The 70723-nt window shown below is 32.5% G+C and overlaps 8 protein-coding genes and 1 pseudogene across 11 annotated transcripts in view; 4 read left to right on the top strand and 5 right to left on the bottom strand.

Moving 5' to 3' along the window:
- LOC114401622 (phytoene synthase 2, chloroplastic-like) overlaps window positions 1–279 on the top strand; it is a 2794-nt gene extending 2515 nt beyond the window's left edge. The window contains exon 5 of the mRNA XM_028364181.1: window positions 1–279. This exon is cut by the window's left edge and continues 91 nt beyond it. Within this exon, the coding sequence (XP_028219982.1) occupies window positions 1–279 (279 nt within the window).
- A 3948-nt stretch (window positions 280–4227) lies between these two features.
- Window positions 4228–8772, bottom strand: LOC114401604 (regulatory protein NPR3-like). 3 transcript variants are annotated; one of them, XM_028364165.1, is made up of 5 exons: window positions 8374–8772; window positions 7453–8282; window positions 6166–6919; window positions 5663–5860; window positions 4228–4934 (listed from the first exon to the last, which is right to left on the bottom strand). In XM_028364165.1, the coding sequence occupies exons 2-5, from the start codon at window positions 7996–7998 to the stop codon at window positions 4660–4662; spliced, it is 1773 nt and encodes a 590-aa protein (XP_028219966.1). In that variant the 5' UTR covers window positions 7999–8282; window positions 8374–8772; the 3' UTR covers window positions 4228–4659. The 3 variants fall into 3 exon arrangements, with proteins under 3 accessions (XP_028219966.1, XP_028219975.1, XP_028219959.1); XM_028364174.1 differs by having other exon boundaries at window positions 8389–8772; XM_028364158.1 differs by having other exon boundaries at window positions 7453–8772.
- A 10448-nt stretch (window positions 8773–19220) lies between these two features.
- On the top strand, window positions 19221–24455 carry LOC114401594 (transmembrane protein 56-like). The gene is made up of 9 exons (XM_028364147.1): window positions 19221–19489; window positions 20751–20954; window positions 21082–21170; window positions 21262–21400; window positions 22770–22844; window positions 23021–23142; window positions 23217–23292; window positions 23440–23499; window positions 24124–24455. The coding sequence occupies exons 2-9, from the start codon at window positions 20838–20840 to the stop codon at window positions 24250–24252; spliced, it is 807 nt and encodes a 268-aa protein (XP_028219948.1). The 5' UTR covers window positions 19221–19489; window positions 20751–20837; the 3' UTR covers window positions 24253–24455.
- Window positions 24456–27835: 3380 nt separating this feature from the next.
- On the bottom strand, window positions 27836–31433 carry LOC114401583 (putative Myb family transcription factor At1g14600). The gene is made up of 5 exons (XM_028364136.1): window positions 31059–31433; window positions 30376–30452; window positions 28988–29094; window positions 28582–28666; window positions 27836–28191 (listed from the first exon to the last, which is right to left on the bottom strand). Exons 1-5 carry the CDS (start codon window positions 31180–31182, stop codon window positions 27943–27945), a joined length of 642 nt encoding a protein of 213 aa, XP_028219937.1. The 5' UTR covers window positions 31183–31433; the 3' UTR covers window positions 27836–27942.
- Window positions 31434–36563: 5130 nt separating this feature from the next.
- LOC114401575 lies at window positions 36564–38504 on the top strand (annotated as a pseudogene).
- A 61-nt stretch (window positions 38505–38565) lies between these two features.
- LOC114401569 (DExH-box ATP-dependent RNA helicase DExH6-like) lies at window positions 38566–46988 on the bottom strand. Its single transcript, XM_028364113.1, has 14 exons — window positions 46763–46988; window positions 46371–46461; window positions 45907–46219; window positions 45019–45093; window positions 44728–44772; window positions 44211–44301; window positions 44026–44084; window positions 43422–43571; window positions 42709–42761; window positions 42332–42365; window positions 42104–42193; window positions 41017–42021; window positions 39141–40226; window positions 38566–39036 (listed from the first exon to the last, which is right to left on the bottom strand). Exons 1-14 carry the CDS (start codon window positions 46896–46898, stop codon window positions 38776–38778), a joined length of 3489 nt encoding a protein of 1162 aa, XP_028219914.1. The 5' UTR covers window positions 46899–46988; the 3' UTR covers window positions 38566–38775.
- A 2753-nt stretch (window positions 46989–49741) lies between these two features.
- LOC114401564 (WD repeat-containing protein 26 homolog) lies at window positions 49742–53954 on the bottom strand. Its single transcript, XM_028364100.1, has 5 exons — window positions 53785–53954; window positions 52283–53169; window positions 51758–51859; window positions 50811–51440; window positions 49742–50109 (listed from the first exon to the last, which is right to left on the bottom strand). The coding sequence occupies exons 2-5, from the start codon at window positions 53054–53056 to the stop codon at window positions 49903–49905; spliced, it is 1713 nt and encodes a 570-aa protein (XP_028219901.1). The 5' UTR covers window positions 53057–53169; window positions 53785–53954; the 3' UTR covers window positions 49742–49902.
- A 2439-nt stretch (window positions 53955–56393) lies between these two features.
- On the bottom strand, window positions 56394–58760 carry LOC114401554 (oxygen-evolving enhancer protein 2, chloroplastic-like). The gene is made up of 4 exons (XM_028364089.1): window positions 58447–58760; window positions 57340–57572; window positions 56948–56998; window positions 56394–56860 (listed from the first exon to the last, which is right to left on the bottom strand). Exons 1-4 carry the CDS (start codon window positions 58676–58678, stop codon window positions 56600–56602), a joined length of 777 nt encoding a protein of 258 aa, XP_028219890.1. The 5' UTR covers window positions 58679–58760; the 3' UTR covers window positions 56394–56599.
- A 3003-nt stretch (window positions 58761–61763) lies between these two features.
- LOC114401545 (reticulon-like protein B8) lies at window positions 61764–65497 on the top strand. 2 transcript variants are annotated; one of them, XM_028364079.1, is made up of 6 exons: window positions 61764–61897; window positions 62867–63046; window positions 63137–63317; window positions 63416–63557; window positions 64367–64436; window positions 65066–65497. In XM_028364079.1, exons 2-6 carry the CDS (start codon window positions 62872–62874, stop codon window positions 65233–65235), a joined length of 738 nt encoding a protein of 245 aa, XP_028219880.1. In that variant the 5' UTR covers window positions 61764–61897; window positions 62867–62871; the 3' UTR covers window positions 65236–65497. The 2 variants fall into 2 exon arrangements, with proteins under 2 accessions (XP_028219880.1, XP_028219869.1); XM_028364068.1 differs by having other exon boundaries at window positions 62859–63046.
- The last annotated feature ends 5226 nt before the right edge of the window (window positions 65498–70723 follow it).

Below are 70723 nucleotides of genomic sequence, written 5' to 3'. Positions count from 1 at the left end.
AAATGGCGGAAATTCATGAAGGGACAAATAAAGAGGGCGAGGATGTTTTTTGATGAAGCAGAGAGGGGAGTTGCAGACCTCAACTCAGCTAGCAGGTGGCCTGTGTGGGCATCATTGTTGTTGTATAGGCAAATATTAGATTCCATTGAAGCCAATGATTATAATAACTTCACAAAAAGGGCATATGTAGGAAAAGTAAAGAAGCTATTATCACTACCTACTGCCTATGGTTTTTCACTTCTAGGCCCTCAGAAGTTTGCCAAAATGGTTAGGAGATAACTGTTACAATGTGTGATACTTTTCAGTTAGAATTGTATACATCTCAATTTACCATGTGTTGAAGCGCATGAGCAACCCATTCAATTCATTTAATCAATTTGCAAGATATCTTAGTAATCAGTTTTAAAATGTGTAAAAAAGAAGAAGGAAGAATGTATCAATCCATTTGTATACCATAAATTTCAGATATCATTCTTCAAAGGGAAACAACATTTTACTTTTGAATTACATTTCTTATTTTAATTTTCTGTTATATGACGTAGAGATTTCTTATCAAATCAAAAGTTAACCGCCCTTAATTAATTAATTGCTCAATAAATATGATATTTAATTTATTAATCAATGCTTAAATCAAATTAATTGACATTAGATATTTACAAGTTACCTGGAAAACAATCTTCAATTGACATTAGATACTTTTAAGAGTTTTCTAAACTAAAAGTTTTAAACAAATGTTTTTTATTTTATTTTCATTACTAAGAAAACCCCTTAAATTATTGAATGAGTATTTTTTTTATTCTCTACTTTTATATTTTATTTGTATGTAAAAGGTCCCATGCAATGAGGAAAACAAAAAAAGCTTGCTAATTTGATAAGAGAAAAATATTATACATGTAAAACATCGTCATTTAATAACAACTCACGTATGATAAATTTGTTAACTTTTATAATAATTATTTTAAAAGTTGTATTAATGATGAACTATGATTAAATGACAGTATAAATGTTAGTAGATGACTATTAAACTCATTTGATAAACATTTCAAACATGCAAAAATATTTGGTAATTAATTAACCAATGTTAAAAGTGAAAGTGCCTTTGCCTAAATAATTCTATTATCAAGTCAAGGGAGTTACTATTGGCCCCACTCTCATTGCTCTTGGCCCCTACTAAGGGGTTAGGATTTTTTTTATTTCAAAAATACCTTTTCCACTAAATCATGATTTCATTGAACAAAATGCAATAATTTCATTGTAAAATGGTTTTCGCACCCCTACATCACAACAAAATCATGATTCTGTTGTATATGTATTCAACGGAATCACGATTTCGTTATATTTTTTTTTCCGCTTCATATATAACAATGGAATCATGATTCCGTTGTTATATCTTTTGGCACCTCCCTTAACACAACAAAATCAAGATTTTGTTATGTAACTTTTCAACATCAAAACAAAATCCTGATTCTATTGTGTAACTTTTTTCTAATACGTATACCAACTGTATTAAATATAGATGTGTTCTCAACCGTTTATATTGTTGATGCGATCTTAAACGTTGGTTTGGTATGGCTCACAAGAGAACAATAAATCCCTAATGCAAATAACAGTAAGAGTTTGATGCAACTCAATACTTGCTTAATATTCACCATATTGTTTAAATCATGGAGAATGTATCTGTTGTTGTATTTTGCGATGGTGACATTATTTCATCAACTAAAGGGATATTGTTTGAATGTCTTTTTGGTCCTAAAGTCGTCACAATAAGCGAGGACATGTCGCTCGATGCCTTACGAAAAACCATCGGAGGTTGTAGAATTTTACTTGATCTTTTTTATTGTCGGTGTGAAGCTTAAATACACTGATGATGTGGGAAAAAATGTTTTTTTTTTTATCTTTTCAAAATTTAGGAACAAAGGTTTGATTGAGTTGAATGTAACTTTTGACCGATTTCTAGATGAAATCCTTATCCTGTCGCGCAAACTAAAGAAACCAAGATTTGCTGATAATATCATTGCTCTAATGCATGATAAATCTGTGTAGTCATATCTTTATTTTTATAAAAATCATATGATGTTTTTTATTTTATTTTAAGAAAAGTTTGTATTATCTGTGTTTGTTTAGTTGTTGATGCTTATTTTATTAATCAATTAAAGAGACCGTTGTTGTTACTATTAGGTGTGTGTTGTTTAAACAATTGACCAACACAAAAAAAGTAAATTAAGCATAATATAAATATGTCAAAACAAAAAAAATTGTGCATGCTACATCAAAAGTTAATAATAATTATAATAATACAAAAAAAATCATCTGTCTTTGTCACCCTTCTTGAGGCTGCCTTCTTCCTTTGCTTATCTAGGTTGAACCCAACTTTGAAGCTCTCTTGCAACAATTACAAAGCTTGTTGTATGGTCTAATGATGACTCATGCCTTTTGGCATAGTTCTGAGATCCAGCAAGCTCTGTCGAATGTTTGACGTCATCTAGAATCGATCCTACAAGAGCAATTTCACTTATTTACTATTTGTGAAGTGACAATTTAGGGGAAAAAATGAACAAAATCAATTTTGATTTACCTAGCAAAAATAATTTCGACCTAGTACATAGTTTGTTAGTGGTGGGCTAAACAGTAGCTATACTGAGATAGGCGGTAAACGCATAGGAAAACATGATGGTCGTCTGTCCACTGGCAAAATGACACAGGGGTGAAAAACCTTGTAAACCTAATATAGCTAGTTAGGGGTGCAAGCTTAAGGACCCCTAGGTGGCATAACATCAACACTCTCTTCAAAAGATAAGGCCACATGTCAACCCCACAGGGGTTGAGGTTATGGAGAAGGAAGAGGGAAGAAGGAAGGGTTAGGGGGTGGGAGGAGGAAGAGGAACTATGGAGAAGAAGGAGATGAAGGGTTGGGGAGGAAGAAGAAGAAGAAAAGAGAAATGGAGTGGGTGGGTGATGGGGTGGGGGGATTTTTTTGAAATGGGGGCAAAAGGGATTTTTCACAATTGGGTAAGAGCCAGGAGCAAATTGGGAAAGAGCCAATAGTATCTCCCTCAAGTTAATGTGCGTGGTGAGCTTAAGAGGACATCTTTTTCTTTTGGGGCTTGCTACCACTTACTTTTGCTTAGACATGGCAATGGGGCGGGACGGGGACGGGTATTGTCTCCCCAATCCCCGACCCCAACTCCCCAACATGTCCCCATACCCGTACCCGATACCTGACGGATTAAAATTTATTATCTCATCCCCGTACCCGTTGGGTATCAGATATCCCCGACCCCGTCCCGTACCCGATTCAAATTAGAAAAATAATTTTTTTTGTAAAGAAAATATTAAAAATTTGATTTTAGAAAAAATAAATTGATTGTTAAACATTTGTTTTTAACTACTTATATATCAGTAAATTTATTATAGCACATGTGTCTACAAAAATCGTTAAGAAAAAAATGTTAAATTATGTAAAAATTCTAAAATAAAATTAACTAGTAATAAAAATTCTAGGTCTTTTGATTAAATTATGCAAAAATTCTAAAAATTAAGTGACGGGGCGGGTCCAGGTTCGAGGTCGGGGTGGAACCCATACCCGACTTTTGGTTATCGGAGAAAATCCAAACCCGAATCCATACCTGATCAACTCGGGTATTACCCGTCAAAATCAAAACTGATTTAGACGGGTACCGATTTTCTTGCCATGTCTACATCTATTTTGTTGGGCTTTCTACCAACAAGTTTCTTGATTCTTGACCGTAGCCCAGTAGCAATACGAATAAAAAAGTTAAGAAAAGGAAGAAAAAAAATGAAGGAAGTGACTCAGAGGATTAAAATAAGGGAAAAAAATTAAAAATATTGAGACACCCTCCGTGAGTTGTGCTGGAATCCATTAATCCTTTAATATATAAATAGTTTATGGCTTGATGTCTGATAACATAATCCCACGTGTCTTGTTGAAAAGGCAAAAAAATGTAATTTCACCTTTTAATTTGGTTGGTTGACGAGTAACATCACAGTTATCATTTCATTACAATTTACAAATAATGACTTTAACAGTAAAGGTGATATTCATCCCACTAATCTTTTTAGATGCCCGATATATTATTTTGTTTTATAGTAATATATCAATTCTAAAAATAAATAAAAAATCTAAACAACACTCAACCAGCTTCACTATAGCAATAAGTCCACATCAAACCTTCCATTACTTTGTTGAAGACAAGGGTGACTCCTTGCAACTGAAACAAGAGTTTAGTATTTATATGTTTTCAATATATACAATTATTTTGGTGTACAACGGACATACAATTTTGCAAGGATAATCAATTGGAAATGACTTTTAAATAGTCTTGCATGTCATCTTTAAAGTAATTATTACAGGAGGTGAGATTTTCAGTTATATAACAATCTAGGATCATATAACAAAGTAAAAAATACACACTTTTGGGTCTTGGAAAAGGAACAAAGATATTACTAAGCCAATTCGTCTTCCTTTTTTTCCTTCTTCTCTTCTCTTGGTCCAACAACTATAAGAAACTAAATCAAGCTAGTAAAAATCTCCCATGTTCATCAGCAAAAACCCCTAATTTAACAGAACATCTTATTTGCCAAATATGTCACTGCTTCTACTTGCAAGTTGCAACACTCTACTCTAGAAGAACATGGGCTTCATTTTCTCCTCACTCTATGGTTAAGACCTTCCCTACGAGTTGAGGAAGATGAGGAAGACACCGTAGATGAAAAACCAGAATGGTTATTTTCAGCCATATCCTTGTGAAATGCCTTCTGCACATCATCTTTAAGTTCCATGAAGCGTGCTTTCTTGATTCTCTGCTCGTCTTCACTGCCCTTCTCTAGGAAGAAAACATCTGGCATATCGTCATCTTCCAGAAACTTATCAAGCACTTCAGAGCAATGGGGAAAGAAGCGCCTACCATTCTCAACTGTACACAATTCAGAAAGCATTCACAGAGTTTTAGTAACAACATTAAACCACCATCATTCTTTTTCCTCTACAATTGCAAGTTGCACTAAATTCATTTCCATTTGTGTTAAGTTATAAAGTACTACAATTGCATGGTTAACTCTATCATAAGAAGGAAAAAAATGAGTTCCATTTGATATCTTATTTGGTACGCTATGATATGGTCTACTTAGATTATGAGAAACAATATTTTGTTTCGGGTTTTTCCTTTTAACTTCACTAGCACACTAGAATTCATTAAGGTTAGATCCTAGACATGCTTTTAAGGAAAAATAAGTAGTGTTCAATGCTCCTTTTTCTGATTGGACAACTAATCCTATAACAGTATAACTTGTCTCTTATCCGTCTGATTTGGTCTTATAAGACTCTTGTACATGAGTTAGAGTATCCCTTGTACCCTGTTTTTAAATAAACTTTGCTTATATAAAATAAAATAAGAGTACTACAAGTGATAAAAAATTTCTTTATTAATTAGTAGTTACTACACTCCATCTGTGTAAGTGGTCACTTTTATTTTTTCTTTTTTTCTTGGCATCGGGTAATTCTGAGATTTTCACAATTTTGGAATGTTCCAACCAAGGCAACATACAAGCAAGCTTGATTTGGTGTTAATAGAACAAGTCATATCCACATTCCACAGATGCATAACCTCTATAGGATGCTATTTCAAAATTGTCTTGGACATACCTGTTTTCATAAGGGCATGTAATCTTAACTGAAGTTTTCTGGTATGAGCAGAGGGAGATTCATTTAGATCTACTTGTTTCAGGTTGCCATTTGTGCCCTTCAAAGCCGATGAGTTTGCGTACATCGACGATGAATCTGCTTCAGCATTCTCAATGGCTACCCTAGCCTCAGCAGGAAAAAACAGCCGAGCAAATGCAACTGCAACATATGGAGCATTTTAATTAGATGATGTCCATAGACTTCCAAATTTAAAAGCATCATGCAACTATAGTTTTGTTGGGATTATGATGCATGCATATTCCTAAAGTAAAATAACAGCTTGTTGGCATTAACTATGTATTTGTAATTAATAAGTTACCATTATAACAGTAATTAGGAGGATTTGATTGTGCACAGATATTTATTGCAGATTTTTACCCTTTCAACTTTCCAGCTCAACCAGTAAAAGGTCCAAAACCCAATATGCATAGAAACAAAGTGACCTAGACAAGAGAAAGCCCTACCTCTATCTTCAAGGTAATCCAGTCTCATGTGCAAATCATTGGCTGTTAGCTGTGATGAAACAGACATATTCACAGTCATAGAATTTCTTCTCATCTCCCTCTCCAGGACATCAACACAGAGCCTGTCCTTGTTAGATTCCTTACACTGGACTGTTTGCTCTTGATAATCCTTGTATCTCGTCAACCTCTGACAAATTGCAAGAGCAGTTTGTCCATCTGGAGTGGTATCTGATGCACACGCCCCTTTATTCAGTAGTGCTACCAAAATGGATGGATCCTTTCGCCTTGCAGCCACATGAAGAACTGTGTATCCTCGGGAATTTCTACGAAGAATATCAGCCATGCCTAGACTAAGAACTTCTTGAATAACCTTAGAATCGCTATAGGCACAAGCATAGTGCAGGGCATGTGCATCATCTAGAGTGACACTAGACTCATTTAGAAGAAGCTTCAGTAGCTCAACATCATCAGAGTCCAATGCCTTGTGGATTCTCCTTATACTCTTTTCATTCAAGGACTCCACTTCCATTGCATTAGGTGTGGATTCTGGCTGAAATGGGAGTCGGAGCAATTTGATTTCAGTCACAACTTCACGAGGGAGCTCTTTTTCCAAAGATGTGTTGTCAAAGTCAGACCTTGCTACTCTACGAATGCACTGAGAGAGAAGCTGGTCTAGTTGGCAGTTGAAAGCAGCCATAAGAATAGGAATGACATCTTCCACAAGAGCCTTCTCAACAAAATTTAGGAGATGCCGCTGCATCAGTGAAGAGATATTTACATTAGATTTGTTAAGCAAAAGATAGCTGTCTTTTTTTTTTTTTGTAATAATAGAGAAGCATAGAAGTAACGGAGAATGTAATATAGGATGACTAAATATCATCTTCAAGATATATGTTAGAAGTTAAAAGCAGCAGTGGAAAATCAGAAGAGCTTAGTGGACAAAGGTACATAGTGTAGTCACAAGTGTGCATGTGTGTGTGCAGGTAGGCTAGGTGTACATCTATTTCAAAATTTGTTCACTAGGAGCATAGATAAAGTGTTGAACACATTCCAAAAGGCACACATGTAAATTGGAAACAATTTCCAAAAACTTGCCAAAAGTACAACAATTATCTGCTTTTAGTCTTAGGTAAACATTGGGATAACTGGTAGTATTTCTATGTTATTCAGACCAGAATGATTGTGTGGAATTGCTCGGAATTTGTCACATTTCCTCTTTACATGCAAAAATAGTAATAAGATAAAGGAAGAAGAACTAGAAATGACACAATAAAAAACACAATATACCTGAAAAAGTAAAACCAGCTCTTTCATCTGAAAAGTGGCAGAAGCATACATCAGCTCTAAGGCATAATTGATAGCAGGGCGGCATGCATCATGGGTACATGTTTCATCGACACATGTTGTCACTTCTGTTGGTGAAGCCTTTAACCTTCCAGTATACAAATAGTACAAGAACACTTGGAAAGCTTCATATCCAACTGTGCCATAAGGCACCAAATCTGACATGAGATACCTTGGCTTTCCTTCCTTGCCTGATCCATCAGTCCCTTTCTTAAAAAGCTCATGGAAAAACAGACTACGCGACGCCAATATACAGCGATGAATACCCACAGGGATGTCTTCAACAAGAATCTCAGCATCACTATAATCATACTCAGTCTCAATCAATAGCTTCTCAAGGCTTCCACTGAGCTTATTCAGACTCAAAATTTCAATATTTGCCCCATGCTCATTGCTGGTGGAGGAAGACACGTTGTGATTACTAGAACCATGTGAAAGGCGAGATGATACAAAACTCAAGGATGATGATGAATCATTTGAGTTATCCATGACCCCAAATATACAAGATTCCAATTGAGTCAAACGACTGTTTGACTTAATTTAGAAGCAAAAGAAGAAATTAAACCCCTTTAAGTACCCATCTCAATTGAAAAGCTAGCTGACATAATCGATTACTAAACAAACTAAGCCCAAATTAAATAAGCAAAATTGAGAAAGGTCACTGTTTCCCCAACCACAAGACCAAAGTCACTTGCAAGTCAAGCAACAAAACTCAGATTCCCAGAAGCAAAAACTGAGATGATTTTTCATCTGGGGATGGCCCATCAAATAAACTGAGGCATGAGAACAAAAAAGTTTGAACTTTTAGCACTTAACTAACATGGGAAAGACGTGAAGAGCAAAAGAAGAATAAATATTACATACAGGGTGTTATGTTACCCTTTGAGTTAAGAGGGAAGATGAACTCAACAGCAGCTTGAGAGAATGAACCAGAGGGAAATCTTGAGTAAGAGACACTTGGAAGAGGCTTCAAAACGCTGCAAAAAAAAGAGAGAAAGAAACAGAAAACTGAAGAAGATGGCTAGTTTGCCCTATATTCTAGAGTGCTTAAGGGTCTCTAAGTCATTTGAACCAGAGAAAGGAAGACATGGAATGGAAAGAGAGAAAAAAACCAACGACCAAAGGTTGACCAAAAAATGGGAAGAGAAGATAATAGGGATAAAAACAGAGAGAGATGATGCTCGGTAACCGAGACTACCTGTGTTCCTGAAAGGGAAAGAAAACGCGAACTACACGTTGATTGTTCTGTCTTTTTATTATTCTCTCTCAAATTTCTCTTGTCTGGTTAGCATGACCCAAGGTTTTAATATATAAATAAATATTGTGACCATGTCAAGTACTAGTATACAGTGCTAGTTTTCATGTTTATTAGCAGGACTATAAATGCATATAAAAACATGTGATTAAAATTTTAAAATAGATCAATCATGCTATTATTGTGCTTATTCTTAAACTGTCTTCATTAAAAACAGAAAGATGATGGACAACATCTTTCTAGTTCAAGAGATTTTGTGCAAATATGCACGGAAAAGATCCTCTTCGATATGTCTCCTGAAAATTGACTTGCATAAAGCTTATGATTTCATTTCCTGGGAATTCTTGGATTGGATGCTTAAGTCCATTGGCTTCCCAGCTCAGTTTTGTACTTGGATCATGGAATGTGTTTCTTCCACTTCCTTTAGTGTGGCAGTCAATGGATCCATTTATGGCCACTTCAAAGGGCAGCGGGGTCTTAGACAAGGGGATCATCTCTCCCCTTATCTGTTTGTGCTTTGTTTGGAGTACTTTTCCAGAGATATGAGCAGCCTCAAGGATAATGTCAATTTTAAATTTCATCCCAACTATGTAGGTATTCAGCTATCTCATTTGGCTTTTGCAGATGATATTATGCTTCTATCTAGAGGAGATATCCCTTTTGTGTCAACTATGTTTGCCAAGCTTCAGCACTTCTGTAGGGTTTCAAGGCTTTCCATCAGCTCTGATAAATCTGTCATATTCTCAGCCGGTATTAGGTCTCATGAGCTTTCTCATATTCAGCAGCTTACTGGATTTAGCTTGGGTGGCTTCCCTTTTAGATACTTGGGTGCTCCCCTTTTATCATCTAGATTAAATGTATGTCACTATACTCCCTTGCTTTCCAAGATTACTGGTCTGATTCAGGGATGGAGCAGGAAGTCTTTATCTTATGCAGGTAAGCTAGAGTTGATCAGAGCAGTTATTCAAGGAATTGTGAATTTCTGGATGGAAATTTTTCCTTTGCCTCAACCTTGCGTTTCTTTCCCGTATCCTGTGAGACTTTCATTGTAAGAAAGATTCTCTATGAGTTCGGTGGGTTCACCATTACTATTTCAGAGGGAGCGATGTGTGGAATTACAATATTTCTTCATCAGATTCAGTTCTGATAAAGAAAATCATTCAGATAAGGGACTTTATTATTTCCAAAGAGCTAAGTACGGAAGAAGCCAAAAAAAGGATTCAATCTTGGAGCACCAATGAACAATTGCTTATTGGTAAAGTCTATTAATACATTAGAGGTGTCAAGCCTACTGTTAGTTGGTGTTCTGTTATATGGAATCCAACAATTTCCCCTAAGATGTCTTTCATTATATGGCTTGCTAAAAGGAACCGGCTGCTTACTTTTGACAAAACTACTTTTTTTAACAAGGGTTCCCTCTGCCCTTTATGTTCAAATGAGGCTGAGTCAAATGCTCATTTGTTCTTTTCTTGCAGGAAATCTCTCCAAGTTTGGGCTCACATTCGTGATTTGGCTCCTTTCCGCATGCGTTTCACTTATTTGCAGCGCATTACTGACTCTTTAATTAGGGACAGATCCACATCAGGTGTTCAAGGAAAATTTCGTTGTCTGTCTATAACAATTACAGTTTACTGCATCTGGCTGTCTAGGAACAAGCTGATTTTTGAAAATTATCAATTTTCTATAATAGATGTTATTAGCAAGATTAAGTTTCTTATGTATAGACAAACGCACCTGTTGCATTTGTTTTAACATCTTGATATAGACCTTCTTATATTAGGGAGACTTTTGATTTTCTCTAACTGCGGATTATGTCCCGTTTATTGTTGTATCATTTTGGGTTTAATATAATTTACATTTTTCCCAAAAAAAAGAGGAGGAAAAAGTGGCTAGGGAATTTAAGCATAAAAAGTTAGTACATTAGTGAATGACTTGACTCTCTTTTTATTAATCTCTCACATATCTTTGTTTGTTCAAGTAGTTCATATTCAAAACGATAAATTTATGTATTTTTTGTGTTATTTATTTATTAGAATTGGAGTTTTATTTCAATCATTTATGTTAGCATGTGTTAACATTTTTTAAAATTGAAGTTTTATTTCAATCATTTATAATCTTATTTAATGAAAAATTTATTTATAATGAAATTTTAATTGAAAACAACACTTAAGTATGTTTTTCATAAAAATACATGTGAGTTGGATTTTAAAAGTTCATCAAGTTTAGTATGTCTAATTATTTATTAAACTGCATTTCAATTTTATCATATTCAAGATGCTACTCAGCCTCCTCTTAATAAGATGAAAATGTTGTGATAGTTTCTTTGTTTTTTTTTACCAATTTTCTAATGCAGTACACCTGCAACTTGTACCAGACGCAAAGGATTGGGTTGAACATAAACGGCATTTATCTTTTTTCTCCTTTCGGCAAATGGTGCTATATTCCGAGGTATGAGAGTGCGAAATTATAGAAACAAAGTTTGAAAAGAAAGATGCGACAGAATATTGAAATATTGGGTGCAGAAGGTTTTTTTCGTTGTGTATAATGCACAAAAGAAAATTTACATGTTGTTGTAAGTTTTTTGGGTATTAATAATTATTTAATGCTAAATATTTTAATGATTCAACAGAGAGTGACTGTTTTGCTATCAACCAATTGAAAAGATGTTATTATCCTTTATTTTACTTGATGACTGTTTTGTTCACTTTGAAATAGAATCATTCTGAATTAATGACATTTAAGATCGACAGATACCATGGATTTGAAAGGGTGAGTTTCGGTGTTGGTTGATTGTGTGTGGTGGTCGAAAGCCTTCGATAGTAAAAGCATGTACTTTGGCCTTTGGGTCTCCTATGTGCTAATTGCATCTTCCTTATGATTTTCCCTTTTTTTCATTTGTTATTGTTTGAAATATTGATATAGACGCAAATTTCATTCATTAAGCACCCTAGCTTGGGCTTGAAATTAATATTGTATTGGCCAAAATAGGAAATCGCTCTGCTAAAGGGATAGTAAAATTTTAGTTACTGCTACACGTATTGACGTTTTTCACTTGGCATAGTATTTGTAGTCATGTAGGCATTATCAACTTTCTCAAAGCAAGTGGGTCCAACGTAAATTTGTTTGTTTTATGACGGATAAAGATTTCGGTGCAGTTCTACGTTCCAGATCATCCTAAAATGAACGTGCTAAATTGCTAATAACAATTTCAAAAATGAATATTAAAAATTGCAGATTCTCCAACACACAAGGAACACATTTAATTCCTTGCAGATGCCATCGTTCGATCGATTGGAATTTAGGTGTATCATATTCTAGGAGCATTATTTCAGTTTTCACATTAACTTTTTTTTTTACAATATTTAATCATTATTGATCGTACAAAATCTAGACATATGTCAAACATATTTGATATATCCTTGAAGGCTTTAACTAAATTCGAATCTTGGTTCTTAAAATTGAGATAATTTCTAAGTTTAGTTTTTTTATGAATATTGTTTTATTCTTCTTTTTATATATAGTTTTCCTACGTTTATGAACATTCATGTAACGCGTAAAGTACTTATTTTTCATAAATTTTCTGTCGCTGCTGTCACTTTTCATACCACTAATATAATTAAGGTGGTTGGTATGGATTTTTCTGAAGAATAAAAAAGAAATGGTGCACCATCATCCTCAAGTTTTCTTAATTATCATTTGAAACAAATAAAAGCACATTTAGTATTTTGATAACTTAAAATATGTGGTATATGAGTTCTTATAATTTCATCACAAATAAATAAAAAATTAAACTAATGATAGAAATTAATTGGAATAGATGCATAAAGTGAAAACCAGAGAAACAAATGCGGGTATGGTGAAAGAAGACATCAATTTCAATTGTTCTTTTGTTTGGTATTTAGAGGAAATGATGAATAAAAAGAACGTGAAATTCACTGTTAATCTGTTATAATAATCTGTCCATTTTGGAAGAGAGGAAGGAGGAGAAAAAGGATAACTAAAATTCTTTTTACTTTTTATATTTATTTTCTTTATTAAGAACATTTATATATTCATTTTATTTTTTTCTTTACTTTTTACATAATTAAGGAAGAGAAAAAAAATCATCTTTTAACTTCTTTCCTATCAAATAATTTACAAAATCATAAATTTTCCAAATTTTTTTTTCTTCCCTCACTTTCGTATTTGATTTCATTTTCTTTTGTTTCTTCTATGGACTAAACATGTGCTAAAGATAATTAGTTCCTAAAGAATAAGTTTTAATCTCAACAAGATATCTAGCAAGTGACCGACCAATCAAATATTTTGTATAAAAAATGGTAAAAAAACAATAAACAAATAGTATAAGGGAGTAGAATTTAACAAGCAGAATTTATGTTTACAATCCTATCGTATATATATGCTAGCAGAGCGATCTTAGAAGAAAGAAGATATTATCAGAAGGAACGATGAAAGCCACGTGGCTAAATCAGAGTTGGCTTAGCAGCGTGAGCGAAGATGAAGTCCAGCGCAGCGGAACACATCTCTTCCAAAGGAAGATTGGCGGTTGTATCCACCACGAGCTTGGGCACGTCACCCACGTCGTACTCCGTGCACCCTCCGTACCCTTCCAGAAGGGTCTCCAGTTCCTCCCACGTGCCAGGCTTGTGTCCACCTCCACCTCCACCGCGCGCCTCCAGCCTCCGACGCCACTCGCGGTGGTTGCCGGGCCTGCACTCGATGACGAGGAGGCGGGCGGAGGCGGAGGCGGCGAGGTGAAGGAGGCGATCGAGGTGGGCGCGGCGGGAGAGCGGGGAGTCGAGGAGGACGCTGAGGCCGAGGCGGAGCTGCGTGGAGGCGATGTGCCAGATGGCGTCGTATGAGAGGTCGTTGAGGAGTGTGGCGGGTGAGGTTAGCAGCAAGGGTTGGGTGCAATCTTTGACATCGTCTTTGTCTAACAGAGGGATTCGGAGAGATGAGGCTATGGACTTTGCCAACGTGCTTTTCCCGCTGCCTGGGTGTCCCTTCATCGCTATTATCACTGCTGACTCTAATTTTGCCATTTCTTCCTTCACACACACCAATTCCATCATTTTTATGCTTATCCTTCTCTTTCTATTTCTTCTATTTTGTACCTAAGAATTAGCTAGCTAATCAAGGGGAAGGGATTCACTTGGTAAGTAAACAAGTTTTAATTTTTTAATCCCTAGAAATTAAATTAAAGATAAGTAGACTTAGATTTCCTCCGTCTTACGATCTACAATTTAAGATAACTATTTAACCTCCTCCTAAACATCTCTTCTAAAAAACAAAATAAAAATAAATTAAATCGAGTTTTTTCTCTTAAAATTAATTTATGCATTCCAGCTTTGAAAGAAACTAACTAATTAAAGTATCTTACCTAAACCTGTTTTATGTTTGTTCCATAGGTCTATCATCTCACTCACCTAGTTAAGTTTCGTGATTTTGGAAGTGCAAAATTTCTGCTATTTTGACTTAAATTCTTCTTGTACATGTCATTACACTTTTTGTATGATACCATGTTCATGGTAAAATACTAAAGCCATATGCTATCTACCTACCTATATTGAGAGCTTAGAATTAAAAAAGCTAAGATATGTTTACAAGTGTAATTCTAAAGAAAAAAAAATGTGATGATAACACTTCTATTAATAGTCATTAGAAAGTCAGCTTTGCTATAAATTTGGGAATTGCATTATTCTCTTTTCCTAGTATTAGGTAGAAGTTGGAAGTAAAAGGAATTTAACTTAGTTTTTTTTAACTTAGTTGGTAAACTAAGGTGTCCGAGTGATTTCTGTATAAATTTTTAATATTATCTTCTATTTTTATGAATAAAAAAATATTAGAAGTTATCACAATAATGAATAATAGATTAATTATAAATTTGATTAATTAAAGTTTGATTGTTCACTTTGATTGTTCTCAAAGTTTGTATATGTCTAATTTTAAAGAATTGATTAATTAAATTCGATATTGGTCGAATAATGATACGAAAATATAAAATTTAACATAAATAAAAATAATTAAGCAGAACACAGCATCAGAGAGATAGAACACAAACACTTGGGATGAGTTGTCGGTTGAAACACTATTACAGAATATGTTGGGACTAAGCTGACTGAAACTACTCTTAATGCAACATTAAGAATCTTCCATTATTTAAAGTTATTTTGATTATTACTTTTATCCACTAACCTACCCTAACCATAATCCCTCCTTTGAAAGAGTCTAAATTACCTCATTTCACATTTAATTCCTTAAGAGCTACATCAAATAATTTGCTTTTTTAAGAATAAAAATGCATAAACAAGACTAAATGATATCATTATATTTCTAAACATGAATTACTTAGATGTTCATTTCACGTTCTTAGGAGATAAACAATAATATCAAAATAATATTAAATAAATAGTTAGAAACAAATATTGTTTGTTTGAAATCCCATATCATCTTTAAGTCTTTTAACTTCTTTTATGATAGTAATTATTAATTTTATTTTTTTAAATAGATTTTTACTTGAGTTAGGGTCCTACGAGTGTTTTTCAAACTCTAACAAACTTAGTATATAACTTTAATTAATTGTGTATGTAAGAGTGTTTTTCAAATGTTCACAACAACAAACATGACATGCGTTAAAGCACGTGTACTATAGTAGTCTAAGTTGGTATAGTGCAGGGCACAATATTTTATCTGATGCCATAAATAAATCACAAATTTTTTTGTTGGTATAAGGCAGCCAGCTAATAAAATGCAGAGTGAATATCTACTTGTGCTCTTTAGTCTGTTGTTGGAGAAGTATTTGTATTCTAAAGTCTAAACTTCGAAATATGTTAAATGTTATAGATAATTTGGTTCCTAACATTAATGTTTTGGGAGACTCTGGTGTGCCTCAAACTTCCATCTCCGGGTTCCCATTTAAGAAACATTCAAATTTTGTGGAAAATGTCAAGTTGGCTAAAAGGATATGGGGCTTGATCATGTGAAAGCATCTTTTGTCTTCGCTACCCATGTGCTTATCAATTTCAAGAGAGCAAAGTGGGAATCCAGAATAGAGGCTGGCAAGAAGTGAGATTGATCTCACGAAATCTCTTTTTCAGTGCTTGTAAAATGTCCAGCTTTAATGTTGTTTGCAAGCATCTTCTGTGGCATGCTAAAGCATGTGCAGGGGACTAATTACTGTAGTATATTTCTATCAAATCAAATTTCATTGAATTGTGTTAGCATTTAATTAAGCACTTCTGGTATATAATTATGTTGTTCAAGTTTACCTTACCATATGGCTGATACTACCAAAATTGAAACTAATGAAAAATCATTGAATAAGCAATAACAAATATATTTGAGGTTTAGACATTTTATGGATTATGTGCCTCGTGTTAATTTGATCTTTATTAATTATTATTAGAGAGAATGTTATCTGTATTGGATTGTTGTTCTATAGCAAATGTGAAACTGTTCTTGCCCATCCTTCATATATAATTAACAGGAATATATGCTCCCCAAGCTCCAAATAGGAGAAAACCTTGATTTGATTAATTAATGCTGATGATGTACATTAATGACTTGGATACTATTGTATGTTGTTGCTGAAGTAAAAAAATTAAGTGGAGTACGTGATTGAATTCTCTGAGGCATGACGGTCACTGATTAATAAGGTTTATCTACAGTATTTCACACCTCCCAAGATGCAACAAGAACGTCTTAACCCACACCTCCTATGATGCAACAAGAACACCTTAACGGGGAACTAGCAAAGAAAAACCAAGAGTAAAGAAAGAAAGAGATTAATAGAAACAAAGAGAAAAGACAAAACAATTGTTTCATCACCTTTTAAAATCACTTTCAAATAGCCAATCTTTTTTATCACCAATTATAAGTCTATAATTGTGATTGTCTCCCTCTTAATTTTCACTTTTATTGACATTAATAGGAAATATAATTGATTGCTTAATTGTAAAAGATTTGAATTTCAAATTTTGAAATTTAAATATCATAACTTTTATTGTATATTTAATTAAATCTTTTAAAAAGATTCTTTTTAAATAAATATTAAAATTACAACATTGTCTTGGTGCCTCTTGGACTTGATGCTAAGCGACTGACTAATGGACTGGTCTTCACTTTGTTTAGTTACAATTTTTGTTTCTGAAATGGATTTTTGAGTTGGTTTTGACTCCAAACAAAGGTTTTGAGGAACAATCTTGGAGTGCCTCAACCTTCCATCAAGCATTCTTTAAAAGGACCCGATTATGAATGGGACAAAACTTGAAGATCCTAATTAGCGCAATTAGAATTAAAAATCTAAAATTACACAATCAGAATATCAGAAGAATAAAAATATAATTTTTCTTAGATTCGCAGTGACGAAATTTTGAAAGAGTCTGTTCAAGAATGGTTAATGTATGAGTTCCTTCATGATATACAGGAAGTATCGCATGCAGGCTGTTGTTTATAACACCAATTTTTTTGACTTCATTTCATTGCTAACTTTGACTTTAGGTGATAAGCTTGTAGTTTTGAAGACCGGGGTTCCGCTTGAAGTGGCAGATTTGAAACATTCTTTTATATCACATATATATAGAATAGAATGATGACTTTACAATGTCAACGTGAAATTAACTTTATTCATGCAAACTTTGTGTACAAATAATAATAAAAAGCGTGACATGAGGGTTTTTTTTTTATGTCGTGTAGACTAAATTACCATGAGCATCGATCATTATTCCTTGGTTCACATGATAAGGTAATTGATTTATCATTTTATTATGTATAGCAATAGCAAATACCTTGCATAAGCACGACGTATTGTCACCTTGGAAGCATGAAATTAACTCCTGTCCCTTCACAACCCTCGTTTTCTTCCAACAGCAACAACAGATTCCCCCATTTTCCGCAACTTTCAAGAGTTTTCTGCACTCAGCACCCTGTTGCATCCGTTTCCATATCATTAACCAATGCCAGCATAACTCTAGTTTTTTTAGTTTCAGTCACACATATCTCACTTTCAACAACGGTTGGTTACTGAATAGTAAATAAAATCTTTAACCAATAATTCAGTGCTAGACTGGAAAAATTGTAATTTTATACTGATAATTGATCAAAATTAAATTCTTATAGTAGTACGTACCTTAAAACAGATCAGTAGCTGTCAGTTTATTCAATTAATCAAGAACTGGCTTCTTAATTTAAGTTGATATTAAACTCGAAAAATCTTTGAAGCGAATCTATCATATTTCGTTTTATTATTTAAAAAATGAAAATATCTCCAAACCAGCCCTATTATAAATAAGACTAATTTTGTACCCAATATCTTCTTATTAATTCTCCCCACATTTTATTAAATGCTAAATGTATTTTTTTAAAGTTAAATGCTTATGCAACGAGAATCTCATATTATTGTTTAAATTACTTTAAAATAATTATTTTAAAAATTAACAAACTTATCATATATGATAAAAATTATGATTAAATAAATGTGTAAAACTTTATACACTAGGGTAAGAACAAAAAAAAAGTGATTTTTTTTTTTTTGTTTTATATCCATATTTATGGAAATAAAATTCATGTCATGATTTAAAAAATGAACAAAAACATATGATCCTTTCCTGAATAGACGCTTTCATGGACAAATCAAAAATGATTTTTCAACCTCAATTCAATATGAAAAAACTTACAAAACAATACCATTTTGATAAATAAAATTCAAGCCAACTTCTATTAGTTCAGGCAGAAGGTAAGGGAGAGTGACGATTCATCGAAAATGTTATAATTTGAATACTCATAAGTCGGATACCATTGATGTCCAATAGCTTTGATAGGAATGACGGGATCTACTAGTATCTCGTCCATTGAGTATAACAGAGCAAATGATGATATAGCAATGAACATCGGGATGATACCTATGGTCGACTCACCCCTGACCTGCCCTCATCGCCCCTTAACCTGAATCAGATGCGCTGCACTACTAGCGCGTAATCTTTTTTCTCTTTCTTTGTGTGAAAAATAAATGTGTTTAACACCTAAAAAAATATTTAATGTTTTCTTCATTAAATAAATGATTGAATAATTATCAATTTTTAAAATTTTTAAAATATTTTTATTTATTGATAATCACCAAAATTATGACCCTTAATTTTCCAACCCTGATATATTTTCACAAATTTAATTCTTTTGGATATGGATACTAATTTTCTGACCTGGACTTCTCACATTTGTTTTTATTTATTGAAAGCTAAAAACATGGAATTGAAAGTTGGAACCAGCATAATAAATGAGATGGATTTACTTTAATTGAAAAAAGATCTAGTCCATTTGACACATAATAATTGAAATGATTAAGGAAAGCGATTGGATAATGAGTTAGCAACTAGTTGGAACTATTTTTCTTTTCATTTTGTTTATTATTTTTTTTTTTAAAAAAAGAAGGAGAAGAAGAATTGAGAAAGTGTATAAAAGACGCGGGGTGCCAACCATATTTTTTCTTCCTATCTGCCATCTTCCTCCTTAGCCTCACCCCTTCCAATCCCAATCCAAATCCAATCCAAACATGTTAGGGTTTTCAGTGTTCCAATGTCCCCTTCCCATTTGTTCAATCAACGCAACTCATGCAGCATGATTCCACTACCTTCACCGTTCTCAACTCCAAATTTCCTTCCAAACGCACTCACCAACCAGCCGATCGCATTTCTTCCCTTCGCCAAAGACACACCAGTTCGCCCTTCTTCGGTACTTCACTCCGTTCCTTTTTGTCTTCACTGCTGCTAAAGCTTAAACGATTCGGCTATTTTTTATTTTATTATATTTTTAGTTCGTGAAGAGATTTTACTCTCTGAAGTGTGGTGTGATTTTTTTTTTATTTGTTTGTTGCTGTTGCTGAACTTACGCCAGTGATTTCTATGTGTGGAAAAAGTACAAATAGTTGGTTCTTTGAAGATCCTGCTAGGATTTCAAATCCCACTTGATCAAGTGGTTGCAATTATATTAACCGTTGGGTGCTGGTTGGTGGGGAAATTAGAACCCTATCTGAATTGCATTTTGTTGAAGTTCAATTCTTAAATGATTTAAGATTCTCCCCCTTTTTTATTTTTTACTGTCTTTTGTCAGCTTCACATTAATTTTAGTAGTTACGAATATTCAAGAGTAGTAACTTATTTGATTTTCAGGCGAGTGATATTTAGAGTGGTAACTGGTTAGGTTGGTATTAATGAATAAACCGTTGATTAGTGGTATTTAGGTCTAAAGAGTATTTGTATATCATTTTTCTCTTACCCTCTCCGGATTGATAATTTATGTCCTGTAAGTATTAATAATTGAATTTAGCATATGTTGGTTTGGTTGGTGGATCTGGGGTAATGTTGTTAGTTGTTGCTATTAACATTGCTTGACAGCAACATTTGGAAATTGGAATGGACCTTTGGGAGTTTTGGGTGAAACTTGGGTATGTATGTGCAAGGATATGAAGCATTTCTTGTCTTGTTGATTGATTTCAGAGGTTTTGGATGGAGTAAAGAGGAGTGTTATGGCAATTCGATTTGTATGCGAACAAATATTTTGGTGTCTTTGTTGGATTCTGAATGTTTGGATTTTCTGTTGGATGTTCTTACCTTTTAGAGTTGATTTGTCATAAGATTGCTTTGAATGAGAGATATTAGCACAGTTTTATTTAATTCTGGATGTGACTATCCTTTTCTGCAAGGAGGATACCCTATCCTCCAAATTCCTCGTATTTCTTCTTTCCTTATATATGAACATTTTGGCTTGTCCATAAGAAAGTTTTGATTAGTTATCTAATGTCCTTGTCCCTTTTGGCACACAATAGACATATACTGATGTTAAGTTCTTTCCCTCAATTCATGTAACTTCTTTTATAGTTATTGTTATCCTTAACTCATGAGTCATATTCATAGAGAAACCAAATTAGGATTCATCTTTGGCTTTTAGTTTTTGAAACATCTTGTCATAAAACTTGTATTTATTCATATAACAGGAGACAAGTGTAAAGGCTGAAAGGCTGTAAAATCTTCGAAGGATTTCCCATTCAAGGGGTGGTGTTGCAAAGTTGGCTTCTAAAGAAATGGTGAAATTCAAATCTTACCAGAACCAGGCTAATTTGTTCTTGAAGGAATATTTGTTAGCAGACCCTTTGATTCCATATACTTCTATAATTGGTGGTATTTTTGCTTGCAAGATGGTATGTTGTATTAAATTTTATTGTCATTCTATTTTCTAAAGTATTTCACCTGACTTAAGAGCTTTAAGGTTGCTGCTATTTATTATTTTTATTTTACATTTATCTCTAAATATTTCCTGTTTTCCAGGTCTATGATCTTACTCAGCTTTTTAGCACTGTTCACTTTAAGAGCTATTCCAGCCTCACTAGAATCCAACGCGTTGAGTGGAATAACCGGTGAGTGGATGCTTTCATTTGGTGGAATGTTTCTTAATTTGTTTCTGACAAGATAAGTATGTTTATGATTTTTTTCCTATTATTTATGCAGTTCTATGTCAACAATTCATGCTATTTTCATAACAACTATATCGTTGTACTTGGTGTTTTGCTCAAATCTATATTCTGACAACCAGTTGTCCGAACTTATTACATTTCAAAGCTCTTCATCATCTACCTTTGCTCTGGGGGTAAGAATGATGTGAACTCTTTTCAATTTGTTTCCCTTTTGTCTTCCTAGGTCACCTTTATGATAAGCAATAATGAATAACCACATATAGTTGTCTCTCTTCACCATGGAGGACATGTCATTAAATCTGGTCATCTAACCAATAGAATGAAGGGATGGATCATTGAGTTCATTTTTATTTCAATCTATGACTCTGCCAAGTGGGGTTAGTTATTATTAGCAACATAGCATCATCTTGAGCCATTGATATTCTCGTGAATGCCATGATGTAGTGGAGTTCCAAAAAGTATGAGGTAATATATGTAAGATTTATTTTGAAGATTTTGGTGGGCTTTTCATGTTTTGACATTTTAATGATGAAGATGTTGTACGTTGAGTCTGAATCCCTAGATATACTGGAAGTTAAATTTGGAGGACACCCGTGCCTTGTTATGAAAGCAAGACAGACAGACCTAGAGGAAAACATAGGCTGCCAGGGTAAAAGAGAAATTATATTTTCAGAAAATCATTGATGAGTAAGCATATACGATAAGCAAGTAGGTAATGTTAACTTGCATGAAGTAGAGGATTGTCTTTTGTAGTGCATGAAGTGATAATGGAATCCAGCATGGGGATTTAAAGTTTTAAGAATGTTTCTAAGAAGCCACAACTAGGAAGGTTTTTTGTATAAGGATCAAGTATGCAAACACCCAAGACTTGATCAGTAGGATACTGGTGATGAAATGCTATTTGTTTGCCTTCAGCTGCATTTAACTTGCTGCTTGATTTTCATAATTTTTTTTTTTATTCTGAAAGATTTGCTGAAGAAAGAAAAACAAGATAATCCCATGTTTTACATTGTCCACCTTTTTAACTTTAAAGCATGCTGCAATTGCTCTTCAGATCTGTATACTTCCTTGAGTAATGTAATCTGTTTGATAACTAAAATACATAAATGACATTTTTTTACTAGTGTGAACCACATGTTGATTGAGAATGTTTGATTAATGCAATTGGCATAATGGTTGGATCCTGGATTGAATAAGTTAGACCGAAATGTTATCAACATTTCTTTATGTGTGCGTAACTATGTTGTCTGAGCTTGTTAACAAATAATATTGACATAATATATCAACTAAATCGCTCTTCTCATTTTTCTTAGTATCTACTATCTATATCTTCTGCCAATCTCTATTTAGTAATTCATTCTTTATGTTGCTAGTAATGATTTACATCAAATTTGGACTTTGTATTGCCTTAATTTCCCTGATACATCCAATGATAACAAAGAATATATATCTTATGTTTATAGATCATATTATGAGCTGCAACACATTTTTGTTTTTATCTGGTCATGAAATTTGTATTATGTTTTAATTTCAATGTGACAGGTGTCTGTCGGTTACTTCATTGCTGACCTTGGGATGATATTTTGGTTTTTTCCTTCTCTTGGTGGATATGAGTATGTAAGGATCATATCTTTTGACTTGCATAGTTTAAATCAACCTAACCTTGTTCATCTGAACTCATTCAATTTTTAGATATTCCACTTGATTATGGCAAGAGTTTGATTTCCTTCCTTGTTCACTCTATTTGGTTGTAAATATGGATTTAACATGACTTCATAATAACATTGATTTAGGTGATTCATCATTTGCTTTCTTTAGTAGCAGTATCCTTTTCAATGTTGACTGGGGAGGGTCAGCTATACACATACATGGTCCTGATCTCTGAGACAACTACTCCTGGGATCAACTTGAGATGGTAATCTTGCACTTAAATATGCACTCTATATGTCACGTAATTTATTTACTAATGCACATATTGTGTTTGTGAAGGTATCTTGATGCAGCTGGAATGAAGAAGTCAAATGCTTATCTCATCAATGGGGTTGTAATAGTCATTGCTTGGCTGGTGGGTCAAGTCATTGCAGTTTGAAATATATTGTCACTCATTTATTGTGTTATTTGTGGAATCATTGTGAATTGCATATCATGTTGACCATATAGAAATCTCATCCTTGCCATATTGGACATGCTAACTGAAATGGTCTTTCTCCAGGTTGCCAGAATACTTTTGTTCGTTTACATGTTTTACCATGTCTACCTGCACTTTGACCAGGTAATAGCTACTGACTGAATTTAAGAATTGTCTGGTATGTGGTGCTTTGCTGCAAGCAGATCTTAATATTGAATTTTTGGCCTTTTAAGATGTAATAATGTTTTGTTTCCAACAAGATCACTTTCTGAACTTGCATGTATGTGTTTGGGTGGGAGGGGGAGGGGAGTTTTTGTGTGCAAGGATCAGCATTTAGTGTGGTAGTCTGTCCATTTACACTTGTACATACTTACATACCATTACCTCTACATAATAAGACTGAATTGGTAGAACTTGTTCCAATAAATTCACAATTTGACACCCTTGTTTGCTAAGCTAAATGTTGTCATAGTAGATCCATCATGTCAACTACTTAGTCATGAAATGTTCATATATGAAGATTGTTAAAAATACACCTATATGTGATAGGGATTAGGGAGTGGTTTATTATGGGGTATGAGAGTCGTGAATAATGGCTGTTGCATTTACGTGCATAGTCAAGAGGACTGTAATGTCTTCTCTTTTGTAATAAATGTTTAAGTCTTGCTTGGCAATCTGAAAAATGGTTTATTTCTTTCTAATTTCTGGTCAAGCAAAGTCTACTTCATAAAGCTTAGGATCTCACGTCATTGTTCAATTATTCAACAGATTGAACAGATGCACGTGTTTGGACAAATGTTAGTCATTGTTGTGCCGCTGGCGCTATCAGTTATGAACTTGATTTGGTTTTCCAAAATCATCAAAGGGTTGAGGAAGACGTTGGCGAAGAGACAGTGAAAATTCTGCTTAGTGATATTCATTTAGAAAAAATGATTTACAGGTCAATGATGTGTAGTGAAAGATGTAACAGAACAGAAACAAATTGTTTGGATCCCCTGTGGATCCGAACTTGTACAAAGATGTTTATTCTGCCTTTTTTCTTCCTGGCCATTTATTTGTTTAATTTTAATATATTGCTCAATGCAAAGTATTTTGTTCCATCTGTTTGGCAAGAGAAATTATTATATGTTTCAGGAATATGATGTGTCCATGATTGCGGTCAATCTTCATGGGATGTATAACTAATCTTCACGTCACGCAAGATCATGGACACCACGGTAAATTTAGACCATACAATAATTTAATTTCTAATTTGTCGAGGAATTTGAACAAATGTAGTATTATACTATGTGATAGCAACTAGCAAGTGTACTATGCAATGATGGATAATGAATATTCAAATAAGTACATGATAATTGTTATCCACACATAATTTTTTACTTTCTTCTCTTTTAACGCTTCTTTTTTAGTTAAAAAGTTAGGAATTTAGATTTTGCTGAGTTTTTATCAAATGGATGCTAAAGTTAGTTAATTTATAGTGTTTTAGTTATATTTTTTTGTAGAAAGTGACACAGCAACAAGAGGCCTGAAAGATGGTTGAAGAACTAGAGCAGCACATTCAACATGACAGCACCCGCTCAGTGCAAGAAGTCAACTTGGAAGCCATCTGTCACATGCAGGTGCACTAAGCCCACATTTGACGGCTTAACGCGTGGTCACTTAAGTTAGTTGGACTTTGTATATGCGTTGAGCACGCACATGTCGACTTAGTGCACAATCAATGTCAAAAAACATGATTGTGTAGCGTTTTGAAGATAAAAAGAGTGGGACCATTGTGCCATTACGTTTTATTATCCAAGAACATAGCTATGGCACGAAGGTGGAGAGCAACCCACTCATTTTGAGCATCCTTCCTTTCATTTTCTCTCATTTTCTTCATTCCTTTTGCTTCCTTTTTGTATTTGTGAAGTCTCTCATGATAATGAGAGGCTAAATCACCCGTTGTTGAGAGTTTGACAACCAAACACTCTTGATGTAATGATTCTTACTATCCATTTAATGTTATTTCAATATTATTACTTCTTTTCTAAGTTATTGTCTTATTTATAGTTTGATCATTCATGCACATGTATGTTATAGGATTTATTCATTGGAAAATGTTTGCACCTTAAGAACTTGAAAAGAGCTTCTAGGTAATCCATGTCTAGGGATATAATGGTGTTATTTAGCTTAATTATGTATCTTTATTCTTAAAGCAAATTATTTGATGTAATTAGGAGTGAAATTAAACTCTTTTGCATGAGGAATCATGATTAGAGTAGGTTAGTGAATGAAGATAACAATTGGAATAATGTTAAACAGTGAAATTTTTTTATTGTTGTATCAAGGGTAATTTTGGTAGGTTGTAACTTTGTATCCACTAACTAATCACCTCTTTGTGTTTGTGTTCTCTCTCTTGCATATGCTTTGCTTCGTATCTTAATTTATGTTGAGTTTACATTTATGCATCATTGCTTAGCAGTACACTTGACCTCTTTCTCCCTGGCATAATTAGGATTTAGGAGCAGGAAGACACTCGTTTGCTTTTTAAAGGATCAATTAATAAAATGTTTTTTTTGGGGGTAAAATGAACTTTACATCTGATTTTAAGAAATGATCTTGATAAATGAATTTTTATTTTAAGGAATGGCTTTCGGAGTTAAAACACATGATTTAAACAATTATTTTCAAATATGAGTTGCACACTTTTACTTTTAAAATCGGAATGGGTCAGTTTCTTTTCATGAAAAATTTGCTTTTATTTTTAAAATAAATTATTTCTATAAATTTTTAGTATGTTTGTTTAAGTTTTTTTTCAAAAAATTATATATGAAAAAATACATTTTTGATTATTTAGAAAGGTTTAGTATTTTTTAGAAAAATTTAAAATTATAACTATTTATAAAATAAAATATTTTTATAATCATTTTTTAAAAATAAATGGTTACATCAGATTTTTAAAAATAAATTAATTTTTACACAATTTTAAAATTACTGTTTTTTAAGTTTCAACAAACGGATCTTAGTTTTTTAGATAGTTAGCACTTAGCATTATAATGTTGTGTCTTACATAATTTACTATCAGTACAAATTACAATACACAATTTAAAAAGTGAAATTCTTATTTTCTTTAATTTTTAATTAAATATTTTAATATTTTTTTCTTCTATCTTTTAAATGTGTATTTCACTTATTATCTCTGCAACTACTCAATATTTTTTTCTCAATTATCTTAAACCATCTTTCTTTTGTTTTTATTTGCATACTTAATCTTTTTTAACTATCTATCATTTTCAGTCTATTTTATTTTTATTCCTAAATTTAATTTTATAATATTTGTTTAGAAATTATCAATTATTAAATATAATTATATATCATAATTTAAGTTATTCCTTATAAATTTAAAATATAATTTATTTATTAAAAAAATATTTACTATAAATTTTGATTATTATCTTGTATCATTCACATGCTGAAATCGTAGTTAAATATGATAGGTTGAATCATGTTATAAATGGTAACTAAAGCTTTGGTTAAACAATTTAACATTGATTCAATGGAGACAAAGGTCAAACAATATGCAGTTCAAAGGATCATTCCACATTTTTTTCCTGCACGTGTCCAACATACATATATATATATACTCCTTACAAGCTCTTACGTACAATTTCTGATGTTATATTAAAAAAAAAAGTTTATCATGTGTCAATGTTATAGCCAGGTCGATAGAAGTTTATCTTGATGCTATTTAGAAAATTATTGAACAAGAATTCAACGTTCCACCTTATCAGCTAATCTAACCCTATAACACAATAAAAAGAAGATCCTTTGCTAGTGGTTTTGGTTGCTCTATAGTCAATAATAAGCACAGAATTATGATTGATGGTGCCATGGTGGTTAATTATACTCATCACATGACCATCGATGAAAGTACATAATTTAGAGAGCTGGATATATAATTAGTTAAAAAAATTATAATTAAAATTGCAAACGGAGACTTTATTAATAAGGTACCAAGGTAGGGTAAAGGAGTTGCTAAAATTGAGACTTCGTCAAAGTATATCAATAATTTCAAACGTGTTGTCTAGGATTGAAATTGACCACAATCTGCGTGTGAAAACTCCTACAAAGGAATTATGCATTTATCTTTAAGAATAAGACATGTGTGAATAGTTCTTTAAAAAAAAAAAAAAGACGTGTGAATAGATTCATATGATCATGATGGTGCTGAGTTGTTTACAGTAAAGATGCATAATATGATTGAAAAGATGCATAATATGATATTTCATTTATAAACTTTGTGCAAGTGATCAATCATCATCAGGAAGAAGAAAATTGCTCCAGTTACGGTTTCTACTGTGATTGTGTAGACCTTGGGTATAGCTTATACCTATTACATATATATGAATATACTTTTTTTCCGATAAAAACAAAAAACAGAAAAAAGAAAGAGAACCATTTATTACTGCTAACAAGCCTAACACTGTAATAAAGAATACAATAATTAGCTAACTAATAATTATAAGTCTTTGCCTAAAAAGTTAACATGTAATTATAGTGTTGCGCACGTGTAAGTAAATAAAAAGAATTACTAATTAATAAACATATTCAGATTGTTAGATCTAAGTTTATGTAATTGTTTGCAAAAGACGGCGTAGAAGAACTGGAATCAACGACGGAATGATTAGCAGCTGCAGCTGCAGTCGATGACGAAAAACGCATTATCTCTTTGCTATTCTCACTTTGCATCATGGAAATTAGAGGCATGCTAAAGGAGATCAATGATAGATCAGCAAAATTTTCTTCTTCATTTGACATATCATCACTAAGCAAGAGTACTGCACTTGACTGTGGTTCCTGCAAGGTTCCAGTATATATATATATGAATTATCATGTATGTAATGAATATGAACATCTATTGTGCGTCTTTAGTTTTTTTTTTTTTTAAAATAAAAATGTTAAATTTAATACACTGTATTAAAATTAGTCTTATATTTTTACGTTGGGACTAAAATTTTATGTGCCAAGCGAAAAACATTCTGCCTGCCCTATATAGCTACCAATTTGAAGTAAACTAAGTTTTTAATTTAAAATTTTGTGCCACGCATGGAATATAAACTAATAAATGCACATTTTCTGAAACATTGCTTGATGCTTTTACAGCATAAGATGATCATTGATCAATGAAAAGTCCCAAAAAAATAAGGAGACGCCAAGTGATATCAATATTAGTTAAAATAGTCGTACCTGGTTTAGATCATAATCAGTTTCTTGACTGGTTTGTGAAAGCCCATCTTTGTAGTCTAACAAATGAAGTTCCCGCTTGAAATTCCTGTTTTCATATTTTCATAAAATCATAGTCATAAAGCAGTTCTTATATATATTTAAAAAAATCTTAAAAGTTGTTCCCAGCTTCCTATTGAAGCCTTGTAACATATACAAATGACATTTTTTTTGTATTGGCTGAAGACTAAAATTTATGTTAAAAGTTAAAAATAGAAAATTAGTATCGGACACCATGCCAATATTTACTTTGAATAGCTAGTTCAGAACAAGAAAATTGTCCAAATCCTACAAAGAATATTTTGACAATACTCATAACTAAGCTAAGACATCTTAACCGAAAATCCTTTGAAAATCAGTAATGGGTTACCTTTCGGTTGGACAAATATTGGAGCATATTTTGAAATCTTTTGCCTTTCCTTCCAGCAACTGATCCACTGGTGCAACAATGGCATGTCCTTTCATGTTTCTGTACATCTAACAAAACCCAAAATTTCTCTTGGATGGATGTAGGAAAACTCAATCATGAATTAATTATACTAATTCAAAAATTAATTTATATAATATAGAAGAAAGGAAATCAATATATAATATGCACGTAAATAACATTATAATTCCCCAGCAGTAGCTAGTCTTGTGTTTGATCTCAATAAAAAATATTTTTTTAAAGGATTTCGATCTGTTTAATTTCTCACTTCTCAAATAATTAACAAGATAATGTATATATAGAAACCAAATTAAACACACATAACTAGCCAGCCTAATGTCTCTGATCGAGCTTATCAAGATAGCTAGTGAGGCTGCTTGATTATTATATTTATGTCTTTAATTAGGTAACTAAGTATGACTTGAATATTGGAACACACATTGTGCGTTTTGTTGTCAAGACGAGAAAGAGAGAATTGAATTTGACAACTTTATAAGACTGCATATTTGGCTGTTTTGATATATTAATTGTTACGCGATGAAACAAAATTTTTCTTCTATAATTTACCAGAGACGGGAATGAAGGGAGAGGAATTCATCTCTTTTCTTTATATATTCCTTTTCGTAGATATGAACCTAACCTAGATATATAGTTGTATATCAAAATTTTTATTGCTACGTATATATTTATCTTGCACATGTATAATATAAAACACGTTTTAAAATTGCACAGCAAAAAGTACTAGTTTGCCTAAAGATAGATATTTAACTTTTGAGTTATTTAAATTTTAATTACATAAATTAAATAGGGTGAATTAATATTGCATAATTTTGGTTTACCTGATGGTGAATTGGTGATCAACGTAGGTATATTTATAAACAGCGTAATACTAGCTATATATATAGTGCACTGTGCAGTGACTTATCATCTTTTCCATCAATTATGATCTTTTAGAAAGTAGGCTCTATCTGCTCAAATATTTATTGTTTTGTTTTTCAGAAATATATAATTGAAGTAACGGGCAATGTATTAGGTCTAAGTTATTTATTGTCCCATTTAATATAAACTAAAGGAAGAGAGATGCGACCTTAGGACTAAAAAAAGGAGAGCTAATCTATAAGCACAAGTAGGACAATATATCATATCAGGAATGTTTTTCATATATGAATATTTTTAGATCTATTTTACTTTTCAAAGAAAAGAAATTGATGCCTAATTCGCTACTATTGATATATATTAATATTGCACCTTCCATCATATCATGTTGAGATTTCATTGGAAAATTAAAAAAAAAAAACAAAACAAAGACCACATGGGTGAACTGTATATACCTGAAGATGGCTTTTGATGTGAGCGATCCTCAGTCCTTTCACACGCATCTGCTGCAAAATTCGCTTTGGAGTTGCCTCTGCAAAACCATTTTGCTGTATTTTTATTTGCAGTTCCCAATTCAGTGATTTACAAAAAGTTCCTTCCCACCTTAATTTGATTTTTGATGTTTCAGGCGCACACACACTCACGAGAGAGAGAGAAGAAAGACATGATACGAGAAGTAAACATATCTATGTTGTATTTTGCACACAAAAATTCTGATACGGGCTATGAGATAAATCATATTGCAAGCACAAACTAATTTTCCTCTTCTCAGATATCTTCTCCCGGTGTGAGGTTATGGAATAAGAATTAGAAGACATGCAAAATCAAATTAAAGAAATCTAGAAATGAAACTCAGACATGCAAAAAAGTCAGTCAACAAATTAAGCACCAAGTTAAGGAGTACTCAAGGACAATTTTAAGGTAGTAAGATTGGATTAGAAGAAATCAAATTGGAAGAATTTGATCGAAAGCATCAACACTGGACTCCTTCGTTCAAACGGTGACTTTTCTATCTAACATATGCTTTCATTAACTGATTTTGGGATGTTTAATATCCTATGGGATGTTATATATTTTGAAATCAAAATTTTGGGATGTTATATATTTCTCTACATGAAGAAAATTAAATTACACTTACTGTGTGATCCACCTAGACTTTGAATAGCTTCAACAAAGTGTTGATGAAGTTCAGGTGTCCACCGCAGGCGTGGAAGTTCAGATTTGTTGTACTTTCTTACACTGCTTCTCTCAGAATTTTTCATTTTTCTGTGCTTCACAATTGTGACGTACAACTAGTGAATTACCTCAACGCAAATAATAAGACTGGTCTCACATGCATACACAATATTTCAATATGAATGCTGCAGCAACCTCCAAAAGTCCAAGGCCAATGACTTTTCAAGAAATTGAATTAAATGGATTCTTAAAAGCTGAAGCGTATATTGCACATAATTTATTTTTTTTTTGTCTATTTTTCAAAGAAAACAAAATCGCTTTTCTTCTCCAATTGATCATTCCATTTAAAATTGACAGTACAAGAGATGGAATGTGCTTTAAAAAGATGATATTTGTTGGATTCGATCGACCAATGGCTCGTTTCACGGTTTCTATTTAATATAGGAAAGAACAAATTAAATATTCTCAAAGAATTGATTAAAAATTATGAATTTAAATATAATATACTAACAATCTAATTATGAATTTTCAATTAATTAAAAATTCTTATTTTTATAATAATTAATTTAAAATCATTTTTAACGGTTGACGTACAGTATAAAAAAATTACGTTAACAATGTGTTAAAATTAAACTAAAAAGGTATCAACTACATATAGTCCTTTTTAATGTAACTCTATCATAGTTTTTAATAAAATTTATTTATTTTTAAATTTTAGTATCCTTAAAATATTCGTTAATATTTTTTGGTAGGTTCATCATTTCTTTTTTGGGTAGGTAAATACTCGTTAATATGTTTCTTTGCATAGCATTATTGGTCCAAAAAATACTAGCTAGCATTCACCGACAGCAATTGTTCCTTTCACATTTCTTTATTTATAGTTTTCAAAACATATGACTTGAAAAACAAAAATCAATTATGTAAATAAGAAAGCTAAGCATATGTAGATCTTATTATCTGAATGAAGACACGCGTTAATTAAGATAAATGAGACTTAAAAGTACTGTATTTATTTTTCAACACAAATTAATTAGGATATTCATATTGATTTTCTTTTATGCTAAGATTTCTTTTACAAATTTAAACCTTAATAAATTTCTTTTTTAATTTTTATTTCATCTCAACTCATCTATTTACATTATTCTAGCTAATTTTAAATTTTGAAAAGACTTAAAATCTATTTTAATTAATGCAATATTATTTTGATAAAAATTTATAAATATGTTATTATACTTAATTAATGTTGTTTAAAAAAATAAAATACCAATTAAAATGATAAAAAGAGCTTTTATTTGATTGAATAGTTAATTAAAAGTAAAAAATATTGATTTGGTTGAATATAGATCAATTTTTTAGGATACATATGCCACATAATAAAAAATACATAATTGCATAATTTTTAATAAAGACACGAATTCATGTTATAGGCTAATTGTCAGGAGTTGTTCAATTAGTTGAGTAAAGATGTGAGTTATTGTAAATTTTTTAATACTTTTTTATTTTCACAAATAAAAAAAATGTTATAAGTTGATTTTTACCCTCCTTTGTTTGATTTTACTAAAAAAAATGAAAAGGCGAGAAGAGTTATATTATTTGAGCATCTAAAAACATTTTTTAGATTCATGTTATATGTTATAACTTTTTTATTTATTCAGAAAAAAAGTTATACTATTTGAGCATCTAAAAATGACATATATGTCATATATACCGCATACATTTACTATATTTATTTTTCTCTTGGTTTTAATGTTTTTTTTTTCATCCACGTATAATAAATTAACAAGCACATCTCAAATCAAAAGGTACATCATTTTATTCCCCAAATGGAAATATAAGATGTTGCTTGGTGTGCGAATTACATACCATGCTTTCCTTAACTTGTCTCCATCAAAATAATCAAAAGGGGATAACCCATTGTATCTTCACAAAATTTTCAGTATATTACTAAAGTGCTGCCAAACTTGGATGAATTTCGTCTTACATTCATTTTCTTTCTAATTTTATAACACACATACCAAAAAAGTATGCACAAGAAGAAAAACAATCACAATATTAATCCATTAAGTATTTACAGTGTCAAAACAAATACAAAGGCTATGGCTGTTGTTCACGGCTTACGCTGTCCCAATGTTAGGTGGTCTATATGATTGGCCAAGTCGTATCAATGTCATGTTTCATGATCGACCGATATAACATTTTCTTTCTATTTAATTAATAATACAACATGTTCTCATGAAAAGAGAATTTAATTTAGTACTTAATATATAGTGTTTGATTAGCATCCGCCCCAAAACAAATTAAATAAAAAAGAACATTTTTTGTCAAAAAAAAAAAGAACATTTAAATTGTGTATTATGCTATAATATATGCACGATACACATTTTAAAATGATTTTGCCAAAAGAGAAGTTATAAATAACTTATAGTTGTTAATAGAGGGAGAAAAAATGTCTTCAAATCTTCAATTCCCTTTGGCCAATCAATTTCATGTCAATAATAGACGGTGCCTACTTTTGGACCCATCTGTATGTCTTCCTTATGCCGTGTTCAACACTACTCTTTCCTCAAAATTCAAACATCATGGAAAGAGAATCTAGAACTACAATTAAGAATTTCCTTAAAAAGGTTTATGATATATATATATATGCGACCAAGTTCCTCTGGACCTCTGTCCATGGCATAATATGGACCGTCATAGATCACCATGCACACACGTGGTTTTATATTCCCACGATGCTTTAAATATCCCTTTGATTAATCTCAAGGTGGTCCCGGTTCAACGTACAATTCCATGCACGTAAATCGTAGAAAATAGTGCATGCAAGAGAAAGTACGTTTTCTTCATTCACACTACTACTGGTGTTCCATAATGCTTTTAGTAATATTTACGGTTTTCTTAAGTTCATGTCCAAACGAAAATCAGCTAAACAATCAACACGAACGAATCAATAGAATAATGGAAGTTTCCCTTTGCTTATTCGGTTGAGAATTTAAATTAACAAAAATAGTATGAATTTTGTTAAACGACAGCGTGTGGGCGTTGTGTACTACCACGTACGCACACGGACTTTCCTTGCTGCTCAGTCAAATGGAATTTTAATCCTCAAATCTGAAAGCCATTATTTGATTTTGTGTTTCTTATGGCTCCATTTCCGCGAACCCTACCATGAGCTAGCAAGTAAACATTTTTCAACTTCCTCATCAAACTGCTTCAATTCCATGAATATTTCGTTTAATTTGTACTGTCGTGAATAAATTGCAGAACCATTAATATTACAATATTAATTGATAGCTAGTCAAAATTTTGAAATCATGTTATGAAGGTTCGGAAAAAAAATTATAAAATTGAGTAAATCACAGGCGAAAATCATTTCATATTCCCAGCTTCTCTGACATATAGCGTGTGAATGTTAGAATGGAAAATAGGTAAGATGTGGTTTGAGATATAACACAAATGATATGGGTCATCATCATCAATTAATGTTTTGACTTATGCATGTACTTCCTTCGGCATTGCATAGATTTCTACCATCGATCGCTTTCGGTCCAGCAAGGTTAACTTTTAATTCAAGGCCCTTAGTTTAGGGAACGTAAAGAGGGATATATAACTTATCATTCCATGGTTCCATATATATTAGAGTAGTTTACCAAAACAATATAAAGTAGTCGGTCATTATTGTCGTAATTCGTTATGTGTAGTGGTCCTAAATGTGATTATTAAAATTGCACTCTTCACTCTTATCTTATATATCAAGTATTTTTCACATGCACCAACTGATATGGTAAAGTTGAATCCAATAATCTTCAATTAAAAATGTAGATTCAGGAATGATTAGGTGGATTATTAGGTCCTTATGAATAGTTTCAAATTGTATATCCGCGTCTTCTGTTTTTGTTTTGGGGGTTAGAATTAGAAGAAGGCATCATTTTATGTAAAGCTTCTTGTTGACTCATGTTTTGATACTCGTGGCAATAAACTTTATATCTAATTAAAACCCTAAACAAAGACGATATAACATCGATCTTACACCGATCAAGCACGTCGTTGATTTGTGTTCTGGAACTTTCTTCAGCTCCAAGACACGGCCAATGGGGAATTGGAGTTGGTTCGATCCTTCATCTTTCTTTGTTCTATGTTGTTTGTTTGTCTTATGTTCTTTTAAATACGACTGCATGCATCTATTTTTTTCAATTGGTTTTATACTCTTACTAGCTAATTGTTGTCCAATAATTAAAAAAAAATAGAGTTTAACTTATAATTCATGTGAAAGTTATTATATTATCAACTAAAAATAATTATTATAAAAGTTATTAAACTTATAATTCATAAAAATTTATGATTAAATGATTGTGGAAATTAAAAAACTATGCTATTATTATATATTTTATCATTCATTATAATAAAAAACTAACAGTTTTTTTAACAAATAAAAAACAAACAGTTGATATTAATAATTAATTATTCCAAATTTCAACTTTGTTTGTATCATTAGGATTTTTGCATTGAAATATTGTTCCTTTAATGCTTCATGAGGTATGAATCTTACCGTCTTGTCTCTGTTCGAATGAGTTAAAAAATAAAATTATGATTAGATATCTTTAAATTTCTGATAAATGATAAAATTTTATTTTGGGTCTTCAATAATTTTTTTTGTTATGTTAAATTTTTAATATATTAAGATTTTTTTGTTGTTTTAAGTTTTTTTTTCTTCAATTAAGTAATGATATATCACTATCATAATATTAATGATTTTGATGGTTGGCACATCATCATTTAATCGATGATAAAAATTTAAAATAAAAATTTTAATAGACTTAAATAAAAAAATAAATATAAAAAACTCAGCATACAATTCAATTTTTTTATTAAGAACCTCAAATATAAATTATTTATAAATTATTTTTCATCTCAAGTCTTAAACAACATGAAACTTTTTTTATATTCTGGAACAATAATGCATTTCTACGATAATTTAAATACAACTTTTCTTATATGCTGTGCTGTAAAAAAATTTATACGGGTAGAATATGTGGGCAGAAAAGCTTAACCCAATTCACTATCTCTATCTCCAACGTAAAATATATTTTTATCCTTCTAAGAATTTTTAAATTAGGTTTTAGTTTTTTATAATACTTTTTTTTCTATTTTATTCTTTTTAATTTACAAATACTTCATTTTTAGTTTTCAAAATACTTTTATTGTACTGTCATTAAATATGAATTATAACCACTTCAAAAATCAAAGTAAAATATTTTTAAATTAAAAATTTAAAATAGAATATTTTTTTAAGAAAAAAGCTAAAACTAAATTTAGAGAATTTTAGAAGGACTATAAAGTAAAACATATTTTATCCTATACAAAATATCTCCAAATTTTAATTCTTTTTCCTTGCACCCGGTTTTTTTCATCTTTACGTGTTCGAAATTGAGGTTGAGTGAGCATTTCAGTTTCTTTCTCTGTTACCGCCATGCAAAGAGGCGGAGCAACGTTATCGGAGGTTTACCAAAGCGCGAAGAAGCGACACGCGACGACCTCGAGCGCGTGGAACGGTCGGAGCAGTCCTCCTCCGATCTCTCGTTGGCCGTGAAAAACGACATCACTCAGATCCAATCCCTCTGCGGCTCCGTCGCTGCCAAATCCCAATGCGATCTCTGGAAGAGGTTAATAATCAACATTATCAAATTCACTACTCGAAATTCCGGATGATGGAAGCGAAAGAGAGAGCGGAACTTCTGGGACGAGCTGTGTGTCATTGTTGGCTTTCACATTTTGGTTTAGTGATTCACTGTTTCATTGGCTTTGCTAACTTGCATGTTGCAGAATGGGGATTCAAGTCATGTTTTGAGAATTTATATATGATGAGGAGCTGGAAAATGCTAATGCAGTTGGGGAAGCCATCCTCTCTACAATACATGGACAAAGGGACCGCTTGAAGGTATATCTTCCCTTCTGCCTTCTGTCATCAACACTTTAGGTAGAAGATATAAGGTTGGTCCAGTGATTGGGGAAGGAAGAAGAGAAGGGGGAGAGGTTGCAGGTTTGAATCCACCAATTGACATTTCTAACCAAACTAACATTTTTCAATCCAAAAAAAGAAAAAATCAAACCTTTAGGTTTAGCTTTTATGTCATCACTTTTCTGTTGAGAATGGTGGATCATATATGATAGAGAGAGGGAGAAGGAAAGGGAAGGGTCCTTGATTTCGAGGACAAGATGCCTCCTTACTACACTAATTATTTTTACTCAAATTCATCTTGCCTGATTTATTTATTCACTCATGTTTATATAGAGATAACAAGTTTCTCCTAACCGAATTGATTCTCCACTAACAACAGCTTTCATATTCCACTAACACTACTAACAACCTATAATAGAATTTGGCATTATCCTGAGACATAACCACTGCTAGTGCTTCCTGCATATAATACACAAAATCAACGAGATATGCAGGTCTGGTAGTGCTCCTCTTGGGCCTGCCTTCTTGGGCTGTTGCATCTCCTTCCTGGACTGCTGCATCTACTTCAGCATGGTCCTGATTTCTATCAATATATTATATCTATTTTATGTTGGGGGTTGGGGGGTTAATGGTTTCTTTTTCCTGAAAATGTATATGGTGATTGCTTAAATAGTTAGGTTTCAGAATCTGAGCATTTATAAAATGACAATTTAATGGTTCTGGTGTGATATCTCAGCTTCCTGTCTCTCTGATGTTCTTTTTATTCTATTTTGGTCTGTTCCATAATAGACATCTTAACTGAAATAATTCTTGCCACTATTCACTCTTAAAATTCTCGAGTACATTCCACATATAACAGATCATTTTTTAAAATAATTAATTTAGTAATAATTAGCAGTCTATCGATATCACTTTGTGTTGTTGCTGATATAACTTTTTTTATTTTATTCATATCTTGGTGCAGAGTGCTCATAGGAAAGCATTGGATGTCCTCAACACAGTTGGGATATCAAACTCTGTTTTGAGGCTAATTGAAAGACGTAACCGCGGTGATCAATGGATCAAATATGCAGGGAAGCTATTGACCATCATTTTCTTAATTGCTTTTGTTTTGTGGAGACATTAACACGGCCAGTTGTTCAAAAGTTCCAGTGTGGAAAGTATATAAAATTAGATTTTGGGTCTATCAGGCTGACCAGCAGAGCAATTTTTCCAGAATAAAAATCTTGACTTGTGACATGACAGAAAGATGCTCATAAATCTCATGTTATCGTTGACGCTCTAAATATTATATTATGATCAGCTCAAAGCCTACAGCACATAGATTTCATTCCTCTTCTGATTTTATAATATGAGATTTCATTAACTATTCTACATTCTACTCTTCATATTAAACGTTCACACTTAAATGATCCCTCAATTGTGTCCAGAATCTATCATCTCATCTCACCGCGCACACACCTGGAAGTTGTGGCACAAACATCTGCTGACCAAGAACAAGAAGGCATTGTTTGCACAATGAACAAAAAGGCAATCTTCTGACTGGAAATTTTCACTGTCAGGATTTTGTTCTCTATATAAGCTGAACGCAAGTTTAACTTTCACTGTTAGGATTTGTATTCTATATAAGCTTCTTTCAAAACTGAGCATACAATCAACTTCCGTTTAGACCATTATGGTGAGAAAGCAGGGTCAGGTTTGGGGATGATCCCACTTGAACTTCCTATGCTTTGAAATGAGGCCCAGAGTTTTGGCGCCCGTCGTAATTTAAAAGCTCTGCAAGGGATCCTTTTGGTCTCTTACCAAAACGCCTAGTACCTGTTGCTGGCTTGCCCAAAGACGTTGCGTTTACCATAGTGGTTAGTGTGTCCACACCTTCTAACATTGCTGACACACCAATGCACCCATCACATGACAGAATACAAGCTATAGCATGCACAGATGCCGCCATGATGGGAGGAAGTGTATTCCTTGGATGTGTGACCTAAAAATGTAAACCAATGTGTCAAGAATAACAGGAAGGACATGGATAAATCACAAAAGTGAAAGGTACAAGAAAAACTAAACAAGTAAAATTTGGTTATTTACTTTGTATAAAATTGCTGCTGATAATCGCTCTCTCAAGCAGTATAGCTGAGCAACATCAATTGCTGTTGAACGAAAATAAAGCCAACGGTCCATGATTACTTTAACCATATTATCAGGAGAAGACATCAACTTATCCTCACGGCCTCCACTGGACTCGGCATCAAACTCCATCCCATCTTCACTTCCAGCTTCATCTTCACTACCTACTGCATCATCCACATCCCCCTCGTCATTTTCTTCTGCTGGAGCAACGGCAATCTCAGTTGAAAGCAGCAAAAGTGGAAGTGGTCCAACAACTGTGCAGTTCCTTATGTTCATACCCCCGTCACCGCGAGTAATCTCATCGTACACAATTAAAGTGTTATCTAAATTTTTCTTGAATGACAACTTAAAATTTGTGGAATGATTGTGCAGGCGAACTTTATCTCCACTTGTTGTTTCAACTATAACCCTTTTTCCACCTTTATTTGTTAGAAATCTCCCAACCCTTGGATACAAACCTGCTACCAAAACCGCATGGAGCACACCAGGGTCATGTGTATTGACACTGTAACCTGACACGTCTTCATGAATAAACCCAATTCGAATTAATTCTGCTTGGAGTTGCCTGCGCATGCCTGATAACATATTCATGGCGCTTGAAGACACAAAATACTGAGAACAAAACCGTGCTTCTAGACCCATTTTCTTTGCATTATTCCAGCATTCAAATGCAGCCAATACGGCAAACTGATCACTACAACCCCCATATAAAGAAGCAAGCTCAGATTTGGCAGCTGAAGCTCTCTTCTTTTCTTCAGGTAACATTGGAAGTGTAAATGGATCTCTATAATCAGATGCGCATGCAAGAGTTAAAGCTGGATCAAGGCAGTTCATCAATATAGCAAAAAAAAGCATCCTGCATATTAATGGGTGAACAGGAAGAGAACCAAGCTTCTCCCCTAGATGGGTGAGTTTTTCATCATTTGAAAATGCCCCAATATCTTGAAGAACTAAAATAGCATTGCATATGGACTCAAAAACTGGAGGATCTAATGTCTTGCGTAGAAATTCTTCTACTTTGCAACTTGGATCAAGCAACTTTACCTGTCACATGAGAGAGAGTAAGAACCAAATCTAACATGAGGGGGAAATTATTGTCTTGTTTCATCACTTTCATTATCATATAGAATCAGTCCATTGATACCCTGCGTATATCCCCCAAAAAAACACATTAACACCCTGCTGGTTTTTTATTGCATAGAATAAGAAATTGCATTATGAGGGTGTTTGTCTACTTTCAAAACTAATTTAAATTACATGATAATACAAAAAAAAATTGATACAAGATGAAACTGGTAACACAAACCTATATAAAAATAAAATAGTTCAAAATTAAGTTCAGTGTGGTTTAAAAATTATTCAAACTGATTCTAATATCAGAAATAACGAGTTAGTGTACTTATTGACCTTCAGATAAATGAGCGGAACTGCTTTATCTAATCTGACAAGTAACAACCAAATCATATATGATGCAGAGGAGAATTGTTCTTAAAGCTTGAGACGTATCTTTTCAACCTTAGGCACCAAATATCATAGACACCAATTTCATCAAACAATGCAATAAGGCCCTTCCCTATTTGCTCTTCCCAAAACCTGACAAGAAAGTTGTTTCCTTTGCACAAACCAATAATCAACCACATTACACAGCATCACGCAAATTAGTTCATCAAAAATTAAAAGTTTGATTTTAGCATTACAAAGTAATTAACTTTTGCCATTTTCTAACTTTTAACATTTACACTCTAATGGGATACTAGAGAACGCTTTTACCATTTGAATAGAGTATATAATAAGCACCAAGATTCTGAGTCACCAATCAGGAAAGATCAAATACCTGCAGACAAAGCTCCTCAATAGGCATTCTCCTAATTTCCGGAATCTGAAAATCTGGCAAGGAAGCTGCTCGAGTCCTTGAATATAGATGATAGCATATACCAGGTTGACAACGGCCAGCACGTCCCTCTCGCTGCTTAGCACTTGCTTTTGAAATCCAAGATGACTGAAGAGTTGACACATTGTTATAAGGATCATAACTTTTTTCCTTCATTCGTCCGGTGTCTATGACATACACTATATCATCAATGGTGATAGCTGTTTCAGCAATATTGGTAGATAGTACAATTTTGCGACAACCATGAGGTGGGCGCCTAAAAACCTTCTTTTGTTCCATGCTTGGAACCATTGAATGCAGTGATATGAGCATAAACATTGAGGAATTCTTGAAAAAAGGTGATGCAAGCAATCTCTCACGTGTTCTATTTATATCATCCCATCCCGGTAGAAAAACAAGGATCCCTCCATCTGTTGAATCAATACATATTTTTCTTATCAGCTGCTCTATCAAAACATCATCAACAAGTTCTGGGTTGACTGTTGCCAGGTATTTATCAAGTAATTTCTTCTCTTCTATGGAGTTGGAAAAATCATTATCCATGTGCTTCTTCAATATTTCGGCTGCTTCTGGTTGGTTTTCCCTTTCAGCAATCTCCAATGCAGTCATTCCATCTTTGGCCCTTAAATGCCAATCTGCCCCACAAGATAAGAGCATGCACATATCACCCACTCTACCTTTTCCAGCAAACACCATTAATGGAGTAAGGCCAGTTAAAGAATGTTGGTAATTAAATAGATCTGGGGTTCCTTCCGAAGAAACCAATTCTAACAGCAGGTCCCACTCATCATTAGACCAAGCCAAATTAATAGCTTCATCAATGGAAAGCTTCTCTTCTTCACTTAGCTCACAAGTGTTTTTTGGAATACTACATGCGGTACTATCAAGATGATTATCAGGCCTGGATTTTACAATAGAAAGTACATCCTCCAAATAGAAAGTTTTGACCTGAAGAAAGGTTGGGTAGACAATGGTCGTAAGTAACATGTGACAGTATTAGCTAATTTACAATCTACTACTATATAGGTACCGGATATGTGAAGCCCGGAACATGGATGATTGGGCAGCCCCCAAAATATTGAGAAAATCTAGCAGCATCAATGGTAGCACTCATTAATATCTGTAATATTAGAGCACCAGTAGGTTAAAAATATTGGTTAAAAATGGAAAATAACATAATTATAAATTAAATAAGCACTTGACAGGAGATTGAGAAATAGAGACAAAAAAATACAAAATGTAATAAGTTTGAACTGACCAGACATAGGTGAGGATATAAAGGGAGCATGTCTCTGCATATAAGTTACCAAAAATCAGAGATATTAGTCCAAAAACCAGACAAACCTCTTACGCAAGTAATCTTATGTATAATATTTCTTCTTTGGGAGGGATGATTAAATATAACAGGAAGTTATTACCACATACTTGAGGTTAAAAAAAAAAGAGGCATTTGCACTCATCAAGGACCAACTCAACTCTACCCAAAAAGCTTATGCTATTAGGTGCAAAATATCTTGAGCAAGCTTAACCTACAGCTCAATGTTCTCCTCACTTATGCAACAGGCATTTATACATTTGTATTTAACTATACCACACTAGAGAGTAAAGGCCAATAGATTCCTTTCAATGGTATACCTGATGATTGCCAACATGAAGTCTGAGTATCGATCCCTTTCATGAATTTCATCCTGAACAAAAAATGAATGTCACCTTAGTTTGCAATGCATACTGTCCAAGGAAAGGATGCACAGGATATGCTTCACAATGCCAAGGCATACTTTCGAAGGAAAGTATATGCAGGATATGCCTCATATGCCAAGATTCATGAAGAGGGAATATATGAAGACATTTGTATTCACTTCTCAATCATCACACCAAAGTCTCTTAAGAGAATAATAATATGAAAGTTTCAAAGTACACTTCCCCTCAAAGTATTACAAATACCCATATTGCAGGAGAGACCCATCTGAAAACCAATTATTATGTTCTGTTTTCACAGTTTCCTATACAAACTTTTGAAAATAGGAAACAAAGTAAAACAAGTGCTACTTTTGTAATTAAAAGTAAAAAAAAAAAAATATTTTCTGAAACCAAACAGCTCCTAATTTTACAACAGTTTCAAAAAATAATGTCTCTGATTCTAAAAGATTTTCCTAGTCAATTTGAATTTTCAATTAACCAATTTATCTGAGAATTTACTAGTCATACCTAATAACCAATTCTTTTTACCATCCAAATAATTCAAAAAAATAAGGTATAGAATAAGCAAAAACATAAAGTATTTAACAAATATTAAGTACCATAGTTTATGCTCTAGCTGAAGATAAAAAATAATTTACAAGAAGTACCATAATTATGTGAGTGATGCCAGAAATCTCATCCTTCACACGCCCAATCTTTGACGAATGAGAACCTTTGGAAACCAGCACCCTTAATAGCACTCCAGTAGTACATAGCACAATTGATGATTGCCTTCCACCTCTGCTTTCTAACCGTATCTGGATTTTTGGTTTAAAATGTAAGCCACAGAATTATATGCTCATGACATGTAAACCACTAGGAAAACTAGCAATGTGCTACTATAAGAAGCAAGGAAACCAGTGCTTTGGAAGGGACTGGCATAATCAACATAGGATATTGGATGTTGAAGGGCAAAAAGTCATCATTCTATGTAAGAAAGAAAGTGATATGGGAAAATAGAAAAGATATTTTTGGATTGAAGCAATGACAGGAGAAAAATCATGCTTCTTCGTTACTAATGACATCTTATAGATCTCCTCCTCAGTATCAATAAAAACATGGTGTGTTGTGAGAGTGTAACACACGAATGCAAAAAAACAGTGTGAGTGTGATAACAATGCTCAATGTTCAAATAAATATTTCTATACAAAATAAATCCAAATAAAGGATCACAGTACCATTACTACACCAAAGATACATAAACAAAATTACCTTATATCCCACATTTTCTCCAATAGTCTCTCCTCTCTCACTAGCAATTCTCTCAGAAACTAAACATAGAAATGGCAAAAGGAAAGAAATTTCAATCAAGACTAAACAAGGAACATTGCAAGAAACACATTTCAATTAAGACTAAAAAAGGAACATTGATAATTAAGTCCAAAAGAGTTACATGCCTGAAGTTGCAGAGATCCGCCGAGGCTGAGTGCAAACTATTTTACATACCTCTCCCTTACCCCACATATGATCCAAAATAAATTGTGGGACCTGAACCATGTTTAATATAAAATTAAACAGGACAATATAAAAAAAAAAAAAAAAAGAGAGAGAGAGAGAGAAAGATAAGTGTTTTGCATAGCATAGAAAGATTACTAAAAGGCCTTGGTCCATATACAATGATGGAAGTATAGACGAGTAAAACGTGAAACCCAAAATCACAGCATCAAAAAATTATCAGTGTCCACAATTATCAAAGCTTGAGCCAATTATTATATATTGAGGGTAAAAAGAGCAAGTGCATTAATACAAAGATCAAATACGGGTGCAAATTCATATCACAAGCATACATACTAAATGGACCAATTATAAAAATATCAACATACAACCAAAATATGATCATCTTGAAACAGTCACAAACAAATTATATGTAAATATAGCTGTACCATAATAAAGATAAAGCAAAGAATTAGTGACCTGCGTGGTCTTTCCACAACCAGTCTCACCAGATATTAGAACAACCTGCTTTGAAACAAGTGAAAGGAATATTAAGACCAAAACACATACAAAAAATTTAATCTGCAAATTCAATTTAATTGCCATGTTGAAATGCACTAAAACTAAAATCTTACTCAACTATGTTATTTGATATATTTAACATGTCAATGTAAATCATATAAGCTTAATTATAGTGCAATCATCAGCACCCAAGCTACCAAGTAGAAGCATATCCAAAGGCTATTTTGCAAAGCAAAATTTTAAATTAACCTGGTGAGATTCAACAGTTGATGTAATTGAATCCTTGAAAGACGCAATTGGAAGCTTAGATCTCCCTTCAATGATCTGAAGAATGGGAATCAGACGAATAATTCAATAACAAGACTATTATTTTGCAAATTCTATAATACGGCAGAAGAGGAATAATAAGAAAACATCATTCTGATGTGTAGCAAGATTAACAAATTGCTTTCATTCTTTGTACAGACAAATGATTTGCCATACATACAGCAAACAACCACTACATGCCGCTATCCAAGATTGATAACTATGGATCTTCATGAATCATGACAAACATTTATAGGCAATGAATAAAATTCTATAGTATTTGAAGAATAGTTCAGGAATGGCCTATTAATCATAAAAGAGGGAAAGTTGTTCATGGCGATGTGCACAGATGCAGACTATGTAGTATCCAGTATCCACTATTGATAAAAGGTCCACCTCAGGGCATTGCATGGTCTTGGATGGTAATTTGGTCATATGGAGAAGCAAAAAAGCAAAATATTGTTGCAAGGTTAAGTGCTGAGGCAAAATTCCAAGCTATGGACAAAGGGTTTGTGAGTTATTACGGATGAAAATTGTACTTGATGAACTCAAAATAAAATATGAAACTCCAATGAAGTCATGTGACAATAAATCAGCCATTAGCACAGGACACAACCTAATTTGTTTCTCTCTCTCTCTCTCTCTTTATATATATATATATATATACATATATATATATATATAGACACACACACACACACACACTAGCCATTGCACCATTTTATTGCTAGTGAAATAAGACTCAGTTCCCTTATTCTGAAGTCAACTATAACCAACAAAAATCATACATGTAGGTTTCTGAAGTTGAAAGGAGAGGGACAGAAAGTGGACCTGTTTCAAGTTAGAGACATTGTTCATTCTAGAAGTAAGAGCTTCCAATCTCCTAGCAATTTCAGCTTTGGTCATAGAGGGCCTGCTGAAAATATCATCCGGCCTCTGTTTTGTTCTGTCAGTAGCAGTGTCACTATTTTCTCCGACCATCTCCCATGAGTTTCCATCGCCAGGCGGATAATGAGCAAACAAATCACCCAGCACCCACTTTGCCTCTCCAGAAAATGTGAATTGAGGAAGACTTCCAAACCCGTTATCCGTGTCAACCTTCTTTTTCATTTTTTGAACACACACTCTCCTTTCCTTCCCTAGCCTACACAAAAATACATGTCCAATATCAATAATAACACAAATCAAAAGCATTCATTCCATCACCAACTATTCCATTTAAGAATTGTGACAATAATAATTCTTAAAGATTCAACTAAAAGTGCAAATTTACATGTGCTGCCCTTAACACTCACCCGTAACTTTTAGATCTAAACCCCATTTTGAGGGCCATTTGATGCACCAAAGCACGCTCTTGGTTGGACAAATCAGCATCAAACTTGTAGACTGCACAAAAACAATTTTTTTAAGAAAAAAATCAGATTTCATGAATGGATATAAATATGCAATAATCATAATCCTTCCAACTTTGGTTTGCAGTTGGAAATATTATGGCACGCATTCCAATGTAAACTCAATGGATAAAAGTAAAATGAACGCAAAAGCAAGGGTCCTGATCCCTGGCGAAATTATTTTTGCGTCAAACGTGATTTTGCAACCGCAAATCAAACATGCTTAAAGTGGTGTTTTTTGTGCATGACACGGTGAAGAAGAAAGAAAAAAATAAAAAAAGGGGGCACTGAATAACCTTCATCATTGGAAGCTCGGAAGTGTTCTAGAATCTGGGAAATGCGAATCCTGGTGACTTCATCAACGTTGGGGTTTTGACGGAAAAGTGGCTCTCCTTTCTTCTTCTCTCTTTTGTTCTTCGTCGTCGTTTCCATTGAACAAATCCAACTGGGTGCAGCTACTGCTATTGTTTCTGTGTTTTGTTTGCTCTGTTAAATCGTCAATTTTTAAACCTTATACACTTTGCATTGCAACCAGGTTCGTTCGTGTGAATGAAATAAAGATTATCGAAAAATATTAACTCCTTAAAAAAAATTTAAAAAAAACAAAAATAAAAATAACTCCTAAAATATTTGAAAAAAAGTATTATTTATAATAATCATATTCGAATAAAATTATCTTCAATAAAAAAATACATGCATTCTAAAAATAAATTAACTTCTTTAATGATTTATAAATTATATACTAATACTTCCTGTCAAAAAATTATATGTTAATAGTATATAGTATTAGCATTAATATATAATTTTGGGCCGGAAAAAATAACCTTAGTTCATAAAAGAAATAATATAGCGAAAGATTAATATTTAACTGTGGAAAAAAAAAATATTCAAACAAAAAGTTATGCCCTACCTAGTACTTGTGTTTTCTCAGCTGTTCCATTTTTCTGTTTTTGTTTTCCATTTTAGGTAAATGCCTATTTTTTCTTTTTGGAAGCTAGGTAAATGCCTTCTTGTTTATATGTATTTGTTCTTTTTGCAACTATTTTAATTTTTAACTGGAAGTAAACGAGTAAAATGTTTGAAAGACACTACTAATTTACTTAATCTTTGATATTAAGAAGAAAAAAATTAGTTTTAAACTTTGATAGATGTCAAGTAGGACTAAGCAGCGGGCCCAAAATACCACATCCATTTAAACCTGCTGACTGATAATGTTTCGGATGATGGATTATGCGGGTAGTTGAGATGAAAAGAAAGTAGATACTGGCGTGGTAACACCTTGTTACAAGAGAGCAAAACCAAAGAAGTAGTCGTCTTCCTTAGTAGAAGCTCGACTCTGATATCTAAGCATGCAAGTTGTCTTCAGTTAGGAGACAATTACGTCTATGACGAAGGCTTTTTTCAACACTTCCTACACTCTAGTGTTCCTATCCACAACCCCCTTTGACAGAGGAGTAATCTTCAATGGAGGATATGACGGTGGAATAAAGGACATAAAGAAAGGAATGGACCTTTGAGAGACAATAGTAACTTTTAATTTAATATATGATAAATAGTCATTCTTTGTCCGATTGCTAATAAATTCATTTTTGAAAGATGAAAATTCAAATTTTAGTCCTCAAAAATGAAAAAAGTGTGACAAATTTATATATTGACTAAATAGTCATTTTCGTCCTTAAATATGTAGAGCACTAACAAATTTATTTAAGAAAGATAAAAATTCAAATTTTAGTCATCGACAATAAAAAAAGTGCGACAAATTCATCCATATGTTAACTTCTGTTTGTTACCATTAATGAAAAAACTTATGTGACACATAGGAACGAAAATGTCACAAAAATAATTGTCAACATGGCTGCTAAATAAATTGGACCAAAGTGTTACTAAATTTCCATTGGACTAATTTGTCAGACCCCACAATTTGTTTCATTTAAAGGTAAAATATAATTTAATCTTCATCTCTTTTTTCTTCTTTTTTTATCAAGCATAACATTACAATAAACACTTAAAAAATAGGGAAGCAGAGATAAGTTAGAACAAACATAATCATAAAAAGATAAAAATTAAATTATTTTACCCTTAAATGAAATAAAAATTGGGGTCTGACAAATTAGTCCAATGGGAACTCACTGACAATTTGATTTAATAGAAACTTACCGACATTTTGGTTCAATCTATTCAACAATCATGTTAGCAATCAATCATTTTTGTGATATTTTTGTTCCTCAGTGTCAGGTAAGCTCTTTAATTAATGATAACGGACAGAAGTTAACGAATGAATAAATTTGTCGCACTTTTTTCACTTGCGGATGCTAAAATTTGAATTTCCATATTTCAAAAACAAATTTTTCACTACTCTTCACGCTAAGAAACAAAAATAATTATTTACCCTTAAATTTTTTATGTCACTTACTTAGTCGGTTTGTTTGGTTAAGAATGGGTTTCATTTTTCAAAATGGAGATCAAACCGTTGTAATTAAAATAAATCAAATTTTTAACCCGTTCATATCCGAGTATCCAACCGAAACTATCCGTTTTTCATTTTTTAGCTTCAGGCGGTCGGTCCACAATTTTATGCTCACCCCTAATGTCAAGTGATTTTTTCTTTCATTTTTTTAAAGAAATTTGTTCTTTTTTTTTCCCTTTAATTTACAGTAGTATTACTTTTATATTTTCACTTAAAGTTTTAAAAAAAAATCCTTATAATATCGTAGATGTTTGCTAGTTTTACTTTAATTGTTATAACATGTTCATGAAAAGTTATAACCATTCAAGTTCGTTAAAATGCACAAAAGAATTTGAAACTTTTTGTTTGAAGGATAAAATGGTTTAAACCCTCCCGAGTGTTTGTATGGATGCTTATTTTTAGTATCTAACATTCTAACTTTTTCTAAATGTAAAGTAGTGAAAACATAAGAGTATATATCTACTTGTTGCTTTCAATATTTCTTTTAATCAAACTCGGAAATGAGAGTGTGAGAATAAAATCCTCTCTCTAATATAAACAATGGCCAATTTGAGGCTAGGTACTTACAACCCCAAATGCAAACTTGAATCTGAACCAGAAGAGTTCACTTTTACAAATCTCGGAAAACAGAGAACCCAAACTCAGTCATATGGAGTTTTTTCTGTCAGAATTTAGTTGAATTTATGAATTTAGATTTAATTGTCATATTTATCCACCACCCATTGTCTAGAAATCCTCACTAAGGTATTATAGCAAACCCTCGTATGCCAGTGATACTTGTTAAAACAAGACAAAATTCTCATCGCAGTTTGACATTAATGGAAAACGGATTTATTATGAGATATATGAAAAGTCACATGCATGTTTGACATGAATGGTTCACTTGTGGTAATAGTAATGGTATTTACAAAATTGCAATGATAAGAAGAAAGAGAAATCAATTGGAATGAGTTTGTCATGCTAAGTTCCTCAATTGCAGTAATGGATGCCATTGCTGTGAACATTTTGGTACTTGTTGTGCATACAATTTAGGCCCCATACCCTAATTGTCCGGTCATCACTGGCCGAGGCTAACATGTGGGGGTTTGCTGGATTCCAGCTCACACAATTAACAGATCCTGAATGACCAGTCAATGCTTCTATTAGCTCCCCTGAGCTTCTGTGCCATATGTAAACCTACAAAGATACCCAATGCAAGTTTAATAGTCGTCCAAATTTATCCAATAGAATTTACTATCATAAGAGGTTTGGTAACTAGTGCCAATAACATTGCAGGGGTCATACATGCTGTATAGCATTATTGTTTCACATTCAAAAGAAAGAGGCTTAGCGGCTGCTAAATTTCTATCAATGTAAGATACATCTTGTATCTATATTCCTCATGGAAAATCTACTAAACACCACAACTAGAAACTAGTGTGGATTTTCTTTGGTGTTATATTGACAAACTGATGGCCAAGAAGAATACAAAAGGGAACCCCAACTGATTTAACTACGTCCCATATCAAGCAGACTTCCAGCATTATCAATCAAGATGTTCCTAGTTTTATCAAGATAAACTAGAATAATATTGCAGAAGCCCGTAACTCTTGAACATTATAACAATTTGTAGTTCAATTCATTCAAGTCCAGTAAATCAGACCACAAAGAACCATTTCATGGGTCTTTTATGCCAATATTTTAGTGATCCTCGATAGCATGCATCAAGTGCATGTTGAACTTATTTTAACAAATTATTGAGACAGCAATAAAAAATTAGCAAATAAAAAACATTTAACAGAGACATATAAACATCAAGGCTTTCAATTTGCAAATTATAAAAAATTACACTGGCGAATATTTTCCGATTTTGATCAATGATGATTGAAGATTCATACCTGTGAATCCTCACTTCCACTAGCAATAAAAGCTTGCTTAAGGCCACCAAAGCAAGACCTGATAATAAAACGGGCGCGTTTATGACCTTTGTACTTGCCAACAAGCTTAGGATCACCTTCAATGTTCCATAGATGAATTTCTTGGTTCAAAAGATTAACCAACAAGAATTTGTTATCCTTTGATAAAGAAAAGGAGGTTATTGTTTCATACTCTTCAATAAATCTCTCATCCTTTGTTTCTCTATTGAACAACAGTACCACATTGGCTTTACAAATACTTAGAATCTCTTCCCCGTCATCTGTTATTTCCAAATCAGATATCTTAAGGGTTTTTTGTCCTTTCCAAGACTCCACTTCTTTCCCATCTAATTCCCACATGCAAATGCTCTTGTCACTTAAGCCACAGAGTATATATTTCCCACATGGAAACCATGAACAGGAGACTAGACCGGCCCCAGCTTTTTCATAAATTTGGAGGCATTTGCCAGTAGAGACATCCCAACGCCTAATAGCCTCATCCACTCCACATGTGAGGATCTCTTGGTCATTAGGACTCCATGAAACGGAAGAAACAGGCTTCTGGTGACCAGATAATCTATGCTTAACAGACAGTCTACCATTTATGCCAACCTATTTAAACAAAAATTAAAAAGTGAGGCCTAATTTCATAGCATTAAGCTATATTTTATTTGTGTGTGTTAAGAGTGCAATTCTTGTGTCTTGATCAATTGGGTTGGGGGGAGGGGTCTGATATCTGAAGTAAAATATTACAACTAGGATCTGGATTGGTGGTATGATGACAAAATCAAAGCACAAGCTATGAAAACACATTTATCAGCAAATTTTAAAAAAAATAAAATAAAATATATATATATATATATATATATATATATATGAAAGAGAACAGAAGACAAAATGTAAATTCTCAGATCAGTATCAAATATTACCACCCAAATTATTGCAGTTCGATCATTTGATGCTGAAGCTAAATATTTCCCATTATGCGAGAATTGTACAAACCAGACTTCATCATCATGTGCTTCTAATATCTGTTGCAATATTAATAAGAAAATAACATCAGAATATAGATGCCACTCATGCTATAGAAAGTAAAGGCTGGGTGGTCATTGTAAAGAAATAGCAAAAGAATGTACCAACGAAACTGAAGACAAATTCTATACCTTTTCTCATTTTCCTCCCTGGCTTTGGGGGTTGTTTTTTGGAAAGAAATCAGATTATAAATATTAAACCTATGTACAAAATTTACTCTTGAATCCAACTAATGATACATAAATCTCATTTACAAGAAAGGAATTGCATTTTAACAATAATCACATGAGATTCACATCCATTTCCAAGATGCCACAATTTAGCATTCGCAAATCTAGTAAACATAACTTTATAATCAAGAAAAAGTAAAACACAAAAGAAAAGCTAACAAACAGAGTTCTATTAGACACATCATTTCTAACCTGTAATGTACTGGAAGGTATCTGATCTTTTCCACAATGATGATCTGAATATAATGACATCTCCTTATCCAATGAATTATGAAATGGGCATGCCTCATGTTGCAAGATAAGGGCTTGTTCAACTAGATGCTCCAACCTCTTTTCAGGTATCATTACTGTAGGGGGAAGAAGTTTCTGCAATTCCTCCAGAAGCTTTGATCGAGACCTCACCCTTAGAATATCTAGCCTAGGAGATGGTGAAACTAAGCAGGAAGAAAGTTCCCGAATTCTACTATTATTAATGCAAAGTGGAGCAATCTCTGTCCTCAAGGTCTTCAATGCTTCCATGACCTTTTCACCATTTAGAAGTTCAAAGAATTTCTGCTCCAATATTAAGAATGAGGCTGACCTGACCATACTTTCATCTGCCAGACCAATTTTATACAATGTGGCTACACTGTCATCCCAATTTCCATCAAGTATTTGTTGCCTAAACAGATTTACCCCAGGTGATTGTAAAGGTATTCCAGACTCCTCCTCTAGATGTGCTCCACTCTTTCCATAACCAAGAGAGTATAATGCCTTTGCAATTATCCTGACAAATTCCTCTTTCTTTATAACCCCTTTGGAACCAACAACATGTTCGTCCTCTTTGGATAGTAGGGGCTGAGCCATCAAGTCACTGGACAAGCCTCTAACAGGTTCTTTAGAAGAACCGTTAGACAAGCCAACTAATCCTTTAGAGGATAATTTCATTCGCTTCATGGATGGTTCTTCATCTTCCACACCTCCCATGAAAAGTGTGCCCTCAGCCCATATATAATTTCAGCAGCGAGAAAACAACACAAACAACCATACAATTCAACTAAGAAAATGCCTCCGAAAAACCGCAAGCGAAAAAAAATTGTCTGCATAGAAAAACACAAACAACAACAGTAAATACAATAAAACCGAGACCTGAAAAACAGAAAAGCTAAAAACAGCAAACAAATTCCTCAAATTGAAACAACAAATTAACATAAGCTTAGAAAATGTCTGTGTAGAAATTAAAACTGTCTGCATAGAAAGTAACACAAGCTTAATTAACACAAGCAAACAAATTGAAACAACAGATTAAAAAAAATGTATGCATAGAAAACAGAAACCACAACAGTAAGTACAATAAAACTGAGTCCTGAAAAAACAGAAGCTAAAACAGAAAACAGATTTCTCAAATTGAAACAACAACAATAAAAATAATAACAATAATGCAAGAATCCAAGAATAGCTACTTGAAAGCACAATGTTTCTACCAAATTTATAATCATCTACCGAAACAAGAGTGATTGCGTGACGCCTAGCAGATAAAATTGCAAAATAAATAAATAAACAAACAAACTACATATGCATTTTCCGAGGAAACAAACAGAGAAAATTGGAAGAGTAACAGAAATAACATAAGATAGAACAATCGGCATCAGAAGTGGCAGATCCAATAAGTTGAGAAGAAGATAAAGACGGTGATGATCCATCCACCGACTTACCGAACAAGCAAAGGAATGATCCGAACCCAATTTTGAGATGCGATCGTCAGTCGAACACCGCCGATTCCTTCTTCCTTCTTCTTCTGCTTCCACACACTCTTCAGTTACCAACCAAAACCACACACGCTCTAAGTCCCAAACCTTCTCCTTTTCTACTTGTGCTGCAAAGAATGATAACATATATACGTAAAATATAATATTACTATATATTTTTTTTATAACTATGAATATTTGTATTGATTTAGAAATTATTGATTATTTTACTATAGGGAAAATAAGTTATACAATGATAAATTTATTGATTTTTAATGATAAAATACAGTTATTTTGTACTGAGATTACATAACCAGTATATTAATATATATGTTGTCCGGAATGAATTTGAGGGTCTTGAATTCAAGTTAATGAAAAAATAAATGTTGATTAGTGAAATATAATTAGCCAAACTTATGGGATAAAAATTAATAATTAATAAAATTGACAAATAATTGGCACTTATAACATTTTACACCCAATTCTACTTGATTTCTGTTTTTTTTTTTCTTTTTCTTTTTCTAGTCTTCTCTTTTATAGCTTTCCCTTGTGTTTGGTGAAATGACAATCACTACCCTTAGCTAGATAAACTCTTGTATGGTTTGGTAATTGGTATATACCTTGCTTGTTTCTTAAATCATCACGCGTTTCCCTTCCCAGTTCTCTTTCCATACGGAACTAACTTCATTTCATTTCAGTATTATAATCTTCCTGCTGTGTCTAAACAATGGGAAAACGTAACTGGGATAATTAAGGCACGTTTAGTCGTACGTGTATCATGTATATATGTATCTATATTCAGTAAAGAGGATCAGAATCGTGGACATTTTAAATTATTGAGTCATGGTCATGTCAGACATTTCCACTGACTTAAATAACTAGTTATAATAAAATGGATATTCTAAAGGTTTACTAATTTACATTACATTAACTTTTTTTAAAAATATATATATATATATATATATATATATATATATATATATTTAATCTATAACATAGTTTATAACTCTATAATAACAATATTAATCAGCATAACCTCATTCGTTTTTTACACTTTTTTTTTACTCATTTTACGTCAATATAGTTCATATAAACTCGTCCGCTGATCATTTACAAGAAAAGTAACAACTGCGCAGATAGGTTAGGTTGGATGCAATACAAACAGTAAGGTGGCATTCATTATAACCAATGAAATTGATTTCTTTACAGCACACATTTCATGAAATTGATTTACATAACTTTTATAAATAAGTCAGTAATTTCCAAGCATACACTTCATAGATCTGATCTAATTCATCAAACTAGATCAAATTGGCTCAATTCTCTTCGGACTAAATTGAAGAACCAGACCCAGTCTTATGTATAGACGGTTCATGTTGGACCCATTTTGTCAAGTCTATGCATCTCTTAAAATTTCTCACTTGTATTAATATTTAAAATTTTGGATAATGTTCTCAATTCTGTTGTTCCTTTATTTAAATTCCTTACACCTCAGTGTCATCATTAATTAGAATGAATATTAACAATCATATTTAGATATATTTAACATTTTTCTGTAAACAATTTTTTAAAGTTTTATGCATGGAAGCACACATGGTGAAAACAATGAATTTAACGGTAGAATTTATGTTTAATTATCACAGTATCCAAAATTTTCTTTTCTTGTATCAGTCACGAGAGCTGCAGGCAGATTAATCTTTGATCAATGAATTAAAAAATATCCTTAATCTCAGACCCAGAAAAAAAAAAGTTTTATGGAGGTCACTGATATGGCAAGAGAGCACAACTATTTTAGTTTCGAGGCTACTTTTAGCTATTTTGTACAACTATTTTAGTTTGGAGGCTACTTTTAGCTATTTTGCCTTGTCTCGAAACTGGCTCAGTGGCTCCCAATAATCAAACCATTAGACCATGCCGTAGAAAGACTAATGATCAAATCATGGTATTGGAATGGGCAAAACACAATTAGACCACAGAATAATAACAGACAAAAACTTAGATGCAGTTCATTAGGTTGTCTAATCATAATTTCAGTTTCACCGTAGTAATCTGCATTGATCTTTAATGCAGATTACTAATGTAAAACTCCAATTCTGAATGAAAAACAGCTACAACCACCCTTAAGAAAGTTTTGTCCTTATAAATAATCAATTTCTATTTTGTCCTATGCAGTCCATGGCTTACCTAAATCCGGAAATCCCTCCACGTTAGAAGACTCCATTGTTCTTCATGCTTATTATTTTTCTTCTTTGGTCTCTTTCTATTAACTAAGTTTCAAAATCAACTTTTTACACTACTTGAGATAATTGTTTCTCTTCAAAATTTAAGCCATTTTACGAACATGCATGCTCCTTGAACCTTCTGTCAAGCATAATGCCTATAAATGACGCGGCTTGTGTAGCAGCTTACCAAAGGAGACAAGTTAAAATGCTAGCTTAAGCACAGAAAGAAAAGGGGATGGATGGCTGTGTTTACAACGCCAGGAACATTAATAGTGTGTTTGGATCTGGGTTTGTTATCCATGTTTTCTAATATTTCCACGTCCAAAAACCATGCAGTGACGCAAAGCAACTTTGTTTTTTGCCTCAACTTGATTCACGATTAGTGTATTTAATACCCATCCAAACATGCGCACCAAGTATTCAGATACTTAATCCAACCAAGTCCCTTAAAATTATGAAACTCGTGGACAAAAGGGAGGTTAGACAACTTCAAACATAGATAGCACTTAAGGTAGATTTACACATAGCAGATATATATAACCAGCTATTATTGAAGATTTTTAAGCAACACTGAAAGAACTTGCTGCACTCTCCACAAATCTTCTTGCTCCCTTGAACCACCTCTTGTCTCCAGCTTGAGCCTTGCAAATGAACAGTTTTCCATCTTTTACAGTTGCTCTAATTATGTGGTGCTTGCCACCTTCATCTCCATCAGCAGTCCTTGTCAACACAGACAGAAAATAGTACGGCTTCCCATCAATCACAGGTGTTGCCGTCTCTAAGATGTTAGCCGTGGCCACCGCATTTGGATCAAAACCACCCTGAGAAATTCAAGTTCAGACTTCAGTTAGGACATGCAATGATGATATTTGGCGCATTCATTCGTGTTTTGATCGTCAATCACTTACCTCGGCTTGTGTTTCGCCGAAGAAGGCCTGTTTTCCTAGTAAATAATCCACCTGCAATGAGGAAAAACCAAATCTTGAATTTCAGCCAGCAAGTAGAAACTGGTGTCACTGTCTTCAAAATTTTCATATATTACCATTTTTCTTTTTGAATGTTTACTAAAAAATGTTAAAATTAGTAAAGGAATAATCTTTATGCAATTTATAAGAAAATTGTCACTAAAACTTATGATGTCAGAATTAGCAAGAGAACAACAATTTTTAGTAACTAAATTTGGTCACTATTTCATTGATTTTGTTGGAACTTGAAACATAAAAACTGTACATTAATGGGGCTACAAGTGTTCCTTATTAATAAGAAAAAAAACAGAACTACTAGTTTAAAACAGGTTTACCTTAGAGAGGAACTCTTCGGGTGAACCATAGTCAGTGATAGACTTCTTATCAGTCGGAGTGATGGTGACAACCACGTTGGTGGTTGAATCAAAGTTATCCTCATATCTAACAACCTGACCTGTGTACTCAACCTCTTTGCTTGGGTTCCACTTTGAGGGAATCGATAGTTTGAATCCATCTCCATTGTATGGCAGGAAATCTGTGTCTGTCTTTGGCTTTCCAAACACATTGGCTGCAAGCAAAACAACCAAGTTGCTCAAATAAATCATGTCATCTCCATTACTAGAGGGATCAAATTCATTTATGGGCCCTCAGCTGAATACTACAACTTTTTGAGATAAGGTGATCCTTGACATGGTATTCAAGACTTTATCACCAAATGGTTAGTTTAATTAAGAGTCTAATCTTTGCCAATTCCGTTCTTTCAATCATAACTTCTGCACAAGGTTTGAGCAAGGGTGTACTTCTATTGCCTAAGCATCTGAGTTGATTTGGTCATCAACATCCACCATCAAGACCTATGTAAATTCCTATGCTTGCATTGTGCCCTTATGATCACTCAATTTTTTTAGTATAAACAACAGGTATCTACGGCAGAAGGCAATCCTGCTCAAGCGAGGTAAGACTATTATCAGCAGTAAAGCTTTCTTTTAATTAGCATATTCAACTCAACTGCACACCCAGACCTTGAACTTTAGATCACTAGTTAATCTGGAAAAATCCCTTGCTAGTTTAGTTGATCCATATAATTGGTGGTTTATGATCACTCAATTTATTTCATCTTAAACTCTACCAAGTAGTAAAGAGTGGAAAATTCACAAAAACCACAAAATCAAAAGTAGATTATACACGTTAGTTACTATGCATGTTGAAATTCAGTTCAAAGAAAAGCAATTTGCAGCCATATATGGGTGGTCCATGAGTTTCACGGCACCAAAAATAACATATTTTTCCTGAAGCATCGCATGATCTTTGCAACCAGTGGACAGTATAAAAAAATCATAATCATGCAAATGAGTATTTCATCTTCAAATCCGAAGACTAATGAGCTGTTACCATCATTTGAGTTTTATATTACATGATCATAAAGAGAGAGAGTAAAATACCAGCTTCCCCATAAGCTGCATCAGCAGGTTGGACTTTGGAGCCAACAGCAGCAGCACCAATGAGCACGGTTAGAGCTAACCGGCGAGAGATTGGGCTGACATCAATATCCTCTTGCTTCTGTGCCTTGCAAACAAGCTGGTTAGGCTTGGTGCTAACCATGATGCGTTGTGATGGGGATCTGGCAGGGGTGGTAAGAGCATGGTGGTGCAAGAAACATTGAGTAGAAGCCATTCTGCTATGTGATCTCTTTCTCACACTCACTTTCCTAGCACTATGGTAGGAACTTGGAGTTTAGTTTCAATGTGTTATGTGGCAAAGATGATTTTGGATTTGGAAGAGGATGATTGGGAAAACTGGATTAGATTCTCGATGTGGGATAAGGTAATAGAGACTCTCATTGGTGCCACGTCGTATCACATGCATATTCTCATGCCACACCCATTTTGGCAAGAGACTGTCATATTCATTAACTTGTATTGTATATAGTCTTGTATCCGTTCAAGTACTTGTTTTTAATATTTTTGTTCAAGAAATTAAAGACTAACTTCCAACGTTTTGTGTGCTTTAGATATGAGTCTGACTAGGATGAAGTAATAAAACATTGATGTGCCGATGAACAAGCAAGTCTAACATACTTTTGAAAGGTTGTAACTTCACTGGTGCATCAGTATTTTGTTACTTTTTTTAGATATTAGGTATAAGAGCATAGGTACAGTTACTAATAATATATTTTATTTTTCTGTTCTTCGTTATATTATTTATTAAAAATTAGAAACAAAATTATACTGATTTTTCTGAAATTTGTTTTTATTACACTTGATATTCCTTTATTTTTTTTATATTATTGAGCTTCCCTAGTTGGTGTAACGTTTTTACACCTAAAAAGATGGTCGACGTTTATAATTTAAAGAGAAAGTGTAACGAAAGTAAAAATATTAAGAAGTTTTCTATAAAGTTCAAAAATGAAGGAGTATTGAGTATAATTTACTTTAAATTTTCTATAAAGTTCAAAACCTCATAAAAATTTACTCTAAATTATAAAATAAAGAGAGATTCCTGAAATCAAAAGTAAAATTCATCAAAATTTATTATTATTTAGAGTGTAAAAAAATGTCTTAGAAAATATGTTACTAATATTTCTGTAACTTCAATTATCTTTTTAGTTCTAATTTTGTAAATTAGCACTTCTTCAATTCTGTAATCAACTCGATCCTTATAATATTCTTTTGCTTTACTCAAGTAGTCAAGTTTGTGCAATTCATTTCTGTTAATGTTTACTATCATATATACTAGCTTATCTGAAACACTATTTCCAATATAAAGTTACAATTAACTAATCGAGGAATTAATAGGATAGAACTCTTGATCATGAATTCCTTTAATTTAAGCCCAAAGTGATGGGCGTCAAAGCTACTATCAATTTAATTATAGGCACATATGCAATAATTAATTTGAACATCCTTTGATTTATTTATGGTCCTAATGCGTAGGATGATGATTCTTATGTGTTGACTAATTGTTGTTGGGCACTTACTTGAGCAGAGTTGAAGGCATATAATAACATCATTCGAGCAATGCAAGAGCTTGACAAAGTCCGCCAAATGGAACGCCAAGTTCCAGTGCTTGATTACATTTATGCTTCACTTCCATATCTGTTAGATGCATGAGCTTGCCATCTTACACTTGGTTCTCTAAACTCTGAACTCATGCTAACCATATATAAGAAAACCATTTAATTAATTTGCAGCAGTTTAAAAAAAAACTGAAAATAGGCCATTTTGATTTCCCACTTCTTGGGACAGTAGAACCCATATAATATGAGGTATTATCTAAGGTATGTTAATTGTCTCAAGTGAACTTATAAATTTGTCTAAGATCATTCCAATGTTGTAAGGAGAAAAGAAAAAATTATTTGGTCTAAGATTAAAAATCAGCAAAAAAGAATATGTAACAAGTATCGGAAGTACTTCAATTTTATTTTCAATTTTATATATGGTCCAACGTATTCTTAACACATGGATACACTTAAGCATATATATGCATATACAGCAATATGATTGCTAATGTTGGTTATTTTGAATATGATCATACAAACAATGATATTTTAACAATGCAAGTATTGATTGATCCTCGTCTTGACTTTTCAACATACAAGGAGAGCACATATTTGCGAAAAACAAATTCATGGACACCTTTAAGCAGTGAGGCATAATTTGATGAAGTATTTTTTTTTATGTAAGAACAACAAAAATTGTTTTTTTATTAATACACTCATGCATTTTTTATTTTAACTTATTATCATAAGTAAAATAATTTGGAAATAATTTAATTTTTCTATTTTTACATATTTATTATTTCAAATTTATAATGCAAATAAAAACAATAGTCGTTGAAGCTAAAATATATAAATAGAAGTATTAATGTATGAGATTAATTATATATAAAACCCAAGTTAAAATAAAAATTCAGTTAAAATTTTAAATATTAAAATGATTTTTGTTAAAAAATTTAAATTTAACATAATACAGTACTAGTATTGTAGAACCCACGAAGATAATTTCTTTTAAAAAACGTAATGAGTGGATTGATCAAAATTCAAAGATTAGAGATGCGTGCTGAATTGCTCATTGCTCAAGTCAAGACTATTAGACTAGTAATATACGTGAAGTGCATTGTTCTTTACGCCGTGGCTCAGACTACAAAAATCCGAAATGGGAAATGACGTGGAGTGGAGCTTCACGTGTTTTTTCTTTTGATTTTCAGAACACTGCTGAGGAAGAGTGGTTGCTCAATTATCACTAATTCTTTATTCAGATACTACATTTCTATCTTTAAATCATTATTTTATTAACATAAAATCCATTTAAACTAGTATAAAAATAATAAGAAAAAAAAATAGTCCATATGATAATATTATTAATCACATTTATATTGTTATTCAATTTATCATTGATTATATTAAAAGTTATACAAATAATATTTTAACTGCTTCAAAGCATAAAAAAAATTATATTAACCATACATTACATAGTTAATAAAATCAATTAATACATAGCTATTTATATATAAGTCTACTTAGATAAATTTTACTATAAATTTTTTTAAAAATGAAACAAGCTTTTGTTGTAAGTCAAAATTAATGTATATATAAATTAATTATAACTTATAATTTTTTTAATAAATATTTATAATAAAATTTATCTTGGCTCCTACTTTTATTAATTAAAATAAAAGAAATTAAACTCTTTTCAAATACTTTATTTATAGTAGCTTTTTTAATAATATTTATAGTAGTAACTTTTGCATTCTCCTCTTTCTTTCTTTCTTTCTTTCTTTCTGCCATTCATTATACCAACGTATAAGCATCTCTCTCTCTCTCTCTCTGTTGTGCCTTTTCACTACTACTTTGTTCGGTAGCTACTTAGCTTCTACCCTCCATTCCATTCTCTGGTTTGTGCACGAAAACCATTCCTTTTTCTGTTTTAATTAATTCATGTTTCTGCTTCTGCTTTGATGCTGGCTGTTTTGCTTTTCTTGTTTTCGTTTCTCTACTCTGTTTTGGTGAATTCACTGAACAATTCTGCACTAGTTAGGGATTTGCACGTGTGCTTAAACTTTTGAATTTCTTCGCATGTCAAATGCGCGTCTTTTATGCTTCTCAATTGGGTTGAAAAAAACTTGTGCTACCCCTTTTTTCTTTTCTGCTTTCCCAGTTTATATTTTTTAACATAAGAGAAAAGAAAGTTACATTTTAGAAAGAAAAAAAATCCAAATAATTCTCTCTTTGGTCGCTTTTTTCCACCCTAACAAACATAGTAAATTGAGGTGTTAGTCTGTGTTGTGTCCCAATCACTCAGAGACTCATTATAACATATTTTATAGAGTATTGTGCACTGACTCACCGTGCTCTCCATATAATCCTTTAAATTTCAACCCCATATTCAGGCCTTGTAATGACTATGACAGTAATGGAAAAAGGCATAAAAATAATAATTAAAATGATCGAGAAAGCTATTAGTTCACTGAAGACACTATGAAGTTAAGACCAATTTGCAGCAATAACAATCTAAAACAACAGACACTAAAAAGACTTAATGCGGTTGAAGTAGTAAACTTGATGAAGTTTAAATACAGACAGGATAAGTTAATTAATTGCCAGAGATGTTTCTTCTAATGACCATAGACCAATTAGATTTATTCCATTTTAGATGAGATAAGTTTTTGTCTTTGTGAATGTATGACTTGATGTCTGTGGTATGTTCTTCTCTTTTGTCAATGGTTCGGGAAAAAGAAAATTGTACCTTATATTCATTTCATATGTGATTGTCATAGTGGTGTGATTGATGCTGCAGTGGTGTTAGGCATGATAGCTACTTTCATGCAACATTTTGTGATGTTCTTTTTCTTATAGAAGTGCAGGAACAATGTCTGAGAAAATCACAGCTGAAAACCTTTTAAACACCCTTGTGGAAACACTTACTGAGAAGCAAAAATCTGGATCATTTTTTGAAGAAGACAAGTCAAGCTCAGTGAGCTACCAATTCAACAGACTGTTTGGACGCCAGAAACCTGTGCACCATATTTTAGGGGGTGGAAAATGTATGGTTGTTCTAGATAATTTCCTGTAAAATCTACCATATTGGCCCTGACTTTTAAAATTTTTATTTGGGTTTCCATTGAATGATGTAGCTGCTGATGTCTTGTTATGGAGGAACAAGAAGATCTCTGCTAGCGTTTTATCGGCAGCAACAGCTATATGGGTGCTTTTTGAATGGCTTAATTATAATTTCATAACTATTTTATTCTTTGTTGTGGCTCTTGGTATGCTTGGACAGTTTCTTTGGACAAATGTTTCTGGCTTGTTTAGCAGGTTATCCAAGCATCTTCTCTTCTTTTGATGTCTTACTTTATGTAAATAAATTATGCTACTTTACAGCTTAAACCTGCTTTGTTTTCTGTGGGTGACAGGAAGCCATCTAAAGTTCCCCGTTTTGTCCTCCCAGATGATATCTTCGTGAATATTGCAACTGTAGTTGGTGCTGAGGTTAACCGTGGTTTGAGGTTTCTCCAAGATGTTTCTTGTGGAGGAAGCCTAAAACAATTTCTTATTGTACGTTTACTCTTATGTTTGCTTTCGTTGTAATTGTTATTTACAACCCAGGTTCATGCTTAGAAGTTAGAACATAGTTTCCAGGTTAAACCATTCTTCAGTTTCTGACGCCAGCATTTGCTTTAGTACTTTTTATTCAATCAATTCCATTTATCTTTGTTTGCTACAACATCTTCGGTTTGCGACATGTTATTGATATTTCTCATCGAAATTATCAACTGCTTTTTTTATTCTTTGAATTTCTACTCAAAAGTAGGAAGGGATAAGTTTCTTGAGTTTGTGGGAACTTGTCAAGTCAACTAAACCTTATGTAACATTATCTAGTCGTTTGGTCTTGAGTTGTTTGTTATGGCAATAATCAGTCAATTACTTGTGTGGTTATTCCTGATTTTATTACTTTGTTGTTGCTAAAGATTTGAACGTTACTGAGTAAAAAACATAAGGAGTTGGCACCCAGGAAGGGTGTGGGTAGGTTGGTGGGGGGTGGGGTGGGGGAGGCTGACATCCAGCAGGAGGTATGATATAATTGAATTGGGGAAACAAGGATTTTAAATTGTAAGCTTCCTGGGTCAATATAGGTTGTTTTACATGATTTGGAGTAGTATTATATGACAAATAATCAACGTGGGTGGTTGTATTTAGTATCTGTAAATGCACAACCATGATGATGCACTTCCTACTTTGCGATCAGTTATTTTATAACTTGTTTTTAACTATATATGATAAATTATATTTATTTATATATTTTGTTGCAAAGAAAAAATATATGCTTTTTGTGGAATTTGTCATAATGGTTATAACATCCCCAGGTTGTAGTAAGCTTATGGGCTGGTGCTGTGATTGGGAGCTGGTGCAATTTTTTGACTGTCATGTATATTGGTGAGAGACCTGCTTTCGTTTCTTCTGTTGATATAGATTAGAATGTGTTGATCAGAGTATCTACTTGAATTAGTAAGTCAGACAAAGTTTGAAAATATAATTCAAAATTTCAACTAATCCTGCAAATATCTGCTCTGAAAAATGTTAATTATTGAAATTATGGAAATTGTATTATATTAGCTTTTATGGGATGGTAAAGCCAACCTTATGTTGTGCTTCTATGATGGATATGAAGGATTATTAAAACAGCATATTAACTTTAAAAAGCTTGTTATTTGTCTGTCTATGCCATAACTGTGTAGCATAGGAAACAATTTGAAAGATTTTAAATTCCTGTTAAGATGCTGGAGTCAGGAGTTTGGATGGTGTAACACAATCCACATACACAAATGTACACCTTGTTAAGTGTTTTCTGATAATATGCCTCCACAATTACCAAATCTTATTTGAAATCAAATATTAGTGTATGTTGATGTATATTATTTTGTGGGATACTGGATCTTTTTCTTCTTGAAGTTCAAATGGATGATATGGTACTGTTAGAAGTTCAACGATGATGTTTTTCCTTCTAGTTTGACTTTTTTATGTCATACTTGATTTTCTAAAACTTCTATTATGTTATGTTTAAGGTTTTGTTGCTGCACATACACTCCCAGTTCTCTATGAAAGGTATGAGGATCAAGTTGACAACTTTGTGTACAAGGTCTTTGATCAGATGCAAAATCACTATCAGAAGCTGGATACTGGTTTGCTCAGCAAAATCCCCAAGGGAAAGCTCAAAGGAAAGAAGTATGAATAGACTCTTCCTTTTGTAAATGGTTTGATTTTCAATATCTCTTTCTCTCACTTGTGATGGAATTGGGAAAGGCTGAAGGATGTGATGTAACTAGGGAACAAATCTATGTTGGGGTCTTTAAAATTTGTTGTATCTCTTCTGTCAAAAAAAAAAAAGTTTTATCTCATTATTTGACTGGGCATCAAGACTTCATTAATGACTGTTGCAGGCTTGTGAAGCCACTTACAAGGCGTTTGGTACTACAACAGTAGATTTATTATTTTAACAGAGGAAAGTATTTTATTTGATTCAAAAGGGGAGGGGAAATAAACAAATTTATTATTATTTGTTTAAAATGATCAAATAAAGTTATTTTTAAGGATAATTTGGATTAATTAGTGTAAAAAAAATTTCGCTAAATCCCTTTTAATTCAGATGCAAGGATACAATCCCTTAAAACATGGAGTATTAGTTCATGACTAGACCTCAATATTTGCACAACTATTGGTTGGCTGTACACCTCTATCTATTTTCCACACAAAAAAGGGAGAGGATTAGTAATAAGGAAGAGTGGAAATAGCAACTTTCAGGCTTTTTCTATATCCACTCCATACTTTTACTAATATTGGTTGGCTGTACACCTCTATCTATTTTCCACCCAAAAAGGGGAGAGGATTAGTAATAAGGAAGACTGGAAATAGCAACTTTCAGGCTTTTTCTATATCCACTCCATACTTTTACTAATACACTCTTTTTTTCTATAAAAAAATTCTCCAAAATACCCTTAATTCTGAAAACTAATACACTCCCCTTATGCCTCCTCCCTCTAGGTACAGGATTCTGCGAAATGGACATGTCAACATACTGAATTATGTGTCCCCATTTGAAACCTGCATATCACATTACCACTCGGTAGCAAAATTGGAGTAAGGGAATATAAAAACTTGATTTATTAAAGCAAGACAAAAAAAAAAAAATTCTTCCCCTTTTCCTCGTTTTACACAGAACATACAACCACTAACTACATAAGAATAGATAATACCTCCTATTGATAATAAACATAACCATTGATCACAACAATAAGAGTCCTACAATTACAAATCGATCAACTCGAATCACTGTAGCAAAAATCTAGCATAAATCATCCTTTTAGAATTCACTAACATATATACTACAAGCCATATCCCACACATCATAATATGAGACACCCCATCATTAAATCACCCCAACCACGTACTTTAACCATATGAACCATGTCAACACGGTTTACAGAAGCACCGTTCGGTAAAAGGGGATTATATTAGTTTCTAGGGCACATGGTATTTTGGTAAAACAAATTACAAATGGGAGTGTATTAGTAATAGGCTTAATTGCAAATTTTACCATCCACCTTTTATTATTTTATAAATTTTACCACCCAAGTTTTATTTTTATAAATTTTATCACTCAAGTTTTTAATTTTTGCATATTTCATCACAATTGATGAAAGATGAATGATTTTAACTTTTGACATTGGTGGTAATTATCACCAATAAAAATGATTTTTTATATTAGTTATAATCACAACCAATGTAGAAAGTTGTATTTCTATATCAATTATAACTATAATCGATATATAAAAATCTAGAAAAATGATTTCTTATATTATTTTGCTATGAATGTAATGGTAAAATGTATAAAAGTTGAAGATTTTGAGGGTACAATTTGTGAAATATTGAAAGTTTGATGGTAAAATTCGTGAAAAAAATTTAGTGGTAAAATTCATAAATAATAAAAATTTAATGATAAAATTTACAATTAAACCTTCATAGCGAGAGTGGAAATAACATCGGCCTAAAAAATCATCTCATGGGCCTAACATTTCCATAAAAAAAATGAGCAATGAGTTTGAAATATAACCTAATTGATCTTTAAAATATATATATATATATATATATATATATATATATATATATATATATATATGATAAAATTTACAATTAAACCTTCATAGCGAGAGTGGAAATAACATCGGCCTAAAAAATCATCTCATGGGCCTAACATTTCCATAAAAAAAAATGAGCAATGAATTTGAAATATAACCTAATTGATCTTTAATATATATATATATATATCCTAATTGATCAAGCATACTTCTATAGTTGTATATGTCAACTTCATTTTAAAGGTTCTGTTATTTGAATTCACCCACACAAGCTCATCATCCTCCGGATTACTTAACTTGTAAATTAAATTTATTTTTTGAATAACTTATTTATATTTATATAAATTAAAACTATTAACTAATTAATAATTTATTAATTATTTTAATGTTTATTTCAAATAAAAAAATACAAATTAAATATATTTTTCAAATCTTTGCATCCTAATACACCTCAATATATATTTAATCATACATCTATATTTTTATGTTTAAAATATTTATTATTTACTCCTATATTATAAATTATAAAATATAACTTGCTTACATAATATAAATAATTATAATTTTTCTGTTTTTCATTTTTTAAAAATGGAACACTCTTATTAATTTCAATTTTATATTATTTTTACACTAAATTAAATTTATGCCAAATTAATTTAAAATATAAAATATTATTTAATATTTATCATTTAAATAACTTGAAATATATTAGTATTATTAATAATATTTAAATTTGTTCAATTACAAGTCTGTTGAATATATACTCATTTAAATATAAGTTTATATCAAATTCAAACAAATTGGAATTACTTATATTGTTCATAAGGTTAGAAAAAAAATCAACTTTAATGAGTTTAATTTAGTTCAATTTAATAAAAAAATGACTCAAATTTAATATGGAACTCCACTTCACAAAAGAAAAACATAAATAGCATGTAGTATAATGTAATGTTATATAAAGAAAAAAAATAATAAATGTTAACAATGTATTTAGAGGGAAGAAATGTCCACTACTACTCATAAAAAATAAAAATATATGCACCTAACCCAATCGGCTTTAAGCCACAAATGTGATGTATTTGAGAAGTCACGAGGGAGAAATGAATGATGAAGCACACATGTGTTTGAAAAGTCCCTTTTCCTCTGTCATAGACCACGTTTAGCCAAAACCTATAAAGGTTCTTACTTACCCTTTGGCATTTACATTCACCTTTTCTTTCTTTTGTGAGCTGTTTTTGGCATATACATGTCATCCAAGTGCATGTGACGCTGAAGCTCAAGCGTGTGTGCAGCACTTAACTCCACATGTTGAATGTATTTTGCAACATGAAGCCATGAGCTTGCCTCAAGTTTTGTCCACCATGGAAATTTGTATGGTCTGAAGCTTCACCACCTCAGCCATTGCCTCCTTTGCACTCATAAAGAACGATGGGTTCTAACAAGAAAACAAAATCAAAAGTGTGCCTCGTTAACAAAGAAAGCAAACTTATCTTTCAGAAAATCTCCAAGAGAAATTAATGCCATTCTCACATTTTTTTCAGAAATTTAAGAGAGAGAGAAAGAAAAGATAAAAAAGTATAAAATAATACAAAAATAATTAGCAGACACCTTTAGCTTAAAGAAAGAAAATGAGAAAAATATGATGTAAAAAAAAGAGAGATAAATAAAAATATCTACCAATCATTATTCAAAATAAAATGAATAATGGTATGGAAAGAGCTAAGAAAAAAATAAATAAATTATGAAAAGTGTTATTAAAAAAATGTGTTGTAAAGTGTAGAATTATCCCATTCGGATTTCGGAATATATTAAAAGCTAGCCACCCTATGTTGGACCATTTATTTTATTTTATTTAAAAAAATACAAATTTCTAGTGTGTGTGTATAAATGTGAAGACTCATGAGCTCATTGAGTCAACAACACAAGCTAGGCCACAACCGAGGCAGTCTTTTATTTTATATAGTATAATTCATTCTGTCATATATATCTGTGTGTGTAACAATGGTGGTCTTTATTTGCAAGGAAGAATATGGTGTTCCCTTGAGCAATGACTGGGCTGCAACACATGAATTTGGCCACAAGTTTTGCATCTCAAATGAAGGTGATGATGACGATGATGATAATGGCGTCATCGATGTGGCCCCAGCTGCATAGAAGAATTTGGCAGAAAAACATGCATAGATGAGGAGGAGGGATATAGTAGCTAGCTTAGTAGTCACTGTAAGCTTCATTCTGTCGTCTTGCTTAGTTACATTTGTGTTTACTCTTGGAATAGGTTATAGTGTTATGCTTGTGTGACATAATAGAATTTTTATTAGTAATTATGGCTTAGTTCCTCTCTCTCGGACCCAATAATTTTCTTGTCGATCGTCTTTGACCATCTATTATCTGATCATAGTTTTTGTATATATAGTGTTGATGGCAATTGGCAATGTACTTGTAATGAGGTGCAAGCAAATTTGATATATTTGACATAAACTAATTATAAATGGTTTCCTTTAATCAACTTATTGCGATCTGTGTACGCTAGCTAAGCCCTTTTTACACTTTGCATGCCTATTTTTACATAAAATATTTCAAATGTGATTGATCTATCTTGAGATTCAGAGTATCCTCGTCATATATGCTTTCTCTAATCATATAATTAATTAATTCATTGTTTTCTGGATTTTTCCTCATCAGCGCATTACACCAAAAGCTATGTATTGCTTGAAAAGGTCAAAGAGACACCATAGAATTATTTGGTGTTATTCACAAAAGGATATATATATATATATATATTTCTAGCAGAAGCAAAAGGGTCCACCGTCCACCAAAACAACAAAGTAACCAAGTTACAGTTGTATAGTAACAGCAAATGTAATAATAGATCAGTTTCCATAAAAATAAAAAAAATAAAACATAACACTATTTGAATCTGTTTCTAAATTTATGAATGGTATATATATCATGATTTCCAACCTCTCATAAAAGCTATCTGTCTTAATTTCTTCATTCACTTTGGAATTGAGTCCACATAATTCTTCCACAAATATATCTTCTCACAATAAATTGGATTAATTAATATAGATAGTAATTATACGTGTTTCCTGTTTTATCAGCTTCATCTCTGACTGTGAAACCAGACCTAATTTGTCCAGAACAACCTTTTCAGGAAGATCATCTTCCATTTGCTTATCTATAAGCAATGAACCTATAGGTTCATGCTCATGCTGGATGGAAAGAAAATCTAAAGATATATATTAGTATACTTTTTAACCTTTTATTTAGATGTGGTATAACCGGATAATAAAATTGGGAAGAAAATACTGTGAAATTTTTCACCTTTTAATTACAATGTTTAATTTATAAAATAAATATTTACCTTGTGGATTGTACAACTAAATTACTAGTTAATTTTTCATAATTTGATAAAAAAAAATAGGTAACGTTGTTATTTTATCAATATGTCCTTTTGTTGAGTAAGGCAGTTAGTTTTAAATAAATTTAAACTTTTTTAAAAAAAATTACCAAACAGTTTTAACTTAAAATGAATTTTAAAACAAAAAAATAAAATTTTCATACAACTTTTAATTTATTTTTAAACCT

Source organism: Glycine soja, chromosome 2, assembly GCF_004193775.1.
Source record: "Glycine soja cultivar W05 chromosome 2, ASM419377v2, whole genome shotgun sequence".
Taxonomy (NCBI): Eukaryota; Viridiplantae; Streptophyta; class Magnoliopsida; order Fabales; family Fabaceae; genus Glycine; species Glycine soja.
This window is presented reverse-complemented; position numbering and strand designations above follow the sequence as displayed.

Bases quoted from the DNA above. Each gene is read 5' to 3' on its own strand.
- LOC114401604 (XM_028364158.1), bottom strand. From the start codon at position 7,998: ATGGATAACTCAAATGATTCATCATCATCCTTGAGTTTTGTATCATCT. The intron at 6,920-7,452 runs GTATATTGTGTT...TCACTGATGCAG, and splicing joins AGCTGGTTTTACTTTTTCAG to CGGCATCTCCTAAATTTTGT. The intron at 4,935-5,662 runs GTATGTCCAAGA...AATTGTGTACAG, and splicing joins ACATGCCCTTATGAAAACAG to TTGAGAATGGTAGGCGCTTC.
- LOC114401583 (XM_028364136.1), bottom strand. From the start codon at position 31,182: ATGAAAAATTCTGAGAGAAGCAGTGTAAGAAAGTACAACAAATCTGAA. The intron at 28,667-28,987 runs GTAACCCATTAC...ATATGAAAACAG, and splicing joins AATATTTGTCCAACCGAAAG to GAATTTCAAGCGGGAACTTC. The intron at 28,192-28,581 runs GTACGACTATTT...GGAACCTTGCAG, and splicing joins CTGATTATGATCTAAACCAG to GAACCACAGTCAAGTGCAGT.
- LOC114401594 (XM_028364147.1), top strand. From the start codon at position 20,838: ATGGTGAAATTCAAATCTTACCAGAACCAGGCTAATTTGTTCTTGAAG. The intron at 20,955-21,081 runs GTATGTTGTATT...CCTGTTTTCCAG, and splicing joins GTATTTTTGCTTGCAAGATG to GTCTATGATCTTACTCAGCT. The intron at 23,143-23,216 runs GTAATCTTGCAC...GTGTTTGTGAAG, and splicing joins CCTGGGATCAACTTGAGATG to GTATCTTGATGCAGCTGGAA.
- LOC114401554 (XM_028364089.1), bottom strand. From the start codon at position 58,678: ATGGCTTCTACTCAATGTTTCTTGCACCACCATGCTCTTACCACCCCT. The intron at 57,573-58,446 runs GTATTTTACTCT...TTTTGCTTGCAG, and splicing joins TGCAGCTTATGGGGAAGCTG to CCAATGTGTTTGGAAAGCCA. The intron at 56,999-57,339 runs GTAAACCTGTTT...TCCTCATTGCAG, and splicing joins CCGAAGAGTTCCTCTCTAAG to GTGGATTATTTACTAGGAAA.
- LOC114401545 (XM_028364079.1), top strand. From the start codon at position 62,872: ATGTCTGAGAAAATCACAGCTGAAAACCTTTTAAACACCCTTGTGGAA. The intron at 63,318-63,415 runs GTTATCCAAGCA...TGTGGGTGACAG, and splicing joins GTTTCTGGCTTGTTTAGCAG to GAAGCCATCTAAAGTTCCCC. The intron at 63,558-64,366 runs GTACGTTTACTC...TAACATCCCCAG, and splicing joins GCCTAAAACAATTTCTTATT to GTTGTAGTAAGCTTATGGGC.
- LOC114401564 (XM_028364100.1), bottom strand. From the start codon at position 53,056: ATGGGAGGTGTGGAAGATGAAGAACCATCCATGAAGCGAATGAAATTA. The intron at 51,860-52,282 runs GTTAGAAATGAT...ATATTGCAACAG, and splicing joins TACCTTCCAGTACATTACAG to ATATTAGAAGCACATGATGA. The intron at 50,110-50,810 runs GTATGAATCTTC...GTATCTTTGTAG, and splicing joins GTGGAAGTGAGGATTCACAG to GTTTACATATGGCACAGAAG.
- LOC114401569 (XM_028364113.1), bottom strand. From the start codon at position 46,898: ATGGAAACGACGACGAAGAACAAAAGAGAGAAGAAGAAAGGAGAGCCA. The intron at 42,366-42,708 runs GTATACCATTGA...ACTTATATGCAG, and splicing joins TTCATGTTGGCAATCATCAG to AGACATGCTCCCTTTATATC. The intron at 40,227-41,016 runs GTATTTGATCTT...CTCATGTGACAG, and splicing joins TTGAGGAGCTTTGTCTGCAG to GTAAAGTTGCTTGATCCAAG.